The 56,248-nt window shown below is 31.1% G+C and overlaps 1 protein-coding gene across 1 annotated transcript; it reads left to right on the top strand.

The window, feature by feature from the left end:
* Positions 1–8,682: 8,682 nt before the first annotated feature.
* LOC132726016 (sushi, von Willebrand factor type A, EGF and pentraxin domain-containing protein 1-like) lies at positions 8,683–49,851 on the top strand (the record flags this gene model as incomplete). Its single annotated transcript, XM_060711260.1, has 39 exons — positions 8,683–8,907; positions 14,050–14,217; positions 15,949–16,122; positions 18,695–18,889; positions 19,740–19,919; positions 20,643–20,816; positions 21,579–21,767; positions 22,551–22,730; positions 23,287–23,460; positions 24,416–24,589; positions 26,044–26,217; positions 26,759–26,932; positions 27,358–27,531; positions 27,999–28,172; positions 28,473–28,646; positions 29,651–29,824; positions 30,222–30,395; positions 31,401–31,574; positions 31,924–32,097; positions 32,185–32,358; positions 36,100–36,273; positions 36,463–36,636; positions 37,313–37,486; positions 37,842–38,015; positions 38,113–38,286; positions 40,425–40,598; positions 40,787–40,960; positions 41,446–41,619; positions 41,983–42,156; positions 42,423–42,596; positions 42,986–43,159; positions 44,290–44,463; positions 44,812–44,985; positions 47,346–47,519; positions 47,793–47,966; positions 48,551–48,724; positions 48,928–49,101; positions 49,339–49,512; positions 49,739–49,851. Coding segments are annotated over 39 exons (6,818 nt in total), but the record flags the coding sequence as incomplete, so codon positions are not given.
* Positions 49,852–56,248: the final 6,397 nt, after the last annotated feature.

Raw genomic sequence — 56,248 nt, 5'->3', positions numbered from 1 at the left:
GTTCAAAAAAAGCCCCGGGTTTTAAATTTGGGGCCTTTAGCCCAAAGGGGCCCTTTGTACAGGTAGCGATTTTGGGGGCCATAAATGCCCCCATTTTTTTCATTTTTAATTTTTGCCCTTTGGGGTTAGAAATTCTGGGAAAAAGCTTTGGTTGTAAGTTTGGTTTTTCCATATACTAAAAGGGTTTTTTCTTTTTTGGAAAAACCTTTTATGCTTCATAATGATAAAGCAGTGTTTAAACTCTAAAAAAAAACCTTTAATAACAACCCTTTGATTTTTGGAACAATTTTATGTATTCATATAGGAAGGGCTTTATCATTAGTAAAATGAAACCCCCCTTGGGTTACAATTTTCGAATATCGAGCGTTCGTCCCCGAAAAGTTTCTTGTCTCTCATCCGGGTATAAAAACCCAAAAATTTTGCCCAGTGTGTTACTACATGCATTGAAAAGGTATTTATTTTGTATTTCCAACATCCTTTTAAAATGGCTAAAATCTGGGGACAATTTTCCCAAAAATTTGTGAGCTTTTGTGAGGGGGCCCCTTTTCGGCCCTTTTCTTTTCCTTTGGGTTACATGATTTTTTAAAAAGTTTTTGTTTAAACTATTTATCATAATTTTTATATTTTTCGATCCTAAAAAATACCAGTTTTTAAAAAAATTTTTTTTCCTTAAATAAGTTACATGATAAAAAATTAATTAAAAGATAAAAAATAAAAATTTAAAATTTGGGATAACATGGATACAAAATAAAAAGAAATTTAAATAATAAGAAATGAAATAAAATTTTTTTTCCTTAAAGGGGGTTTCCCGAATATATGCCTTATAAAAATTGATCATTTTTTTCGCTAATTGCCCATGTTTGTAAACGAGTTTTTTTCCTCCCAAAAACAGGCGCTTTAAATTTCTAAATAAAAGTAATAATCTGAAAATAGAATTCATTTTATAAATAACGGGTTTAAAAAAGAAATTTAAATTTTTAAAATTAAAAAATTTGTTCCAGGGCTTTCCTTTATAAATTTAAACTCAAAATAAAAAAAAATTTTTATTTCAACTTTATTTTTTTTTAAAACCTTTTCTATTTTTTAGAAATTATTGTTTAAATTTGGGGATTATTAATTGTTTTTTAAAATGAAAAGGGAAACATAGTTATCTACTTTTTTTTAACATCTTAAAAATTTTTTTAAAAATAATATAAATTTTAAATTTTTTCTTTTTGATAAGAAAATTTTCCCTGATATAGGTTTTTTGCTTTTTAACAATTTTAATTTTTTTTTTAACCTTTTTATATCAAATGTGGTGAGTTTCTATTTAAGGGGAGGTGAAAGAAAGGGGCAAAAACAAAAATAGGGGTCCCAGAGATTTATGTTTGTTTGGGTTTCGGGGGATACGACGTTGGGCCCCCCTTTTTTTCAGTAATATGAATCAAATTTTGGAAATTTGGAGTGATGTCCCAACTTCCCGACCCAGTGGTAAGATAAAAGGTTTTTTAATATATTTATAAATTTTAAATGTATTTAAATCGCTTTGTTACAAATATGATTTTTTAACCCGAAAAAACTTTTGCCCCGTCCTTTTAAATTTAAAATTTGTGTTATACTATTTTGCGGTCTTAAAAATTTTTCTTTACGCAGAAAAAAAAAAAAATATTTTTAAAAACCTTTTTTTAAAAAACAAAAAATATTCAGTCAAAAGGCGATTCAGGGTCATTTTTGGCCCTCCTTTTCCCCTTTATTATAAAATGTTCAAAAAAAAAAGCAGTAAAAAGGCAAATTCTTTTTTAAAAACCCCCAACAAAAACATGAAACAACATGGCAAGGTAAAAATGAATTTCAGATCGTGTAAAAATTTTTTCGAAAAATTTTCCCTCCTTTTTAAAATTTAAAACAAAAAAAACATTTTTGTTTTTTAAATAATAAAATTTATATTTTCTCCTTAGTTAAACGTTTTTTTGGGTACGAGATCAATTTCATTTTTTTTTTTAAAATTGCCCAAATTTAACATTCGTTTTAAAATTTGGGGAAAAATTTGCCCCGTGACAAAAGGGAAATTTTTAAATAACAGTGAAACAATTTGGGGTATTTTTGGGTAAAGGGTTAATTGTAAATACTGGTTTATATAAACCCCTTTTCTAATAAACCCTTTCTAGTAGGGAAGCAGAGGGAAATTTTGGAGTGGAAATTTTTTAAAATGTGAACCATTTGGTAATTTTCCATACTATTTTTAAAAACCATTTTGTAAATGGCATATTATATCATGTAAAATTTTTTTGGGAAATGTCATTTTAAAATCTTTAAAACCAGTTTATAATGAAATTTAATTATATCAATCCCAAAGTTTGAAATTTTTCATTTTAAAATCTGTAAAGAAGTTTCTAATGTCATATTAACCCTTTTGAACCCAAGTTATTATGTCATATTATTTTCATGTAAACCCAAATTGGTAATGTCAAAAATTAAGATCATTTTAAAACGGTTAGAAAGTCATATTATTTTAATGAAAACCCGGTTTGAAAATTAAAATTTTTATATCTTTGTGAAAAAGTTGGTAAGGTCATATTATTAAACCCCTTTTTGTAATTTTATATTAATCATTGTGCCCATTTGTTATGTCATATTAAAATTGTAAAACAATTTGGTAATGTCATTTGAAAATCATTTAACCATTTGGTAAAAATTTGTCATTTTATATCATGTGAACAATTTGGGAAAATTTTCATATTTTTTATTTTAAACCCGGGGTTGGGTTTGGGTGTCAAAAATTTTATGTAAAATCATTTGGGTTTAATGAAACATTTATATCTCTGAACAAGTTGGTAATGTCATTTTTATATACTTTGACCAGGGGTAATGCATATTATTTTCATGTCCCCAAGTTATAATTCCCAATTTAAAAATCATGTAACTATTAAATAATGTCATTTTATATAATTTTGCCCAAATTGGGTTTTGTCAATTTTATAAATGATAACCAGTTAGAAATTCATTTTAATTCATGTGAACCAGGTGTTAATGTCATATTTTTTAAAAGGGGAACAAGCTGGTAAGGGTTTTAATTAGATCATGTGAATATTTTGGTTTGACATATTATATATGTAAAGAGTTGTTATTCAATTTTTAATCCCTAAAACAAGTCAGTAAAAATCATTTTTTTTCATGTAAACCAGTTGGAAATTTTATTTTGGGGATCAGGGTAACCCATTTGGGTAATGCCCATTTTAAAATTTCCTAAGCTGATTAAGAAATGAAACAAAATTCAACCTTATAAAATTTTTTTATAATCTGAAAAACAAATATATTTGTAGTAAAAATACATATAATTCCCATTTTATATTGCTTTCTAATTGTTTTTTCAATTGGAGCCCTTGGAAATTGTTTTAATCTTTTTAAATTGTAGCAATTTTTAGATAAATTATTGATTTTAAATCAAATCAAATTGAAATTTCAAAAATCGATTTGTCAAAACCCAAAAAAATTTTTGATCACTTTTTTTGTTTGAAAAATCAGCCCCCTTTTTTAAAAATCATGTTTGTTCAAACCCCTAAAACGTTTGAAGAAGTTTCCCCAAGTCTTGTTTAGGATAAAGCATATAAAACATTTGTAGAAAATTTGTACCAAAAATTTTATAATTGTTTTATTGTGGTGGTTAAATGTTTAAATTTTTAACCGATTATATGAAAAAACGTTTAATATAGCATACGTTTGCATTAAATTCTTTTTATGGTCTTAAATAAAAAATCATTTTAAAAATTTCTTTTTTTTTTCTTCATAGTTAAAAAAATTTAAAACGATATTAGGTTTTTTTGAAAATAAAATGTTATTTTTTTATACCATTTTATATCAAAATTTGCGGTGAGTTTTTTCTTTCTTGAAGGGAAGGTGTAAGTGGGCCAACACAACAACGGTACAGAGATTTATTTTAAATTGTTTGGGGGATACGAGTTAGAAAAACCTTTTTCCCAGAAAATAGTTTCAACTAATGCAATTTGGGGAGGATGTCCCAAATTTGGGCCCCCAAATTTCGGTAAGAAAAAGGGTTCTTAATAATTTATTTAATATTTACGGGAGAAAATTGTTTGTTATAAAAATATGATTTGTGCCCCGGTTTAAAAACCCTTTTTTTAAAATAAAATAATATTAAATAAAAAGCCGTGAAAAATTTCCATTTTAAAAATCCCCCCCAACAAATGAAACGACAGGGAAATAAGTAAGATAAATTTCGGGATCGTGTTAAAAATTGTGTTTCGAAAACATTTTTCGCCCTTTTACTTTAAACAGAGAACAAAAAAACATTTTTGTTTTTTATATACATTTTTCCCTTTTTATTTTAAACCGTCCTTTTAGTATATCAATTTCATTTGTTGTTTTTTTAAAAAATTTTCCAATTTTACAAAATTGTTTAAATGCGGAGAAAATTTTCCGTGACAAATGGGGAAACTTAAATGACATGGTAACCCTTTTTGGTTTCAGTGGTGAAGGGTTTTTTTGTAATACTGGGTTAACAACTCCTCTAATAACCCCCTATAAAGTGAAGCAGACGGGAATTGGGGTGGGGAAATTTATCAAAGTAACCAGTTGGGAAAAGTCATATTATATTATATGAACCATTTGGGAAGGTTTAAAAATTATTTCATGTGAACCCGTAGGGAAAGTCAATTTTTTCATGTGAACCATTTGTAAAGTTTATATTTATTTATGTGGAAACCCGGGGGGTAATGTCATAATAAATTAATTTTGAAACCCCATTTGTAATGTTATTAAGGGCAGTGAAAACCCTTTTTTTAAAAGTATTTTTTTCATGTTATATCAAAGTAAAACAAATTGGGATTGTTTAATTTTTTTATATAGCCAGTTTTTTAATGTCATATTTGAAACAAAGTGAACAATTTTGTAATGTCTATTTTAAACAAAGTGAACCCAAACTGGTAAAAGGGGCATAAATTTTTGATATTTAAAAAGTTGGGGAAAGGGCATAATTTTATCATCCCTTTAACCAGTTGGTAATGGTTTATATAATATAATCATGCCCAAATTTGGGAAAAGTCATATGTTAAACAAAGGGAAAACCCGTTAATTATGGGCAAAAAATTCCCCCCTTTAAAACCCGTTTAGAAAGCCAAAAATTTTTTTTATGTAACAGTTGGTAAAAGTCATAAATTTTTTAAATTTAACCGTTTTTTAATGTCATATTATATTAAAGTGAACCATTGGTAAAATTTATAAATAAATTTATGAAAACCCGGGTTTTTTAGTTTTTAAAAAGGTCATGTGAACCCTTTTTTTGTCATTTTTTAAACATGTTTTATTTATGTGAAGCAAATTTTGGGGATTGGTTTTTTATTTTTATGAAACCCCCCCGTTTTTTAATGTATTTAGAAACATGTGAACAAATTTTTTAATGTTTTATTATATCAAAGTGAACAACTGGGAAAGTCTAATTTATATTTTGAAACAGTTGGTAATGTTAAATTAAAAATTTTTAACCAGTTTTGGGAATGTCCATAATAATAAAATATTTAATCAAGTTTGGGAAAAGTCCCTTTGTTTTTCATGTGAACCCGTTTGTTTATGGGCAAAAAAAACATGTGAACCAGTTTTGAAAAAGCCAAATTTTTTCATGTGAACTTTGTTTTTTAAAAGTCCCTATTTAATTCCCTTGAACCTTTGTAAAATCATGTTAAAATCATGTGAAAACAGTTGGTTAAAAAAACCCTTTTATATTATATGAAAAAGTTCGAAATGTCATATTAGGCCTGTGAACCATTTTGTAATGCAAAATTATATCAAAGTGAAAAAACTGGGAATTTAATTTATCATATGAAAGTTTTTTTAATGTCATATTATATAAAAGTGGGAAACCCGTTGGGAATGTCTTTTTTGATATAAGAACTAGTTAGGCCCAAAGTCATATAATATTATGTGAACCAGTTGGGAAAGTCATATTATATTTATGTGAACTGGTTTGGTTTAAAGTCAAATTATATCATGTTTAAAAGGTGGCAATGTTCCCTATTAAAAGTATTTTGGGAACCCGTTTGATTATTTCATATTATTTTCATGTAATAAATTTTTTAATGTCATAGAAAATTTATATAACCTGGGTTTTTGATTTTTTATATAAATTTAAAGTGAACCATTTTTTTGTCATACTTTTTCATGTGAAAAAAGTTAATAATGGGGCTATGAAACAAAAAGAACCAAATTGGGAAAAGTCTTATTAAAATCATGAAATGAGTTGCTAATTCATGTTTTATCATGTGAAGCAGTTGGTAATGTCATTTTATATTATATGAGCCCGTTTTTAATGTCATATTAGATTATGTGAACCATTTTGTAATGTTATATAATATCATGTGAACAAGTTGGTAATGTAACATTATATCATATTAAAAAGCAATCTCCTACGCAGTGATCTCCCCTTACAGCAGGATTAGATCTCTGCCATCACAACATTTTCGTCAAGATTTTTGACGATATTTAAAATTTTTTTCAAATTTTACATTTTTTTTAAAAAGTAAAAACTGTTTTGCTTTTAAAGTTTTAAAAAAAAAATTAACAGAAAGTAGGGACATAACGTTAAAAAAAAAAAGAAAAAAAGAAAAAATGGGCGTTAGATTTTTTATGTAAAAGGTCGATATTTCATTTGGGAATTTTCGACGTTACTCATGGACTTTCCCTCATCATGTGACGTCCCGTGAAGGCAGTGAATTTCAATTCCTTCCAAAAAAAGTAATCAGTGTGAGGAGTTTGAAATTTAAAAAAAAATGGTAATGTCATATTTATATCAAAGTGAACAAAGTTGATAATGTCATATTTATCAAATTTATAACAGTTGGGGATTTTCAAAATTTTTAAAAACATCTGAACCATTAGTAATTTTCATTTTTAAAAATTTTTTTAAGCCCGTTTGGAAAGTCCCTTATTAAAACAATGTGAACCCGTTAAATAAAGGGCAAAATATATCATTTAAAAAAAATTGGTAATTTTATAAATTTTCATTTTGAAACCCGTTAGTAATATCAAAATTATATCATTGAACAGTGGACCCAAAGTAAAAATATATCAATTTTGAACTAGTTGGTAAGTCATATTATATTTATTGAACAAGTTGGTAATGTCATATTTTTTCAAAGATAACCAGTTGGTTTTTCATATTTTAAACAAAAAGAACCAGTTTTTTAAATTTTTCATATTCTTTTAATGGGAACAAAATTGGTAATGGGCCCCCGTAAAATCATGTTTAACCATTGGAATATCCCTATTTATCATTCGAAAACGGTTTGTTATGTCCCTAAATTTTTCAATGAAAACAAGTCAAATTTTTATTTTTTCATGAAATCCCCGTTTGGGAATGTCATATTTTAAACTTTGAACCCAGTGGTTTAAAGTTATATTTTAAATTTCCCAAAACTGATTTAAATGATGAAAAAAAATTTAACATTATGAAAAAATTTTAAAAAATCTTTATATACAAATATAAATTTTGGGGGTCAAATACATTGGGAAATTTTCTTTTTTAAATTTCTTTCCTATAAAAACTTTAATTTTGGGTTTTTTGGGGTAAATTTTTAAAATTTTTTTAAATTTTAAAATTTTTTATATAAGAAATATTGATTATTATTAATCAAAACGACATTAGAAATGGGACTGTTTAAAACCAAAAAGAAAATTAACCCAAATTTTTGTTTTAAAAAAATTAGACCCCTTTAAAAACAAAGATGGCCAAATCCTAAAACGCTTGAGAAAATTCCCAAAATCCTTGTTTAGGAATAAACATATAAAAGCATTTGTTTGTAAATTTGTCCCTTTAAAATTTTTAATTGGGATCATTGATGGTGATTGTGATTGATATTTTAACCGATTTATAGATAAAACATTCTTCATTTTAGCAAGGGGTTTCCCATAAGAATCGTTTTAAAAGGGCTTAAAAAAAATCATTTTAAACTTTTTTTTTTCTTAATTTATAAGAAAAAATTTCTGATATTTATTTTGGATATAAAAATTTTTCTTTTTATAAACCCTTTTTTATCAAGACCTTTTGGGGGATTTTTCTTTTTGGGAAAAGGAGGTGTAAAATAGCAGCAAAACACAAACGGTACAGAGGGTTTTATTTGATTTTCGAGGGATACGACGTTTGAACCCTTTTTTCAGTAATATGTTTAATCTAAAGGGTTAATTGGGGTGATGCCCAACTTTGGGGAACCCCAGTCGGTAAGATAATTTGGGGGCTTAAATATACTTACTAAAAATTTACTGTAGTAAATCGCATTTTTATCCCAAAATGAATTTTGTTCCCGATATAACTTTTTCCCATCCTCTTTTTGAAATTTTGTTACAGTAACTTTTGGGGGTCTTTAATTTTTATTTTTGACGGGAGAAAAAACAGAAAAAAAATATTTTTACCTTATTTAAAAAATTTTAAAATTCAAACAATAAGGCGTTCAGGGTCATTATTGCCCTTTGTTACTTTTTTTATAAAAAAAAATTCAATAAAAGCCCCTGACCCTCACAGAACAGCAAATATTTTTAAAATCCCCACACAGGAAACGAAAGCCCTAAATAAAATAAATTCAGATCGTGTACAAATGTTTCGCACCTTTATTCCTCTTTATATTATAAAGAACAAATAAAAATCTTGATTTTTATGTATAAACATATATTATTCCTTAGTTTAACGTCTTTTAGAACGAAATCAATTTTATTTGTTTTTTTTTAAATTGTCCAATTTTACATATCGTTTAGACTGCGGGGAATTGTCCGTGACAAATGGAATCTTAAATGACAGTGTAACAACTTTCGGTACAGTGGTGAAGGTAAATTGTAATACTGGATATATCAACTCCTCTAATACACCTCTAGTATGTGAAGCAGACGGTAATTGGAGTGGAAATTTATCATGTGAACCAGTTGGTAATGTCATATTATATCATATGAACTAGTTGGATCATTTATATCTTGAACAGTTTTTTAAAGTCATATTATATCAAAGAAACCATTTTGAATGTCAATTATATAGGGAAACCCAAAATTGGTAATGTCATATCATATATGGAACCCATTTGGGTTTAATGTCTATTATTCATTGAACCAGTTGAAAATTTTCCCATTTAATATTAAAAACAAGTTTTTAAAGGGCATATCATAAAATTGTGAACCATAATGTAAATATTATCATGTTGGTAAGATTATTATCATTGACATTTGGGTTTAATGTCTTTATATCAGTGAACATTGGTATGTCATATTTATCATTAACCATTTGGGTATTGAAATATCATGAACCTTTTTGGTTTTATGTTTTTTTAATCATTTGAACCAGTTGAAAATGTCATATTATATCATGTGAACAAGTTTGTAATGTCATATTTTATCATGTGAACCAGTTGGTAATGTCATATTATATCATGTGAACCAATTGTTAATGTCATATTATAATCCTAAGCTGATTTAGTGATGAAACAAAATTCAACCTTATGATAATTTATAATCTGATATACAAATACATGTTTGTGGTCAAATACATAGTAATTGCATTTTATATTGCTTTCTTATAATAATCAATTGGATTCTTGGATAATTATTATACATTTAAATTTTAGCAATTCTTAAATAAGTATATTGATATATCTAAAAAATTACATAGAAATGACTGTCAAAATAAAAAAGATATTATCCACTTTTTTTTTGAAAAAATAAAACCCTTTTAAAAACAAAATGTCAAAACCGAAAAAGCCTTTAGAAGATTTCTAAGTCATTGTTTTGGGTAAAGCATAACGCATTTGTGTTAATTTTTTCCAAAATTTAATAATTGTAAATTTTGGGTGGTTCAGATTGAATTTACCCATTATATGATAAAACGTTCTCATTGAGCAACGTTTGGGATAGATATCGTTTTATTCTTAAAAAAAAATCATTTGAAATTTTTTTTTTTCTTCTGAGTAAAAAAAATACTGTATTGGTATTTTGTATACATGTTATCTTTTTTACCAAAATTTTTTATCAGACGCGGGGAGTTATCATCTTGAATGGAGGTGTAATAGCAGCAAAACAAATCGGGACAGAGTTTATGTTGATTGTTTCGAGGGAACGACGTTTTGAACCCTTTTGCGTAAAATGTCAATCTAATGGTAATTGGGGTAATGTCCCCAAATTGTGCCCGTCGGTAAGAATTGTTTTTAATATAACTTTTCTAAAATTTATGTAGTAAATCGCATTGTTATCATATGATTTTTGAAACCCCAAAAAAACCCTTTTTCATCCTTTTTAGATATGTACAGTACTTTCGTCTTTATTTTTACAGAAAGGGGGAAAAAATTTTTTTCCTTTTTAAAACAAATAATATTCAATCAAAGGGCGATCAGGGCCATATGCCCTTTGTTCACTTTATTTAAAAAAAATATTTCAATCAAACCGTGACACTTCTTGACAGAAGCAAATTCTTTTTAAGACCCCCAAAAAGGAAAAACAATTGAAAGGGTAAATTTTTAAATTCAGATGGTGACAAAGTTCGCCCCAAAATTTTTTTCCCCTCCTTAAATAAAAAAAACAAAAAAACATCTTAAATATCTCCCTAAGTTAAACGCAAAGTACGAATCTTTTTAATTTGTTTTTTAATTGTCCAATTTTACTCATCGTTTAGACTGCGGGGAATTGTCCGTGACAAATGGAATCTTAAATGACAGTGTAACAACCTTCGGTACAGTGGTGAAGGTTAATTGCAATACTGGATATATCAACATCTCTAATACACCTATCGTATGTGATGCAGACGGTATTTGGAGTGGAAATTTATCATGTGAACCAGTTGGTAATGTCATATTATATCATATAAACCAGTTGAAGTCATATTAAAATTTTGAACAGTTGTAATGTCAAAATTATATTCTTTTTGAACCAGTTGGTAATTCATATAATCATGGAACCAGTGTAATGTCAAAATTTTTACATTGAACCATTTTGGAATGTAAAAATTTTAAATTTTATTTGAACCAGTTGAAATGTCATATTAATCATGGAACGTTTGTTTTTTATAGTAATCATGCAAACCAGTTTGGAATGCCATATTATATCATTTTAACCAGTTTGGTTAGTATATTATATCACTGAACCTTTTGGGAAAATTAATTTATTTGAACATTTTGGTAATAAATTTTATATCATGTAAACAATTTTTGTCTATTAATATTAAACCCATTTTAAATGCATATTAAACATGTGAACCAGTTGAAATGTCATATTAATCATGTGAACATTTTTTGGGATGTTTATTATATAAATTAATTGGAAATGTTTTAAAATTATAAAATTGAACATTGGGTAATGCATTTAAAATATTGACAGGGTAATGTCATATTAATTATGGAACAGTTGGTAATGTCATATTTAATTGAACAGGGTAATGAAATTATAATTAAAACCAGATGTAATGTAAAAAAATCATTTTTACCATTTTGTAATGTCATATTATCATGAACAAGTTGGTATCATATTAATATGTGAACAAGTGGTTGAATTTATATCTTTTGAAAAAGTGTAATATCATTTTATAAATTGAACTTGTTGGTAAGCAATTATATATTGAACAGTTGGGTAATGTCATATTATATTCATGACAGTGGTAAGTCATATAACATGAAAAACATTTTGGTAAGTATATTTATCATGTGAACCTTTTTAATGTTTTATAATCCTAGCTGATTTAGTGATGAAAAAAATTCAACTTTGATAATTTATAATCTGATATAAAATAATTTTTTGGGTCAAATAATAGAAATTGGGCTTTTTTAAATATTGTTTTCTAATAATACTCAATTGGTTTCTTGGATAATTTTATACATTTAAATTGTAGAAATTTTTTTAAATAAGATATTTGATACATCTATAAATCTGACATCAGAAAGGGACTTCAAAAAAAAATGATTTAATCCCTTTTTGTTTAAAAGTCAGAACTTTTAAAAAAAGCCTAATTCAAATCCGTAAAAACGCTTTGAGAAAAATTAAGTCATTGTTTGGGATAAAAGCAAAAAATTTGTTAAATTTTGTACCAAAATTTAATAATTGCATCATTGATGGTGGTTCATGATTGACATTTAACCGATTATATGATAAAACGTTCTCATATGAGCATACGTTTGCATAAGATATCGTTTTATAGTCTTAAATAGATATCATTTGAAATCTTCTTTTTTTCTTCATGAGTAAGAAAATATACTGAATTTGGTAATTTTTGCTATAAAATTTTTTTTATACCATTTTATATAAACTGGTGGTTATCTATCTTGAAGGGGTGTAAGTAGCAGCAACAAAAACAAAACGGTTAAGGATTTAAAATTTGATTGTTTCGAGGGGAAATACGACGTTAGCAACCCCTTTTGCAAAATTTTGGGTCAATCTAATGGTAATTTTGGAGTGATGCCCCAATTTGCGACCCAGTCGGTAAGATATAGTTTTAATTTTAATTTTATAATTATTTACGTGTAGAAATCGCATTGTTATAAAATATGTTTTGGACCCGATAAATTTTGTCCAAATCCTTTTTATGAATTTGTTAAGTATTTCGGTCTTCAATTTTCTGACCAGAAAAGAAAAAATTAAACCTTTTTAAAAAAAATAATATTCAATAAAGAGGATTCAGGGCTTATGGCCCTCTTTTCACCTTATTATAAAATAAAATTTTTAAACAAAAGGGTTTTCAGAACAGCAAATTCATTTTAAGATCCCCACAAACATGAAACGACATGGCAAAGGTAAGATAAATTTCAGATCGTGTACAAATGTTTCGCACAATTTTCCTCCTTATATAATAAAAAACAAATAAACATCTTGATTTTTATATACATATATTTCTCCTTAGTTAAACGTCTTTTAGTACGAGATCAATTTCATTTGTTTTTTTTAAATTGTCCAATTTTACATATCGTTTAGACTGCGGGGAATTGTCCGTGACAAATGGAATCTTAAATGACAGTGTAACAACTTTCGGTACAGTGGTGAAGGTTAATTGTAATACTGGATATATGTGAACCATTTTGTTATGTCATATTATATCATGTGAACAAGTTGGTAATGTCATATTATATCATGTGAACCAGTTGGTAATGTCATATTATATCATGCGAACCAGTTGGTAATGTCATATTATATCATGTGAACCAGTTGGTAATGTCATATTATATTATATGAACCAGTTTGTAATGTCATATTAGATCATGTGAACCATTTTGTAATGTCATATTATATCATGTGAACAAGTTGGTAATGTCATATTATATCATGTGAACCAGTTGGTAATGTCATATTATATCATGTGAACCAGTTGGTAATGTCATATTATATCATGTGAACCAGTTGGTAATGTCATATTATATAATTCAGTTGGTAATGTCATATTATATCATGTGAACCAGTTAGTAATGTCAAATTATATCATGTGAACCTGTTGGTAATGTCATATTATAATCCTAAGCTGATTTAGTGATGAAACAAAAATTCAACCTTATGATAATTTATAATCTGATATACAAATATATGTTTGTGGTCAAATACATAGTAATTGCATTTTATATTGCTTTCTAATAATACTCAATTGGATTCTTGGATAATTATTATACATTTTAATTGTAGCAATTTCTTAGCTAAGAGATATTGATATTATCTAATCAAATCTGACATCAGAAATGGACTGTCAAAACTAAAATGATATTAATCACATTTTTGTTTGAAAAAGTCAGACCTTTTAAAATCATGATGGTCAAATCCGTAAAACGCTTGAGAAGATTGCTAAGTCATTGTTTAGGATAAAGCATAAAAGCATTTGTAGTAAATTTTGTACCAAAATTTAATAATTGCATCATTGATGGTGGTTCATGATTGATATTTAACCGATTATATGATAAAACGTTCTCATATGAGCATACGTTTGCATTAGATATCGTTTTATGGTCTTAAATAAATATCATTTGAAATCTTCTTTTTTCTTCATGAGTAAGAAAATATACTGATATTAGGTATTTTGATATACAATGTTATCTTTTTTATACCATTTTATATCAGACTGCGGTGAGTTATCTATCTTGAATGGAGGTGTAAGTAGCAGCAACACAACATACGGTACAGAGATTTATGTTGATTGTTTCGAGGGATACGACGTTAGCAACCCTTTTGCAGTAATATGTCAATCTAATGGTAATTGGAGTGATGTCCCAACTTGCGACCCAGTCGGTAAGATATAGTTCTTAATATACTTACTAATATTTACTGTAGTAAATCGCATTGTTATCAAATATGATTTGTGACCCGATAAAAACCTTGTCCGATCCTCTTTTATGAATTATGTTACAGTACTTTACGGTCTTCAATTTTCTGATGTATTACATAGAAGAAAATATATTTTTACCTTTATTTAAAAAAAAAATAAAATATTTAATCCATAGCCGTGTCACTTCTTGACAGCATTGCAAATTCATTTTAAGATCCCCAAAAAGATCAAACGACATGGCATAGGTAAGATAAAAGTCAATTACTACAAGTTCAAATCGTGTTCAAATGTATTGCATCTTTTAAAGTTGCTTTTATTCCTTCTTATATTATAAAGAACAAATAAACATCTTGATTTATAATAGTATTGATTTTAATTCAAAATGTAAAAGGTAAATGTCAGTATGACTTTTAACAATTAAAATTGTCGGACCAATAACTAAAGACAGATTTATCACACATTCATAAAATTTCATGTCGATGTTGGATATGATAGGTAGATTATCCTTTTTATTTTGAGATTTTTGGCCTACAGTTGAAAATTTGTCATGACAAGTAGACGACCTCTTTTGATTTTGAGATAGAAAAATAAAACATCAGAGCCGCCAAAGAACATGACCTTCTTTGCCCTGACCATAAAATGCTTGGCGGACCTTTAACTAGAGAACACGTTGGCTCAAAGTCCTAAAATTTGGTTTGGGGAAATATCATTTTTAGTTAATAATTTGTTATTTTTTGATGTCAAAGGATAAAAAATTTTGCGACATATAAATGAAGACGTTGTCACCTAGAATTGTAAGATGTCATGACTAATAAATCAATGAACTTTTTTGATTTTGCGACTGTGAAAGCAAATTCCCAACCGATGAATATAGACTATATGGCCTACAATCAAACCATTTGGTGTGCTGGTTGGACATGATATGACCACGCCCGATTTGAGGTCAATCCAAAGGGCACTGGGACATTGATCACTAGAATATTGTCCTACCAATAACTAAATAATGCGTTGGCCTGTTGTCGTAAGATTTGTTAAGGTAGTTCCACATAACAAGTAGTGACCTTTACTAATTTTCACACAGGTATTATTAGGCTAACAGTCAATACCATTGAGTTATTGACCATTTGCTCGACCAATAAGAATAGACCACTTCTGCCTTCATTTTTTTAGATGATGAATAGATTAGGTAATGAACAGAATGTGACCCTGTTGATTTTAAGGTAAAAAGCCAACGGTTAATTTCACTGAGCCATTGGCCACTTAACGTTTGTCCTACAGATAGCTAGATTAAGATGATGTTTATTGATTTCGAGGTCACAAATTTTGAAGTCATTAGATCATAGTGACGCATTAAATACTTTATCTTTTAAAGAAATAGAGTACATCAGTCATAGGTTTTCGAAACTTATTAGCTATAATATAATTATTACATATAGTAAGTTGAACTAAGAAATAACAAAATAAAAAACACCAACAACAAAACACCCTATGCATTACTATGTACATTTTACATTGTACCAGAAAATAAATTTGGTCCAAACGTGTCTTAAAAGATTTCTAGTTCCTACTACGATATGTGCACGTCATATATATCAATGAAAGTATAATATTTTTATGCAGCAAACACAGCTGTTTCCTTTTCAAATATATATATGTTTTCTTGTTGTAATGAGATTTTATTTACTAATTTCCAGATTGTGGCTCTGAATTTAACATCAGCAATAGCTGGGTAACTCTAAATAATGAAACTGATACGACATTTGGGACATCGGCTAACGTCGAATGTCATTACGGATATGAAACAAATGTGACAACTATATATTGTCAGTCGTCAGGTGAATGGGATACAACTGTATGTACAAGAATTGGTAAGCTAAAAAAATATCACTTTTATCAATCAATGTTTGTAATACCGATGATTGTTTAAATATTCATTAAGGAAGAGGAGGTTTTAATGACTAGACAAACGCTATGTGTTTCTAGTAATAAACTGTACCATAGGGAAAGAATGTTTTTTATACTTTATTATGCCCGCTTCCGAGGAACAGGGGGTGTATTGTTTTGCTAATGTCGGTCGGTTTGTCTGTCTGTCGGTAGACCACATGGTTTCTGCTGATTGTCTTAAAAAAATGATCACAGAGTCTTAATTTTTCACATACTGATTGGTCAAAACTAGTAGATGACCCTATTGATTTTGAGGTTACTAGGTCAAAGGTCAAGGTCACAGAAGCGTTAAATGTCACAATTGTTTCCGCTCATTATTTTGAAAACTATAATCACAAAGTCTTCATATTTCACATTCTGATTGGTCATAACAAGTAGATAACCCCGATTGTTTTTAGGTCACTAGGCCAAAGGTCAAGGTCACAGGGGTCTTAAATCTTAAAATGTTTTCCACTCATTATCTTGAAAATGTTTTTTATCACAAAGTCTTCATATTTCACATACTGATTGATCATAACTAGTAAATGACTCCTATTGATTTTAGGGTCACTAGTTCAAAGGTTAAGGTCACAGGGGCCTTTAATGTCAGAGTAGTTTTCACTTATTATCTTGAAAACTATTTAACACTTAGTCGTTATATTTTACATGTTGATTGGTAATAACTAGTAGATTACCCCTATCGATTATGAGGTCTTTAGAGCAAAGGTCAAGGTCACAGGAACCTAAATTGTTAGAATGGTTTCCATTTATTCTTTTTAAAACTACTTGTTATCAAGTCTTTGAGTTTCACATTTTAACTGATCGTCACTAGAAGATGATTTTGAGCTGACGAAGTCAAAGGTCAAAGTCACAATAACCTTGAATGTAAAAATGGTTTCCACGCATTCTCTTGACACCAATTAGTTACCAAGTCTTCATATTTCACATACTGATTGATCATAACTAGTAAATGACTCCTATTGATTTTAGGGTCACTAGTTCAAAGGTTAAGGTCACAGGGGCCTTTAATGTCAGAGTAGTTTTCACTCATTATCTTAAAAACTATTTAACACTTAGTCGTTATATTTTACATGTTGATTGGTAATAACTAGTAGATTACCCCTATTGATTATGAGGTCTTTAGAGCAAAGGTCAAGGTCACAGGAACCTAAATTGTTAGAATGGTTTCCATTTATTCTTTTTAAAACTACTTGTTATCAAGTCTTTGAGTTTCACATTTTAACTGATCGTCACTAGAAGATGATTTTGAGCTCACGAAGTCAAAGGTCAAAGTCACAATAACCTTGAATGTAAAAATGGTTTCCACGCATTCTCTTGACACCAATTAGTTACCAAGTCTTCATATTTCACATCTTGATTGATAATAATTATTAGATGACCGTTTTTGATCTTGGAGTCACTATGTCACAGGTCAAGGTAACAGGGACCTTATATGTCGGAATGGGTACTGTTCATTATCACAAATAGAGTAAAGCAGAATCCCTACAGAAAGCCCAACACAACAAAATTGAAAATGTTGCAGGTTCGGTTTGATTGAGCCTGTTCATGGACGGTACTGGAAAGTGCAAGTCCCCCTAGCACCGGCGTAAGCAGAATTCAACATTTAAAGTCTTCATATTTCATATATTGATAAGTCATAACTAGAATATGACCTTTATTGATTTAAGAGACACTAGATCAAAAGTCACAATTACAGTAACTTCAAATATAAAATTCGCTTCCGGTTAATAACTATTGATTTGGAAGTGTCACAAATGTCAAAGTTGGTTGAACACTTCCATGTTCCCATTTTTGGCATGTTTCTGTAACAGAATTAGCAAAAGTATGAGTCAAGGGCTAGAAAAGGGGGCATATGTGTTTTTAAAGATGTAAAATGTAACAACATCATTACACCCCCACAAACGAAGTTTAGGGGGATATATATACGAGTCTGCTTGTCCGTCGGTCGGACGGTCGTCGGACTGGTCGGTCTCCTTTTTGGTTTGATAACTATACTTTGAAATGAGGTATTTTAATAAAATTTAGTATAAAGTAACATGATGTGAAAACGCCGGATAGCATTGCTTTTGGACCTGCTAGGTAAAAGGTCAAGGTAACCGTTACTAAAAATAGTAAAAAATGTAAAATTGTAATCAAACTTAGTATAGCAAGCTTATGTTATGACCCCGATTGGTATTGCTTTCGGACCCGATTGGTATTGCTTTCGGACCCCCCTGAGTCAAAGCCAATATCACTGTTACTAAAATAGATAAATGGTTTCCGGACAATAACTAGAGTTTGGAATTAGATATTGTAATCAAACTTGGAATATAGCAAGCTTATGTGAAGACCCCAGTTGGTTTTGCTTTGTGAGCCGCTGGGGTTAAGGTCAAAGTCAATGTTACCAAAATAGAAAATTGGTTTACGGACAATAACTAGTGTTAGGAATGAGATATTGTAATCAAACTTTGTATATAGCAAGCTACTTATTGCAAGACAACATCTTTTTTTGTACAGATTGCGGACCAGTGCCAGAAATTTTACATAGCAACACAACTCTTGATGTTGAGGGAGAAACAAAGTTCAATGACCGGGCTACAGTTAAATGTGATACAGGATATGCAACGGAAATAGACAATAACCCGTACAAAGTGTTTTACGTCTTTTGTAGAGGATCGGGCACATGGGATAATCGGACCTGTAATATCTCAGGTATGGTTCGTTTCAGTGAACCGTATGACTTTAAAACATAACACAAACTCTATGAGCAAAGTACTTCTAATGTTTTAACAATTGTTGTTAGGCCTAAGCAATACGGTCAGTTTATTTTTCATATGTTAATAAGTAACTTTAATGCTATCTGATGCAAAAATCCTTCAAAAAGAAATTATATTGATTGCCTAGTTCAAGTTCAGTTTATTGATACTATCAATGTCCCTGATTCGTCTAAAATAGAAATATAGCTTTGGACAAGTCAGCATTAACGAGCTAGTACATATTTGATTTAGTTGCAGGAATATAAAATAACAATGTGTTTATAACAGAAATATTTTACCAAATTAGTAAGGAAAATTGCAATTAAGGATACAATCTGTTAACTTTTTAGGTTTTGGTAAGTTTCATATCACACCATCAGCATAAAATTCACATTACATGACCATATGAAAATTGTGCTTTTCTCCGTCAAAATGGTTTAATCTGAATGTGATCATTTTTCGTAGAATGTTATTTGATTGTCGAATATTTATGTATTTTTCTTTATAGAACCACTATTACTGTTTTTAGTCAGGTGATTAATTTGTTCATTAAGTAAAATGAAAAAAGTAAACAAACAAACAAAGAAGCAAAAAGAAAGAAAAAAAACAAAACAAACACGGAAGAAGATAAATAGATAATAAAAACCCGCTTTCTTGTTTTGATCTTAGCTGTACTGTAAAAATAGGTCCTGAAAGCGTCTGTTATATTTCCACCACAGACATATGTTTGTACGCATAATATCCATTTAAAATGCGTTTTATATTGGCATTTTTACATGACTTTTCTTTTCTTTATCTACATTAAGATTGCGGACTTCCACCAAACGATACGTTGAATGGAGAGTTTATACTTGACGAGGAGGGAGTAACGACATATGGAGCAAACGCTACATTAACTTGTATAGATGGTTATGAAAGCAGTAATCCTGTGATAACCTGTCAGGAACTTAATACCTGGTCAACATATGAACCGTGCTTAATAAAAGGTATTGCAATTGTTTAGCAAGTAGCTACAATTGTCATACATTTCATTTCTATGTTCATCATATTAAGGTTGTTCCTCATTGTTGTATTTAAATTTAATAATGACGTTAATAATACTGATGTTACCTCATACATATAAATTAACGCAATTGAGTATAAAGCTATATATTTGCTAAAGTTAGCTTACACAATTATTGCTTGAATTTCAATAAAGAATAATTACAAAGTACTTTAATAAATTATAAATTTTTATATTTCATTTTCAAGAGCGAATGTAGTATGACAAAATTATCGCTATACGAAAGAAAATCTACTTAAATAGCAGCATAATATTATTTTCCTTAACAATTTAATCGGTTTACGTACAAATAAATATTCATGTGTGTTAGATAACAGAAACATTATATGTATGTGACGACTGGGTTGAGAATTGACAAGAAGATTATGGAAATAACATAATTTTACCTTTTTTATAATATTCATTTAAAATTGTCTAGAGATACAGCCATTTTACCCTTCAAATTCATATCATAAACACACCTTTTTTCTATCCCAGTAACTAAGAAATATAAACACAATTTTTTTATCCCATTAACGAAGAAATATAAACACAAATTTTCTATTCCAGTAACTAAGAAACACACCCCTTGAAGAATATTTTACTGACTTTATATAAAGGCCCACTAAAACTTATTTTTATCATTGTAAAATTTGTTTGTTTTCAGATTGCAATACAGTACCGTTTATAACCTTTGGGACAATAATGCCGATTGACGATGGCAACACAACCTATGGTGCTGTTGCAAACGTGACATGTGAACATGGATACAATTCCAGTAAAGAATATATCCAGTGTCTTAGAAACGGAACTTGGGAAAGTGTAACTTGTGAAAAAATTGGTAAGACTATGGTTAATGGAGCTCTAGATACAAACAAGATTTATAATAATTATGGTTTCAATAATGAACATAAGGAGACTGGTCATTATTAATGCTACATTTGTCTGAAGCGAGATTCCAACAATCGACCCAATCCGTCTTACAAAGAATAATAACAAAATATTACGGTTCATACAAGCATACCTAATTTAATGATTTATAGTTTAAGGAATAATAGAGTACGAACATGAACATTAATAGTTCGAATGTTAAATATATATGAACTGATCTATCAGTTGTAAATCATATCATTAACAAAAATAATAGTAATAAACTAATCATAATGAGAAAAAAGAACGTCACAAAACCCACCAAAAAAAAAAAAAAAAAAAAAAAAAACAAAAAAAAAACTTTACAAATACACACAACTTCCAGGTGTGCATTTATAGTAATGATTACGTTATAAATGATTGTTTTACCATTTCAATGCATATATAACGCTTGATTAACAAATCGCTGATTCTATTTTATGGTCGTCTCGTTACTGAAATTTAAGTATATTTAAGCTATAAGGTTCATGCTAACCACTCTTCTACTTATGCATATCATGCAAATAAACTTAGCTACTTGACATAGTTTCTAGGAGCAGAAGCTTTAAATCACACAGACAAGATGAATTTCAAGGTATTTTGAAATGCAATAGCAAAGTCTTAAAATATTTCTAGTTTTTTTTTCTTTTTCTATACAAACTACTTTAATATATGTTACATTTATTGTTTAAAGATTGTGGACTGGTGCCAGAAGTACTAAATGGTAATACTACTCTTGCATTTGAGGGATATACACAGTTAGGTGAACGAGCTGTTGTTGAATGTGACATTGGATATCACATAAATGGTACCTTCTTGAAGTTTGATTTCATATTTTGTACACCTGCAGGTACATGGGAAAATCGTACCTGCGATTTCTCAGGTTGGTATTTTTTATAGACATTTATTTCTAGCAAGTAATACATACTTTACATTGTATTATTTTTGGAAATTCTTTATTAAAAGACAGAAAAGAACTGCTAGCTATCATTATAAAATATACTAAAGAACAATTAGCAATATCAATTGCTACTTAGTTATTTACTATTACAGACCATGTGGTAAAGTAGTACCAAAATAGCACCGTTACTATCGTAAGAAACATTTGACAGCAATGTGCCTGTTTAAATTTAGAGATAAAAGCTAGGTAAACAATGTCAAGTACAACGTGAAACAAATGAATACAAGAACTTATTTCATATAAAGAATTTCTGAAGTCACTTTTATATGACCCATTCGTCGGCGGCATCATCGTCGGCGTTGGTTAACCTTTTTAGCTCGATGATTCATTGAAAAATGTGACATTCCTAATCACCTGGACTTTTGCGTTGGCTTTAGTGAAAATTATCAAACATATTCACTGTAAACATTAAAAACATCTTCAATGTCAAACATTTAATGCATTTCTAAACGCCAGTTTAGCTTCAAAAGAAATTATATATCTGTCTTCTGTTTATCAAAAAAGCCTTTTTAAAGTTTTCACTTCCAACAAGAATTACTTTGTTATAAGTAGTCTACCAGTTTAACAAAATTATGCAACCTTGTCTAATTTGCTTTAACACTTATATCTACCACATAGAATACTGGAGTGTGCTGCTCCTCTGACTGGTTTTGCTTCATTTTGTAATAATACTAAGAATTTTGTTTTATTTCTGAAATCATTAAGACTGCAGCTCTCTACCAAACGATACGTTGAATGGAGAGTTTATACTTGACGAGGAAGGAGTAACGACATATGGAACAAACGCTACATTAACTTGTATAGAAGGTTATGAAAGCAGCAACCCTGTGATAACTTGTGAGGAATTTGATACCTGGTCAACATATGAACCGTGCTTAATAAAAGGTATTCACAATAATTTTAGCAAGTAACTGCAATGTTTATACAGCATATTTCTGTGTTCACCCTATCAGTGATGTCCGTCATTGTGGTATTTTATAACATCTGCAAAATTCATGTGCATGTGTGTTGTTTATAATGACGGAAAAAAATTACGATGTTATCGCATACATATAAATGAACGCAGAGGTGTATAAAGCTATGAATTAGCTGCATGAAGTTACAAAATGATTGTTTAAATTGTAAAGAAGGACATTTCCAAAAGACTTTATATGTATGAAATATGCTTGTATAATTTCTCATCAACTGCTGCAACATCGAATGCGGCATCACGTGTTAAAGAAAAAAAAAGAATTTCTACAGATATTTTTTCTACCTTTCTAAAATTTTTATATAAAGTTGTCTTTAAACATAGCTCTATATTCTATATGCTCACATCAATTAAACAAATCGAAAAGTGTGTATGACGGTAGCACCTTACGTAAATCATCGGTGAAGAATATTTTACTAAATTCATATTCAAAGGTACAATAAAACTTAACATATTTTTTTTTATTTCCAGATTGCAATACAGTACCAGCTATAGAAAGTGGGACAATTTTACCGATCGACGGTGGCAACACAACCTATGGTGCTGTTGCAATCGTGACATGTGACTATGGATACAATTCCAGTAAAGAATATATCCAGTGTCTTAGTAACGGAACTTGGGAAAGTGTAACTTGCGAAATAATAGGTAAGAAACAGTGTACTTAATACAAACTGTACGTATATAGGATATAAAATGGTTTATTGACATTGTCTTTTATATTTGTCAGTTCCTCGTCATGATCTTCAAAAAATCCTTAGTTAAAATACACTCATTATTTCAAATAGATGTCTATATGTTTAGAGAAGGAAAGCAAAAAACAAAACAGAAACGAATAGTACAGAAAGTGCAAACATTTACATCTAGATTTTCTGTAAAGTTGTTACCTTGCTTATTATTATTGGAGGATCAGGTCATAAAATATTGAGAATGGAGTTGACAAATCCTTGGCTACATTCATCTTAAAGATAAGGATTTTAAAAATGTGTGTACCGTATGTTTCAAATTTAAGTGTCTTTACAGTGATTCCATGATTTAAAAAAATCAGCTAATATATGCCTGTTGGGTGTTGCCCCTGTTTGCCGCGGTACATATTAATGTTGTAAATTTGATGCAAGATTATATCATTTAGGTCAATCTTACATGTTAATATGTCGCAATACATATAAGCACGTGTTCCGATTACTACGGCATTGCGTTTTAGTTGGGGCCGGAAAGGGAGGCCATCCACTAGGAATATTGTATAAGTCTAACAGTTAGCATTGCCAAACGCTTTCACATCACTTGAATCTTAAAATAGTGATTATTATTATAACATGTTTTAACAGAATGACCAAATAACATACCATAATTTGAGGGTAGGATATTAATTCTAAGCATAAGCTTGTTCTATTTCTGGTGACGCTTTTCGTACATACACTTGTGTTATTTTTTATATGATCCGCTCATGAATGACGAAAACATATAGCATTAAATATGTAATGTATTTAGCTGGAGTGGCATAAAATGGGCATTGCATATCAGAAAAAAGAAGAAAAAAAGAGAGAAAAATTCAGATATAAAACAACCCTTTCCTAATAAGTTTACGATAACGTATTTACAGATTGTGGAGATGTCCCGTTATTAGATTACGGAAGCATAGCTTTGCAAATTGACGGAAATAGCTCATATGGTGCTGTAGCCAATGTGACATGTGATACGGGTTATAACACAACATTACATACCATACAGTGTCAGATAACAGGACAGTGGCAGGACACAACATGTACTGTTGTTGGTGTGTAGTTAATCTATTAATTGTTTTTTCATACATGATAGTGTATTATTTACACAACATAATATAGCAAAATATATTTTGATTCCCTGGTCCAATAAATGTCTCATTGCCGTTTTGATCAAATCGAAATTGCTTTTTAAGTCATAGCTCATTTAATAAGTTAACTCATAAAGAAGCATACTTTTCTTTAAATGAAAGTTGTCCGTGAACAATAATATACATTTGGCATTTGGGTTGCCAGACATGTCGCGTGGTATACAATAGCATGCTTAGGATGACGTAATTGCGCCGTGTCGAATAAAGTTGTAATTCTATAAGCTGTGGTAAGAAAATAGTTACGATTGTTATGAAATGCATTTCCATATTAAGGTAAAGTATCCAAAATATGATGAAATATGGAAGGAAATGCAAGAAAATCACCTGACATATGTTTGCAGTTCGGATAGTCGGCAAGTCTCATGGGCAGGTCCCCTCTGGACGGGTATTCCTATCCGAACTACATCATATGAGAGCTATTATTATCTTTTAGGAAAAATGAACCAATCTGTTAACCGCTTATGTCAGGGCATGGCGGATAGGAAATGGAAGACCAATGCATATCTATTTAAAATCGATAAATAGATTTTTTACATTTCTAGTGGCGAATGCGTGTGCAGATGAATAAATTTATGATAAATTATGAATAACAACTTCAAAGGCAATATATTATACATTTTGTCGTAGTTTATATTTTGCTTTGACTTTATGAGCAATATCTTAGGACTTTGCGCTTGCACAATATAAACAACGACAATCGCATGCGTATTATGTTTTTGACTTAATGAATCTCCATATAGATAATGATATAATACACTCTATTACTCATACAACTGACAATGTTACAAATGTATGCTATTGCTACATAGTAATTTTCTGAGAGTAATTTAATCTGATGATGACAATATTTACTTTATTTAAAAGAAATATCTGGCCATTTTACTTTTTGTTGTTTATATATACCTTTGTACATCACCACAGATTGCGGAAATAACCGCAAAAGTCAAATTGAATTAATTAGTGAACTTGCAATCGTAGGATATACGTTAAAAATTTAAGCCGTTAACAATTCACTTGTGTGTTAATTTGCAAATTTACAGAATAATAAACATTGAAACGTACGCAAAATATCACCCAGACTGTGGGTGATGTATGTCATAAAAAAGATATTTATCACACGGATAAAACCAGTATCTCTCTTGGTAGAGATGTCACTATTCAGGAAAGTAGGATGCAACTTCATGTAAATTATTAAGTAAGTCTTAATTTAAGTATATGTATTAAATTGGAAACTTCACAAAGGACAAACCAAGTGTTCTTTCGTAACATAGTATAACATCTATATGTAAGGATAATCATCATGACATATTATCATAAAGCAAATGTCATTTTTAATGGTCTAGTTTTATGTTTTGCAGTATGTGGAGATGTTTCACTAATAAATGGTGGAATAATCGATTTGCAAGAAGCCGGTAATAGCTCATACGGCGCCTTTGCCGATGTGATATGTGATACAGGCTATAACACAACGTTAGATACTATACAGTGTCTTGATACGGGAGAATGGGAAAACGCGACTTGTACTGTTGTTGGTTTGTAATACTACCTAATTATTTGTTATGTGAAACACTTGATATCTTCTATTATAATATCACCATCGTTATATCTTGTTGTGGTACATGCAAACTATTTAGATGAAAATATTTACAAAGAAAGGAAAAAAAAGAGAAAAGAAAGGATGCACGTATTTTCTTAAATTATCATTTATATGCTCATGCACATTATTACAGATGGCAATATCAAATAGTATTGATATATTGAGCTATTTGAAGTGGTGGGCAATACCAGACGCGAGGCATTAGCAAATGTATTATGTGACATCAGATATATAGGGACGTTAAATGTGACAGAATGTCGTTCTACTCAAGAATGGGATACGGCGTTATGTGAATTGATTGGATAGCTAATAGATCTTTTACAAAAATGACAACAACATCAAATATTCCCGATTTGAAACTTAAAATAAATATTCTTTACTTATATGGCAAAGCAATTGAAAGGGATGCCATTCGTCTTTATGCAATTGATTGTCAAAAAAAGTCATTTGTAACAAAATTGGTGTTATTATTGCAGATTGTGGAGATGTGCCGTTTATAAATAATGGAAACATAGTTTTGCAAGAGGAGGGAAATAGCTCATACGGCGCCTTAGCCAAAGTAACATGTAACATAGGCTATAACACAACGTCAGATACCATACAGTGTCTTAATACAGGGGAATGGGATAACGCAACTTGCACTATTGTTGGTTTGTAATTATACCTAATTAGTTGTTTTGTCTTAAAGTTGATATCCATGCTATTTTTATCTCCTATGATATCACTATTGTTATTACGTATTATGTATGATACAAGAAGGATGTTCCGTTTTGTCAATGACAGCAAGTCGAATTAAAATCCCCTAAAAGTTAAATTAAATGATATAAAGAATTATATATTAACGAATGTTTTTAGCTGCATCAATTGTTTTTTCTTAATAATTAAATCATATAGATGAAAATATTAACTTTATGTAGAAAAACAACAACAACAAAAAACAACAACATTTAAATGCATTTTCTTTAGTTATCATTTTCATGCTCATGTACAATTTTGGCATTTGAAAGGGATGTTAATCGTTTTGATGTAAGTGATTGTCATAAGAAAATATAATTTCAATATTTGACGTTTGCAGATTGTGGAGATGTGCCGGTTATAAATGATGGAAGCATTATTTTACAAGAGAGTGGAAATAGCTCATACGGTGCCTTAGCCGAAGTAACATGTAACACAGGCTATAACACGACATTAAATACCATAGTTTGTCTGGACACAGGGGAATGGGAAAACATCACTTGCAATATTATTGGTGTGGTGTTTTCGTTGAACTTATTTATCATCATCAATTTAAATTTTACTATGTTAATTGTTTTAAAATAAAAATCTACAGTTTTGTCCAGTTTTTACACAAAGAAGGACAATTTAAACAAGTGAAAAGAATCTTTTTAAAATTTGCATTATTAAAGAGAATCATAACTGAAACAATGTTTCGAGATAAAGAATAATATATAGGTCACAGCTCTTCCTTTACAGTTACCTGCCTATGTTAGGCCATTTTCATGAGCAGGTAACTCACAACAAGGACAAGTAACACCTAATTTGATTTCAAATTTGTATTTATATCTTTATTCCCTGTCACTGTGTTGTAATTCTATGCAGCATATTTGGTGTTTAGTTGTTCATGCGAAATAATAGACTTTTTCTTCAAAAACAAAAATAACTGTTTTAATGTCTTTTTTTAGACAATGGCGATGTTTTTCTTTGTTTTTTATTTAGACTGTGGAAATGTCCCATCAGTTTTGAATGGGAGCATAGAACTTGTAGAAGATGGGAATACCACATACGGTGCTTTAGCTGAAGTGATATGTGACACAGGTTATAACAAATCGCGAGATATTTTAGAATGTCACAATACTGGCGAATGGGATAAACCTACATGTGATCTTATAGGCAAGTTTATACATTCATAATAATGCAAAAACTGATAAAAAGCAGCACCAATCACATGTTCATAAAAGCTTGTGCATTTCGTATTTGATTTGCAAACCTTTTAGAATTAGTTTGGTCAGAACAATATTGACTTTGATAAACAAGATTATTTCCACAATGCTGATTTGGTTCTTATATAATTTGGTAAGGTAATAACATAATGAGTTACTATTGATAAACTGTATTGAAAAATGAATGATAGTTCTTTTTGAGTAGAATAGATGTTTTGATGTTTGATAAACATGACAAACACCTTTTCAGATTGTGGAACTGTTCCGTTGATAAATGGTGGATCCATAATCTTAAACCAGGCTGGAAATATCTCTTATGGTGCTCTTGCAGAAGTTAGATGTAACACCGGCTATAATACAACCTTACCTACCATAGAGTGTGGCGATAATGGGAAATGGGATAACACGACTTGTGATATTGTTGGTGTGTACTTGCGTTGTTTTATATAGACATTTTGTCCAAAAGTTTAAAGTTTACAATGTCATGCTGACTGTAACGACATTGATAGTTTAGTTTTGTCTTATTTTATATTGCACCAACGCTATAAGGTCATATTGTAGCTTTCGAGCTTTACCGATGGAAAAAAAATCCCAGGTTAACCTCTTTGCATTGTTTCAGGCACGTAAGGGTACCTGAATAGGACCATCGACGTTCGTAAGCTAGGTAGCGTCATTGTATATAAATGATTATTTGAAGAAAGATGTTTTAACTTTTTTTCCAAAATAATGAACGTGCTTTGAGACATTATTTAGTATTTTTATACCCCAACTCTTCGGGGGAGTACACTTACATTTGTCTTTGACCTAGAGTCAACACACTTTACAGGAATATTGGTCAGCTTGTGAAGTTGTGCAGCTTACGTATCGCGCGGTGAGTTATTCCTTTTGACTTAGAAAATATTTGATTTTTTTTCCACTTGTGTCGCGCAAAGTTCAAAAGGTATTTGACTTGGAGTTATGAAACTTTAAAGGAATGTTGGTCAGCATGTATAGTTATTTACCAGAGGGTTTGTCTGTCGATTTATTTGTAATTAAAGTAATTGCCCTTGACATAGAAAAAATTACAATTTTCAACTTGTTTTGTGCGTAATTCACATTTTTGACTTAGACCGTCATGAAACTTTATGCATGTGAAGTTGTTCATCTAAGAATTTGTTTGTTATTATATTTTAGCATACTTTAGTATATACAATGAGATTTAGTATTCTTGCTGCTTAATTGAGAAAAATCAAGATGTCAGCATTGCAAAACACTGTAAAGCGATGTAAAGTAACATATATTTTACAGTATACATCAACCTATACGATTTCTAGACGAAAATGCTGCTATAATTACCAGTGGAACGGTCACTCTCGATAATATAACGACACGCACAATCTTATTTTGATCAATCTTGTTAACTAATTTTACTCGTTGTTATTTTAACAGACTGTGGAAACGTACCATTAATATCGAATGGAAGCATAACCCTAATAGAAGATGGAAACACGACTTACGGCGCTTTAGCGGAAGTGACATGCGAAACAGGTTATAATGAGACGCTAAATATCATAGAATGTCGGAACACCGGGGACTGGGATGCTACTGATTGTAATTTGATAGGTATGGTGATATAAAAATAATCTTAAAAGATTAACCACAGTCGCAATTGATAATATGCAGTACAATCATATTATTTCATATTATCTTATAATAACATATCGAAAAGACGACCTAGAGTGTTAAGTTATCTACAAATATATTGGAATCGAATAATATTTTACATGTTCATAAAAGCTTGTGCATTTCGCATTTGATTTGCAATCCCTTTGGAATTAGTTTGGTCAGAACAATATTGATTTTGATAAACAAGATTATTTCCATAATGCTGATTTGGTTCTTATATAACTTGGTAAGGTAATTACATTATGAGTTACCATGGATAAACTGTATTGAAAAATGAATGATAGTTCTTTTTAAGTAGAATAGATGTTTTGATGTTTGATAAACACGTTTGCAGATTGTGGAACTGTTCCGTTGATTAATGGTGGATCCATAACCTTAAACCAGGCTGGAAATAGCTCTTATGGTGCTCTTGCAGAAGTTAGATGTAACACCGGCTATAATACAACCTTACCTACCATAGAGTGTGGCGATAATGGGAAATGGGATAACACGACTTGTGATATTGTTGGTGTGTACTTGCGTTGTATTATATAGACATTTTATCCAAAAGTTTAAAGTTTACAATGTCATGCTGACTGTAACGACATTGATAGTTTAGTTTGATCTTATTTTATATTGCACCAACGCTATAAGGTCATATAGTAGCTTTCGAGCTTTACCGATGGAAAAAAATCCCAGGTTAACCTCTTTGCATTGTTTCAGGCACGTACGGGTACATGTACCTGAATAGGACCATCGACGTTCGTAAGCTGGGTAGCGTCATTGTATATAAATGCTTATTTGAAGAAAGATGTTTTAACTTTCTTCCAAAATAATGAACGTGCTTTGAGACATTATTTAGTATTTTTATGCCCCAACTCTTCGGGGGAGTACACTTACATTTGTCTTTGACCTAGAGTCAACACACTTTACAGGAATATTGATCAGCTTGTGAAGTTGTGCAGCTTACGTATCGCGCGGTGAGTTATTCCTTTTGACTTAGAAAATATTTGATTTTTTTTCCACTTGTGTCGCGCAAAGTTCAAAAGGTATTTGACTTGGAGTTATGAAACTTTAAAGGAATGTTGGTCAGCATGTATAGTTATGCACCAGAGGGTTTGTCTGTCGATTTATTTGTAAAGTAATTGCCCTTGACATAGAAAAAATTGCAATTTTCAACTTGATTGTGCGTAATTCACATATTTGACTTAGACCGTCATAAAACTTTATGCATGTGAAGTTGTACATCTAAGAATTTGTTTGTTATTATATTTTAGCATACTTTAGTATATAAACAATGATATTTAGTATTCTTGCTGCTTATTTGAGAAAAATCAAGATGTCAGCATTGTAAAACACTGTAAAGCGATGTATAGTAACATATAATTTACAGTATACATCAACCTATACGATTTCTAGACGAACATGCTGCTATAATTACCAGTGGAACGGTCACTCTCGATAATATAACGACACGCACAATCTTATTTTGATCAATCTTGTTAACTAATTTTACTCGTTGTTATTTTAACAGACTGTGGAAACGTACCATTAATATCGAATGGAAGCATAACCCTAATAGAAGATGGAAACACGACTTACGGCGCTTTAGCGGAAGTGACATGCGAAACAGGTTATAATGAGACGCTAAATATCATAGAATGTCGGAACACCGGAGACTGGGATGCTACTGATTGTACTTTGATAGGTATGGTGATATAAAAATCATCTTAAAAGATTAACCACAGTCGAAATTGATAATATGTAGTACAATCATATTATTTCATATTATCTTATAATAACATATCGAAAAGACGACATAGAGTGTTAAGTTATCTACAAATATATTGGAATCGAATAATATGTTATGTTTAATCGATAAACGCATTTCTCAATATAAGTTTACTAACATGTTATTAATGTCTAATTCTGCGACATTCAGTCTCAATTTAGAATTAGTTAATCTTGCTTATTTATATGATCATTCATAGTTTGAAGCCTTCCCTACTATTTCCTTACAAGTCATTTTATCAACTTTGTATTCTATTATTGTTTAGATTGCGGAACTGTTCCACAGCTAGATAATGGCAATGTAGTGTTAAAAGTGGATGGACTGAGCTCTTATGGCTCAGAAGCAGTTGTTACATGCGAACAAGGCTATAATACTACTTCAGAAACAATACAATGTCTTGACACTGGAAAATGGGATAACACTAGTTGCGAAATAGTTGGTAAGTATTCTTCATATATGATATCTGGTGTGAAATGACTAAGAATCATTAGCTAACTTATTATAATTTATAATTTTTCTTTTTTAGATTGCGGAGAAGTACCTGTTGTTACAAAAGGTACCATCACTCTTCTAGAAGAAAATAACACAACCTATACCGCACTTGCGAACGTAAGCTGTGAACCGGGCTACAATGCAAGCAAAGGCATAATACAATGTCTAGAAACGGGACTCTGGGAAATAACTGAATGTCAAATACTAGGTATGTGATTAACTTATAAAAGAAAAAATATGTTTTACATATTAAATATAATTCTTATTTTATAATAGAACGATATGGAATAACTTTTTCAACAGCACCTTAAAGCAGAAGTAAAGTCTAACTACATAAATTTTTTGGCGCTTTTATTTGAAACAAGCATGAAGAAGAGACAATACAAGGAATCAATAATTGTTCCGAATGAAAAAAAAATGTATTTAATGGTTTGCTGAATTATTATGTTTCCAACATATAATTATGTCATACTTCCACTTGCCTTTCACCGCTGTGGGTTCAAATCACGATAGGAACTGTGGATTCTTTCATGAGAGGAAGCTATTCAGTTTGCTTTCGGAACGTTGGTGGTTCTACTAAGGTGCCTTTTTTGTCTTAATAAGGGAAGGGCACCTAAAGTTTTTCTACAAAAGCAAAGCTGGAAGGTGCTGGTTGGACTTAAAATTCACTAAAGAAAAGTATAATTGCTCGGGTTTATTATTATTGTGCCCCCACTATAGGGGGAGAGGGGAATTTAGATTTACCTTTGTCCGTCCATCCGTCTTTCCGTCCATCCATCGGTTCTATTTTGTGTCGCACGTAGCTCAAAACATATTTGACCTAGAGCCATGAAACTTATAGGAATATTGGTCAGCATGTGTAGTTGAGCACCTGGGTGTTTGCGTGCGGATTTATTCAGTATTTGCAGGGTAATTGCCCTTGACTTAGTACAAATTTGCAATTTTAAAATTGTTACACACGTAGCTCAGAAATTATTTTACCTAGGGTCATGAAACTTTACAGGAATGTTGCTCAACATGTGAAGATGTGCACCTATTATTTCAATTGTGGCATTATTCTGTTTTGTCAAAATGATGGTCCTTGATTTTTTGAAAATTTATAATTTTTATCCCCCGCCGAAAATTTTCGGCGGAGGATATAGAAATAGTCTCCGTCCGTCCGTCCGTCCGACCTTCCGTCCTTCCGTCCGTCCGTCCTTCCGTCCGAAATGTTTGTCCGGAGCATATCTCTAAAAGTATTTGAGTTATCAACTTGAAACTTCATAGGTGGATAGACCTCATTGAGGAGGAGTGCAGTGCTAAAGAATGATAACTCTACCTTGCATGATTTTTGAGTTATTGCCCTTTGTTATTTTTCAAAATTGATTTTTGTCCAGAGCATAACTCCAAAAGCCTATGAGATATTAACATGAAACTTCATAGGTGCATAGATCTCACACAGGAGGTGTGCAGTGCTAAAGAATGATAACTCTTCCTTTCATAATTTTTGAGTTATTGCCCTTTGTTATTTTTCATACCTAATTTTTCACCTGAGTGGAGCATAACTCAAAAAGTGTTTGAGATATCAACATGAAATGTCATAGAAGGATAGATCTTATTGAGGAGGAATGTTGTGCGCAAGAATGAAAACTCTTCCCTATACAATTTTTCAGTTATTGCCCTTTGTTGTTTTTTTCATGCTATTTTGTCCAGAGCTTATCTCAAAAAGTATTTGAGGTATCAACTTGAAACTTCATAGGTGGATGGATCTCATTGAGGAGGAGTGCAGTGCTAAAGAATGATAACTCTGCCCTGCATTATTTTTGAGTTATTGCCCTTTGTTATTTTTCAAAATTGATTTTGTCCAGAGCATAACTCAAAAAGCCTTTGAGATATTCAAAATGAAACTTCATAGGTGCATAGATCTCACTCAGGAGGCGTGCACTGCACAATAATGATAACTGTACCTTTTATAATTTTTGAGTTATTGCCCTTTGTTATTTTTCATACTTAATTTTTCAATTCAATTATTTTCTCAAAAAGTATTTGAGGTATCAACTTGAAACTTCATAGGTGGATAGATTTTACTGAGGAGGGATGCAGCACACAAGAATGATAACCTACCCTGCATTATTTTTCAGTGATTGCCCTTTGTTATTTTCAGCCATCAGTATTCACATAGGTTTCAAATCTGTAATCACTATAGCCATCAGTTTCATTACCAAAAGACCTCTTAAAATGGAATTATTCTGCTCTACTACATATACATTCTTCCAATGAGCAAACACATTCGGCGGGGGATGGCCATGTTGACATGGCTCTTGTCAACTTGTGTAGCATGTAGCTCAAAAAGTCTTTGACCTAGGGTTATGACACTTTAAAGGAATGTTGCTCAGGTTGTAAAGTTGTGAACCTGATGTTTTGCTTGTGGATTTATTTTGTTTTTTCAAAATCATGGCCCTTGACGTAGTAAAAATTTCCAATTTTCATGTAATGTCGCACTTAGCTCAAAAAGTATTTGACAAAGTATCATTAAACTTGATAGGAATGGTGGTAAGCATATGTTGTTGTGCACCAGGTGTTTCGGTTGTGGATTTATTAAGTATTTTTACAGTTATTGCCCTTGAATTAGTAAAAAATTGCAATTTTGTACTTGAGCATGTATATATCAAAAAGTATTTGACATAGAGTAATGAAACTTTACAGAAATGCTGGTCGCATAATATAGACATGCAGTTTGGGTTTTATGGATTAATACAGTATTTGTAGAGTAATTGCCCTTAACTTAGTAAAAACCATTCCAAAAATGTTTTGTTATGTGTTCCTCGAGTGCTTGAGTTAGAATCAACCAACTTTACAGGAATGATGATCAACAACACTGAAGAGCTGTGCACCTTGTGGTTTTGCAAGTTGAATTTTTCTGTTTTATTAGAGTTATTGTCCATGACTTAGTATGAATTATAGACTTGTTCATGCAAAGCTAAAAAAGCTTAGATCTGTTGTCCTGAAAGTATACAAGAATGTTGGTCAGCATGTGAAGTTATGCACCTTGGGGTTTGCTTGTGGATTATTTCTTTTTTTACTTAGTAAATAAAATTCAGTTTTCAACTTATGTCAACCACAGCCCAAGAAAATTTGACCTAAGAGTCAGTAGATTAACAAAACAGTGGAGTATCAGGGCACCCGTGTCCCATGGACACATTTTGAGCTATTTTAGGAAGCTATTTTGCTAGCATACTGTAGTTCCGCTCGTACCTGAATGATATACGGAGGGGCACCTGAGGATTTTCCTCCAACACTTAAAGATATACCTTGCTCATCCTTCAGTAAATTATTTTTAACATAGAAATTTATTGAAATATTTGAAATTCTTATTGAATATATATAATTTGGATAAAAGAATGAATAAACTATGAATGGGAAGCTGTTTTCCCTATTACAGGTCAAGTAAAGTTGGTCTTTTCTTAAAATAATGCCAGTTTTTTAATATAATATATATTCTTATTATGACCACCTATAGTGTTAAGAGTTAAAAAAAATAGCATATCATTCTACTTTGTATTAATTCAAAACATGTTTATTTTTTTATATTAAATATGAGAATGTGTATTCATTGTCAATATTTTTCTGAAATCAAATTTGAGCATAGTACATTTTTAAACTTCAAAGTCGCCATGTGCTCTGTTAGTATCAAACTAAATAAAAAAATATATATAATTCTAAATTCATACAGATATTAAATTTTGCACTTAAAACGGAGAAACATGCAAAAATATAAAATGCTCAGTATCAAATTGAAAATCGACTTTATGTGTGATTTTTATCCTTATCCCAATTTTAATTTTGGGTCATTTTACGCAATGAAATTTATTATTCTTGAAAATCCGAGTTTGTGAATAATCTAGAATTTTGCACGTCGGTTGTCAACGCATAAATATGATTAAATATACAAATATTTATTACTGACCAGATTGCGATGCTGTGCCAGACGTTTTAAATGGGATTGTAGCCTTACAAGAATCTGAAAATACTACATATGGTAAACAAGCCGAGGTTATATGTAACAGTGGCTACAATGCAACCTCCGAAACAATACTTTGTCTAGAAACAGGAAAATGGGAAACTCCACAGTGTAAAATATTAGGTAACTTTTAATCATTTAAAAATAATGGATGAAGATATTATTAAATTTGAAATACATGTCTTAGTGATATAAATGTTTAAACTAAAATATCATATTTATTTTTATTAAATGTGTAAAAGTCATACATGAAATGAACGCAATTGTATAGACCATGTTTAAAATGAAACTTATCTTGAGTTATATTTGAAGATTGTGAGGCTGTGCCGATCATCGCGAATGGACAAATTACTCTTACACAAGATGGAAATACCACACATGGTGCAATAGCGAGTGTATCATGTTTAACAGGATATAACGCGACAGTAGACACTATTCTGTGTCTAGATACAGGAGAATGGGACAATGCAACATGTAATTCAATAGGTAAATTGATTCACCTACACGTAACAGAAACATTGGCATACGTAAAGACACAGTTGTTAAGGGAAATCTGTTTTAACAGTTTAATTCAGTTTTGTTTTAATGAAAGAGAAAGATAAAGAAAGGAAACTTAATTTGCTTCCTTGAATTATATTCCTAATCAGGTGAAACTTTATAAGCAAGGCAAAATATTTTCACAAATCTGATTTTTTATTGAATCAAGAAACCTTCTCCTCCAGACTCCCTCCCATTTAAATCTTTTCATTATTCGAGTCATAAAAGCTCTGAATGTGTAAATATTGTTATTATTAAAATGTTGCACAATACATAAACTATTTATTATGAATAAAGTAGTGAAAAAAAGAAGAAATCTTAAGTGCTGTTTTAATAGTCTGATAGTTTTTGTGTCATTTATCTAATGACTATTTAACATGTGAAAACATACACTAGTATCACATTTCTAAAGGTGTTGAACAGTAATAGTATTGTTGATAAATACATTTGTATTTAATTCGGAGTAACATATGTCTTACATATACATCAACCGTGACGATTTCTAGGCGAAAATGCTGCTATAATTACCAGTGGAATGTTACTGTAAAGGATAATATAAAGACACGCACAATATCTAATTTTGATCAGTCGGGTTAACTTATTTTACTGTTTGTTATTTTAACAGACTGTGGAAACGTACCATCAATATTGAATGGAAGCATAGCCCTAAAAGAAAATGGAAACACGACTTACGGCGCTTTGGCGGAAGTGACATGCGACACAGGTTATAATGAGACGCTAAATATCATAGAATGTCGGGACACCGGGGACTGGGATGTAACTGGATGTAATTTGATAGGTGTGGTGATATAAAATTCGGTTGTAAAAGATTAACCACAGTCACTCATTTATAATATAAAATATATGTAGTACACGTATATTATCAAATAATAACATAAATAAAAAAGACGACATAGGGTGTTAAGTTATCTACAAATACTTTAGAAACCAATCATATTTTATGTTTGATCATAAAAAAACCTTTCTCAATATTAGTTTACGAACATGTTATTTATGTTGAATTCTGCATATTTAGTATCATTTTAGAGTTTCTCAACTTTACCTATTAATATGATCAATCATGGTGTTTGAAGCCTTTCCTACTAGTTCCTTACAAGTCATTTTATTAACATTGTATTCTACTCATTGTTTAGATTGCGGAAATGTTCCACTGCTAGATAATGGAAATGTAGTGTTAAAAGTGGATAGACTGAGTTCTTATGGCACAGAAGCAGTTGTTACATGCGAACAAGGCTATAATGCTACTTCAGAAACAATACAATGTCTTGACACTGGAAAATGGGATAACATTAGTTGCGAACTAGTTGGTAAGTATACTTGCAATATGATATATTGTATCAAATGAGTAAGAATAATTAAATAAGTCATTAATTAACTTATGATGATTCTAATTTTCTTTTTAAGATTGCGGAGAAGTACCTGTTGTTACAAAAGGTACAGTCACACTTCTAGAAGAAAATAATACAACCTATAGCGCACTTGCAAACGTAAGCTGTGAAACGGGTTACAATGCAAGCATAGGCATAATTCAATGTCTAGAAACGGGACTCTGGGAAACAACTGAATGTCAAATACTAGGTATATGATTAACTTATTAAAGAAAAATTATGTTTTACATATTAAATATAATTTTTATTTTATATTAGAGCGATACGAAATAACTTGTTCAACAGCAACTGAAAGCAGAAGTAATGTCTAGCTACATAAAACTTTTGGCGCTTTTATTTCAAACAAGCATGAAGAAATGACAATTCAAGAAATCAATAATTACTCCGAATGTTAGATGTATTTAATGGTTAGCTGAGTTAATGTGGTCTCAACATATATGTCATACTTCCACTTGCCTATCACTGCTGTGGCAGGGACTGTGGATGATTCATTTATTAGAGAAACCAGCTAGCTTTCGTAACGTCGTAGGTTAAACTCAGGTGCCCTTTCATGTCTAAATGAGAGAAGAGCACTTGAAGTCTTGCGGCAAAATTAAGCTGAAAGGTGCTGGTGCAATGTAAAATTCAACAAAAAGTGTCATTGCTCGGCTTTTTGATTATTTTTGTGAGGGGGAGGGGGGGTGGCATTTAGATTTACCCTTGTCGGTCCATCCGTCCGTCCTCTCTCACGGGACACTAATTATGTGGTTAGAGGGACAAAAGGTAACTGTTCTTTCTCTTTGATGTCATTCATTCTGTAATGCTTTTTAAGTGGAGCACATTATTACTGTCCCGTTTGAACCTCCGTCTATCCGTCCATCCATCCGTAGGTCTGTTCACTTTTATGTCCCACGTAGCTAAATCCTATTTGACCTGGAACCATAGAATTTTATTGATTAGCCTATCCGTGCTCTACCTTGTGCCCTGTCCTGTTTCTGTTTGGGGTCCTCCTTGGCTCCCTGCCGATGGTTCTTGTTGCTGCGTCGTGTGAGGGTTGCGTTTATTTAACAGCACCTTTCCTTGTTGATCTTGTTTATCATATTAAATAGGAATATTGGTCAGCATGTGTAGTTGTGTATCTGGGTGTTTGCGTATGGATTTATTGAGCATTTGTAATCATTGACCTTGACTTAGTAAAAATATTGCAATATTCATCTTGTGTCACTCGTTCCTCAAAACGTATTTGACCTAGGGTCATGAAACTTTACAGAAAGGTTGCTAAGCATGTGGAGTTGTGCATCTGAGGTTTCAAATGAGAATTTATTCTGGTTTGTCAGAGTATGCACCATGTGGAACTTTTTAAAGTTATTGCCATTGTCTTAGTATGAATTTGCAATTTTCAACTTATTTATGCATAGCTCAAATATTATTTGTACTTATGCATGTGTACTTATGCACTTTGGAGTTCGCTTGTAGATTTATTTGTCAATTGCCATTGACGTAGTAAAAACATTAAAAAAACGTAGTGTTATGTGAACTTTAAGTGCTTGAGTTGGAATCAACCGACTTTAAAAATAAATGACGATCAACATCACTATGAAGCTGTGCACCTTGTGATTTTGCAAGAGGATTTTTTCTGTTTTATTAGAGTTATTGATCTTCACTTAGAATGAATTATATACTTGTTCATGCATAGCTCAAAAATTATTTGACCTGTGGTCCTGAAAGTATAAAAGAATGTTGGTCAGCATATGTAGTTATGCACCTTGCGGTTTGTTTGTGGATTTATTCAGTATTTGTGGAGTTTTTTTGTGATTGTCTTATTAAAAAATCAGTTTTCAGCTTGTGTCACGTGTAGCCCCTAAGAGTCAGTAGATTGACAAAATAATGGATAATAGGGGCAACCTTGGTCCATGGACACATTTTTAGTTACGTTAAACAGCTACCTTGCTTGAATGATGTAGGTCCGCTCGTGCCTGAATGAAATACGGAGGGGCACCTGAATTTTTCTCCACAACTTAAACTTTAAAGTCGGCATATGCTCAGACAGAATTTCCATTTACGTATCAAACAAAATAAAAATAAATAATAAAAATATATAATTTTAAATTCATACAGATTTTTACTTTTGCACTTAAAACGGAGAAACATGCAAACTATAATATACCCAGTATCGAATTGAAATCGATTGTATGGGCGATTCTTATCCCAAATTTTAGTTTTTGGGTCATCTTAAAAAATGAAATTGATTATTCTTGAAAATCAGAGTTTCCGAATAATCTTAAATTTTGCACATGGGTTGTCAACACATAAATTTGATTAAACATACAAATATTCATTACTGATTAGATTGCGAAGCTGTGCCAGACGTTTTAAATGGGATTGTGGCATTACAAGAATCTGAAAATACTACATATGGTAAACAAGCCGAGGTTATATGTAACAGTGGCTACAATGCAACCTCCGAAACAATACTTTGTCTAGAAACAGGAAAATGGGAAACTCCACAGTGTGAAATATTAGGTAACTTTTAATCATTTAAAAATAATGGCTGAAGAAATTATTATATTTGAAATACTTGTCTTAGTAATACAATTTTTTAAACTAAAATATCATGCATATTTTATTATATATGTAAAAAAATAAACATGAAATGAACACAATTGTCAGACCATGTTTAAAATGCAATTCATTTTGAGGTATATTTTAAGATTGTGAGGCTGTTCCAATCATCGCTAATGGACAAATTACTCGTACACAAGATGGAAATACCACGTATGGCGCGATAGCGAATGTATCATGTTCAATAGGATATAATGCCACAGTAGACACTATACTGTGTCTAGATACAGGAGAATGGGATAATGCAACATGTTATTTAATAGGTAAATCAATTCTTTGATAATATCAAACCATTTGAGATTCCTAAATACACAGTTTTTGAAAATTTCTTTTTATAGTTTTGATCTTAAGAGCAGGACAGAAATTGAAAGGAAAATGCATTTGCTTTCGTAAAATGCTATCAGGTTTAACTTTATAAGGTTTATAAACTTTGTACATATTTTTAACAAAACTCATGTAAAATACTGCAACAAGAAAACATACCATCTAGTCTACCTCTAGTTCAAATCTTGCTTGTTTCATTTATACGAGACATCAAAGCTAGAAATGTCTATTTGTTATGTTTGTTTTAATATAATTACAATTTTTGCATAATTCTCGTACATGAACTATGTTAAGTACGAGGTATGACTGAAATGTTTCATAATTTGTTTCAGATGTTCACAATCAGTAATTTTATACTTTTTAGGTGTGTTAATGTAGCAATATAATTTAATGATTGAGATTTTTCATGCAATATGTAAAATAGATTGCGGTACCGTTCCTGAGGTTGTCAACGGAAACGTGGCTTTATTAGATGTAGTAAACACAACATATGGTGCTTTAGCGGACATAACCTGTGAGACTGGCTATAACTCGTCTTTGGATTCCATACAGTGCCGTGAAACCGGGGTCTGGGATACTGCTTCATGCGATTTAATAAGTAAATAATTTTGTTGCTAATCTTCTGAACGCTCTTAAACAATTTTTATCATTGTTCCTATGTTAGGTGTAAAATAACACTATACTGCTTACATGTCTTTTTCTTATATGAAATAAGTTACTCGAGACTAGATATCTCACTTTTTCAGAATGTTTCTTATTATGAAAACACGATACGAAAAGTATGGACACGAATTACTGAAACGTTAAGCTTTGTTATAATACGAAAATATTATATACGAACAGAATGAAACAAACTGAAGTTTACATTAACATTTTAATTGTATCTAAATGTAAAACATGTTTTTGAAAGAAATCCAAGCCTAAATAAAATCAATGTATTACATCAAAAATGATTTTGTAGGCTGTGGAAACGTGTCAGTAATATCGAATGGAGACATAACACTTATAGATGAAGGCAATACTACATACGGCGCCTTAGCTGAAGTTACATGTAACACAGGCTATAATAAAACCATAAACATTATAGAATGTCACGACACCGGAGAATGGGATGTTCCTGCTTGTTACTTAATAGGTTTATACATACATAATAAACATCTTGTCTAAATTTATTGGGTCTTAATTTACCTTTAATTTATTTTATTTTCGAATGTTTAAAGCAGAACGAAATTCACATTTAATTGTTTTAGTGCAAAATATGCTGTAAATGATTTCTAGACAATTAAAATGTTAAGATTTTAACAAAATGTAGAAAAAATGTCTTATTCGGGAAATATAAAGCTTGAAGATAAGCATGCTATTGTTTACAGAAGTTATTATGGTGATTTCATATATATGCAGACTGTCGAGATGTCCCAACGATATCTAATGGAACCATTTACCTAAAAGAAGAAGAAAATACCACATACGGAGCTTTGGCGGAAGTAGTATGTGAAAATGGCTATAACGAAACTCTAGATATAATCGAATGTCGCAATACAGGGGAATGGGATGCCGTTGAATGTTATTTAATTGGTATATAATGATTTCAATGTTAATCACTAGTTATACGTTATACTAAACTTGTGAAATTTTTATGAAAGCTTGAGTTGTCTCCCTTTATGTCGTTGTCGTAATAATTATATATTTGCATGTTCCACATGTATTCACACGACATGATGTCTTCTATCATTGTTTTGAATTAACAAATAAAAATATATTGAAAATATCTTATTCAGAGTTTTGCCACATATTTTTTATCCATTGTACGAACATACTGGTACCTTAATAGATATGCCCTGTGCACACAAATTTAAGAACTTCCCTTTTCTTGTTTTTCTGAGAATAAAAACGCATTTTTTAAATATTAAAGACGAATATGAAATGAAGTAATCAAAGTTTTATATTCATCTACTTTCCTGCAGATTGTGGAATACTTCCATCAATTGATAATGGAAGCATTGCTTTGAAAGAGGACGGAAATAGCTCATTCGGTGCCATAGCTGAAGTGACGTGCTACATTGGCCATAACGCGACTTTAGAAACCATAATGTGTCGTGATACTGGGAAATGGGATAATACTTCATGTGAAATTATAAGTATGAAGCTTACGTGTTCTTTCCTTATTTCTTTCTTTTTAATTTAAATATTTATTATTTCAAACGAAAAATATAATTTAAAGAGAAATATCCGACCGATGTTGAATTGTAATTTTAGTAGGCAACTTCGAATAGACGACTGATGCGGAGTTATTATTTTAATTTATGTTCTTATAGAACGATTTGAAACATTGTTTTATAAAATATTTCTTAAAACTTGGCATTTGAAATAATGTACTGGTGTAAAAATGATAACATAACTCTACGGAACATTTAGTAATAGTGTGATGTAAATATGTAATTTAAGTCAACAATTAATATATATTTATTTATGTAAAAACGTTAAGATATTAAAACAAATCTAATTCATGTTCCGTAATGTATACCGGTACGTCCGTGATTGACACTATAATGTCCCCGTATGTTAAATTCTGATTATGACACTGCCTTCGATGAAAATAGAAACCTATTTATTAAAGATCCTGTATGTTTTGTGATTGATATTGTTATTATGTGTATACCACACTTGCAAAATAATATATATGTATATAGTTATGCAAATAAAACGATTTTTAAACATCTAAAAATATGTAAAATGTGTACTGCAAATATTGTGCACATTATATTTAATAAATAAATTACATACATTCATTTCTTATTTGAAAATTAACTTAAAATTTATAGAAAATAAATTTCTGATTACCTTCCTTTATTTACATGAAATGTTAAATTTGGTAATATCTTTATAAACAATGCTTAATAGAACTAACAATGTTGACAAATGTTAATTTGAGCATCATATTTATGAAATAAAACCATAAAAAATTGTGTTACAGGTCTAAATTGAGTTTTTTAATTTTTTACGACAATGTATTTTACATTTCTGTTGTGCTCTAACATGTCCCCATGAAATTCTAATATTCGCTCGTGTAAATCATTATCAACAGAGTCTAGACAAGATATGTAAACAATAATTTCTTTTTTACAGTTTTTTTGACGAAATCTTGTAGACATAATCCTGCAATTTTATATTTGCGTTTTATTGCCGTCATCAAATAAAGCGAATAGTATATTGTCGCTAATATTAGTTGGATAACAGTAATTATCATGGTTATTTCATAAATTTGCAGACTGCGGAGATGTCCCAACGATATCTAATGGAACCATTGACCTAAAAGAAGTAGGAAATACCACATACGGAGCTATTGCGGAGGTAGTATGTGAACATGGCTTCAACGAGACTCTTGATATAATCGAATGTCGCGATACAGGGGAATGGGATGTCGTAAGATGTTATTTAATTGGTATGTAATGTTTTGAATGTTGATCACTTGAAATATTTTGAAAGCTTGAATTGATTCCCTTGATGCCATTGTCATAAAAATTCATGTTTTAGTTTATTAACATGTATTTACGCAACATGTAGTCCTCCATTGTTTTGAATTAATATCTTGACAATATCTCTGATTGAAGGCTTTGCGACATATCTTTTATTTATAGGAACATATACTTGTACCTTAATAGATATGCACGTTCAACTTTTAGAACTATCCAATTTTTATTTTCCGATAATAAAGCGTATTTTATTTCAATACTCAAGAGGAATATAAAATAACGTAATCAAAGTTTTATATTCATCTACTTTCCTGCAGATTGTGGAATACTTCCACCAATTGATAATGGAAGCATTGCTTTGAAAGAGGACGGCAATAGCTCATTCGGTGCTTTAGCTGAAGTGACGTGCAACATTGGCCATAACGCGACTTTAGAAACCATAATGTGTCGTGACACTGGGAAATGGGATAATACTTCATGTGAAATTATAAGTATGAAGCTTACGTGTTCTTTTCTTCTCTCTTTTTATATAAAACATTTTTAGTTTCATGCGAAATAGATTTTTAAATGAAACACTCGACTGACAGAGAATCATAATATCATTTATTACTTAAAATATACTTTTTGACATATTGTTATATAGGAACTAATTCTATAAAACCCCTAACAGTAGAATGTTAAAGGGAATGTGACAAGCACTTACGGCGCTGAAGCAAATCGAATAGACGACTGATGCGGAGTTATTATTTTAATTTATGTTCTTATAGAACGATTTGAAACATTGTTTTATAAAATATTTCTTAAAACTTGGCATTTGAAATAATGTACTGGTGTAAAAATGATAACATAACTCTACGGAACATTTAGTAATAGTGTGATGTAAATATGTAATTTAAGTCAACAATTAATATATATTTATTTATGTAAAAACGTTAAGATATTTAAAAATATCAAATTCATGTTCCGTAATGTATACCGGTACGTCCGTGATTGACACTTAGACTATAATGTGCACTTATGTTAAATTCTGAATATGACACTGCCTTGGATGAAAATAAAAACCTATTTATTAAAGATCCTGTATGTTTTGTGATTGATATTGTTATTATGTGTATACCACACTTGAAAAATAATATATATGTATATAGTTATGCAATTAAAACGATTTTCAAACATCGAATAATATGTAAAATGTGCACTGCAAATATTGTGCACATTATATTTAATCAATGAATTACGTACATTCATTTCTTATTGGAAAATTTAACTTGAGATTTATAGAAAATGAATTTCTAATTACCTCCCTTTATTTACATGAAATGTTAAATTGGGTAATACCTTTATAAATAATGCTTATTAGAACTAACAATATTGACAAATCTTAATTTGAACATCATATTTATGAAATAAAACCATAAAAAATTGTGTGACAGGATCTTTAATAAATTGAGTTTTTAATTTTTTACGACAATGTATTTTACATTTCTGTTGTGCTCTAACATGTCCCCATGAAATTCTAATATTCGCTTGTGTAAGTCATTATCAACAGAGTCTAGACAAGATATGTAAACAATAATTTCTTTTTACAGTTTTTTTGACGAAATCTTGTAGACATAATCCTGCAATTTTATATTTGCGTTTTATTGCCGTCATCAAATAAAGCGAATAGTATATTGTTGCTAATATTAGTTGGGTTACAGTAATTATCATGCTTATTTCATAAATTTGCAGACTGTGGAGATGTCCCAACGATATCTAATGGAACCATTGACCTAAAAGAAGTAGGAAATACCACATACGGAGCTATTGCGGATGTAGTTTGTGAACATGGCTTCAACGAGACTCTTGATATAATCGAATGTCGCGATACAGGGGAATGGGATGCCGTTGGATGTTATTTAATTGGTATGTAATGTTTTTAATGTTGATAACTTGAAATAATTTTGGAAGCTTGAGTTGATTCCCTTGATGCCGTTGTCATTAAAATTCATGTTTTAGTTTATTAACATGTATTAATGCAGCATGTAGTCCTCCATTGTTTTGAATCATTTGAATCAATATCTTGACAATATCTCTGATTGAAAGTTTTTGCGACATATCTTCTAATTTATAGGACTCACATACTACTCCATTATAGATATGCACGTTCAACTTTTAGAACTATCCATTTCTCATTTTCCGATAATAAAGAGTGTTTTATTTCAATTTTCAAGAAGCATATAAAATAAAGTAATCAAAGTTTTATATTCATCAACTTTTCTGCAGATTGTGGAATACTTCCACCAATTGATAATGGAAGCATTGTTTTGAAAGAGGACGGCAATAGCTCATTCGGTGCTTTAGCTGAAGTGACGTGCAACATTGGCCATAACGCGACTTACGAAACCATAAATGTGTGCGTGACACTGGGACAATCGGGGATAAACTATAATGCTGAATTATAAGATATGCAAAGCTACGGTTCTTTCTTACTCTCTTTTTATATAAAACATTTTAGTTTCATGCGAAATAGACTTTTAAATGAAACACTCGACTGACAGAGAATCATAATATCATTTATTACTTAAAATATACTTTTTTGACGTATTGAAATATAGGAACTAATTCTATAAAACCCCTAACAGTAGAATGTTAAAGGGAATGTGACAAGCATATACGGCGCTGAAGCAAATCTTATTTGTGAACATTTGGCTCAAATGCGACGTTGGTAATCATGCAATGTCGTAAAACTGGCAAATTTGCTAACACAACTTGTAATATAATGTACAAGTTATAATTTATGTAAAACTGTGTGTCGAAATTTTATCCAAAATATGTTTTCTTCTTGTTCTTATAAATGTTATAATTTAAGATTGTGGAGATGTGCCTACTGTTATAAAGGGATCTGTTACATTATTAGAAGAAAATAACACAACGCATAGCGCACTTGCAAATGTAAGCTGTGATACAGGTTACAATGCAAGCATAGGTATAATACAATGTCTAGAAACGGGACAATGGCAAACAACTGAATGTCAGCTACTTGGTAAATTTTCACTCATTATATTATCATTTTGTATCACTATCGTGATACGTTATTGATTATAGTGACCTTGGAGTTTTAGAATAAGATATAGGAATACTTACGGAGCATAAAATGACGACGATTATATACTCCCAAAATTAATGAAGTGCATACTGACAAATAGGGTGTCCTTTCTTATATTTTATTGCATAGTAATGAAGTATGATGTATAAAGCTTTTTCTTTTTACTATTTGTATGAAAAATAAAATGATTTAATCATTGTTTTAATACAGATTGTGAATCTGTTCCAATGGTTTTAAATGGGGTCGTCGCATTAATTGAAGCTGAAAATACGACGTATGGACAATTGGCAGAGGTCACGTGCAATAAAGGCTACAATTCAACCTCCGGAACAATAAAGTGTCTAGAGACTGGAAAATGGGAAACCCCACAATGTGAACTATTGGGTAAATACCTATTAATTTTGATGAAACGGATAGATGCTCTCATGCCTCTGATATTTCGAATTTTTATTTGTTTGTGAAAGCAATTATTCAGATATATTTATGTACATTGTGTGTATGTATGTATGTATGTATGTATGTATGTATGTATGTATGTATGTATGTATGGACAGCCTTGGATTTCAAGTGTCAAAAATTGGATCTTATTTCGCGTCCCATTTGGAAACTTTATCTATATACACGTTTTTTCACCGATCGACTTTATAAAAGGATTTACCATCATTCGACCACGACATGTGTTGGGTAAAACTGAGTTACATAAATAATAAGATTTACTCTGAGTTGCCAAAGACTAACACTTTGGTTTGAGGGTTAAATTGAATTTTGAGTTAACATTCTAAATAATTCGCGCAAGTGCTGATGAATTGTTTATAACATGTCGCATGGTAAGCGCTGGGTTGGTATTCAAATATTTTAGATTTCAGCATATTCACGAAATATTTTGTCTATCACTTTGAACTCATTCCTGTTGTCACACATCAGTTTACAATAAGGAAAGGTAGAGCATGCATGATATTTATTTTAAGATTGTGAGGCTGTTCCGGTCATCGCTAATGGACAAGTTACTCTTACACAAGCTGGAAATACCACGTATGGCGCGATAGCGAATGTATCATGTTCAACAGGATATAACGCGACAGTAGACACTATACTGTGTCTAGATACAGGAGAATGGAATGATGCAACATGTACTTTAATAGGTTTGTTTTGGATCATATCTTATTTTGTAATTTAGAAAAGTTCAAGACAAACATTTTTCTTTGGAAAAGAAAATATTTTGAATTTTGAAAGAAGCTGTGTTGTTTTTGTTTGTTGTAATAATAAAAAAGAATAACTACGAGGTAGGTTTTAAAAGAAAATGTTTTGGTACATATAATTGTCTTAAAATTTAATAATAATTTAGATTGTAGTGTAGCCCCTAAAGTGTCTAATGGAAACGTAGCTTTGCTCGAAGAAGAAAATACTACATATGGAGCATTAGCGGAAATAACCTGTGAGACTGGTTATAATTTTTCTGTGCCAACCATACAGTGTCGTGATACCGGGATCTGGGATACTGCTACATGCGATTTAATTGGTAATAACATTTACAATTTACTGTTTATTTTTTACCTGTTTAAATGTAGTGAAGGTTTCGTACTATTTTAATATTGAACCGAGCTTTTTTGAAAAATATTGTAATTTAACCTTCCTCTAGATTAATCTATTATATATTCCAACGTTATTTAAAAAAAGAAGAAAAAATTCTATCTATTTGATTTGAACAGTGAACAAGAATTTATTTGAATTTATTTTTGTTACATTATGATATTAGTTTGTGAACCATCACCGACGATAGAAAACGGGGACATAACTTTACAAGAAGAAGGAAATCATTCTTTTGGTGCAATAGCTCGTATTGACTGTAACACAGGTTATACTGCAAGTATAACTACCATACAATGTCGTGAAAATGGGACTTGGGATACGACCATCTGTTCAATAATAGGTTTGTGTTTGTATCAATACATAGTGAATAAATCTACCATACATTTTGAAGTACGAAACAAAGAAAACACTCATAATCCCCTTTTCTTGAAAACATAATTTGCAACACCTAATTTATAATATGTATTAAGCTAAGTGTCGACTTTTTTAAAATTTCTACCATAATGTAAAGGTTTTAAATGAATGTTTCTATGAAATTGGTCAAGACACTTATTTATTTAAATCAGATTGTGGCGGACCAGATGATCTAATGAATGGTACTATCAATACTTCTAATGGTACAACATATGGTTCAACTGCCACATATTCATGCCAAATAAGGCTTGTTTATTTTTGGTGATTAACTGGGAATATGTAAATGCAAACGGAAAAGGGGATTTAAAAAAGGCCTGATTGTTTGCAAAAAAAGGAAACAAATTTTATTTAAAGTAAACAAAATAGAATTTAATTTGATATGTAAACTAAAATTAAAATTTAAGTTTTTTAAACACGAGTTCAAGATTTATATACAATTTTGGGGGGCCCTGAACTTATTATGGGACCCTAAAAAAATTATAGTTAAAAACCCTTTATAAAAAACAAAAAAAATTCTTAAAAAATTGCATGTGTTTTTCTTTTTCAATTTTAAATTGATTCATATTTTCAAAAATTTAAATTTTTTTTTTAACCCGGGGTGCAAAAGGGGCCCGGAAAAATTTACCAAAAAAAAGGGAGGAACCTTTTGGGAATGCAATCGAAGGGGGAAAGGGGAAAAGAAGCAACCCGTGTCCAACTAATTTTACTGGTAGGATAAGTTATGTATTTTTGTGTGTTTTAGATTTGTCTTATGTCGCCTTGATCGTGATAGGCAGACTTCATAACCTCTTTCAGATTTCTGTTACATCAATTTTATTCTATTAATTTTCTCGTTTCGGACATTCTACTAAAGTGCTCTATCATACGGTGTTCCGTTTGGACAATAGTGATTTTTTATTTCGTCCTTATCCGCGTAGCACGATGGTACGATGGTGAAAACGCGATGGTACGACGAACGATGATATAAATACAAACACAATGGTATGATGGTGAACACACGATGGTACAATGGTGAAATCATGATGTCGCGATGGTAAAAATGTGTATTCACCATCGTCGCATTGCATTTTCACCATCGTGCCATCGCGCTATCATCATCGTGCCATCGCGTTTCACCCACCATCGTACCATTGCGTTATCACCGTCGTGCCATCGTGTTTTCACCATCGTACCATTGCGTTTGCACCATCGTTCCATTGCGTTTTGATCATCGTGCCATCGTGTTCTCACCAACCTGCCATCGCGCCATCGTACCATGGCCTTTCGGTCAGTATGACCAGTGCAAATACAGAAAGATGTCAGATTCTTATACGGGAGATACTAAAAACAAGTTTAGAATACTTACTTATTAATTAGAGTTATAAATGATAAAACCTTAACATAAAATTTTCCATTTAAGTCATTATCCTGTATAAAGCTCAAAGACTATTTTAAAGTGTTCATATAGGCTAAATATATGTTTCCATGTTTTGCTGTATATCAACTTGAAACTTTAAATGTACAGTGCACAAGGATGACAACTTTCTTTTTAGTATGCTCCCCGAAGGGTGAGCATATAGTTGCCACTTTGTCCGTCCGTCCGCCTTTTGTCCGGGGCATAACTTTGAAACAACAAGAGGTATCAACATGAAACTTTGTAGGTAGATAGATCTCATTAAGTAGGTTGCAGTGCACAAGAACCGTAACTCTGCCTTGCCTAATTTTTGAATTATTGCCCCTTATTTATTTTTACACTTTGAACTTTGTCCGGGACATAACTATAATACTATAAGAGATATCAACATGACACCTTGTAGGTAGATATATCTTAATGGATAGGTGATCAGTGCACAAGAACCGTAACTCTGCTTTGACTAATACTTGAATTATTGCCCTTTGTTTATTTTTACACTTTGAAATTTGTCCGGGACATAACTCTAAAACTATAAGAGGTATCAACATGAAACTTTGTAGGTAGATATATCTTATGGAGTAGGTATGCAGTGCACAAGAACCGTTACTCTGCCTTGCCTTATACTTGAATTATTGCCCTTTGTTTATTTTTACACTTTGAACTTTGTCCGGGACTTAACTCTAAAACTAGAGTTATCAATATGAAACTTTGCAAATAGATATATCTCATTTAGTAAGTTTTGCAATGCACAGGAACCGTAACTCTGCCATGCCTAATTTTTGGATTATTGCATTTTATTTATTGTTAAACTTTGAACTTTGTCCGGGACATAACACTAAACGTATGAGAGATATCAATATGAAACTTTGTAGGTATATCGGTCCTATTGAGAAAAAGGTCATGGTTAAAGAACCATAACTCTGTCTTGCCTAATTTTCGAGTTATTGCCCTTTTTTCATTTTGACACTTTGAAATTTGACATTACTCTCAATATATAAAAAATATCAACATGAAACTTGGTGCTTAAGAACCATAACTCTGCCTTGCCTTATTTTGAAGTTATTGCCCTTTGTTTATTTTTACTTTTTGGCTTTTGTCCGGGACATAAATCTAAATCTATTAGAGGTATTAATATGAAACTTTATATGTTGATAGATCTCATTGGATAGAACTGCAATGCTAAAGAACCTAAACACAGTCATGTCTAATTTTGGAGTTATTGCCCATTGCTAATTTTTACACATTTTACCCGGGACATAACTCTGAAACTATAAGATCATCACGAAACTTTATAGATAGATAGGCAGGCAGGCAGGCAGGCAGGTAGGTAGATCCCATTGAATAGAAGTGTGGTGCAAAAAAAAACAGCAACAAAAAAACTCTACCTTGCCTAGTTTCCCTTTGTTCTTTTTTTATACTTTCCTGTGTCCAAAACCTTCTCGGGGAGCATCACCCGGTTCAACCGGTTCTTGTTTAATTTTGGAGCGATTGCCTTTTGTTATCTTTCATGTTTTAAATACTTAGATCTCAAATATACGCAAATAAAAAGGGTGCGTGTTAAATAATGAGAAGGCATACATTTGATAAAAATGTACTTTTGTGCATGTCAACCAGAAGGCTATGGTACGATGGTGAAAACGCGATGGAACGATGGTGAAATCACGATGGTACGATGGTGAAAGCGTGATGGCGCGATGGTGAAAACGCGATAGCACGATGGTGAAAACGCGATGTCACGATGGTGAAAATGCGATGGCACGATGGTGAAAACGCGATGATACGATGGTGAAAACGCGATGGCACGATGGTGAAAACGGGATGGCGGGATGGGGAAACGCGATGGTGCAATTGTGAATCGCGATGGCACGTTGGTGAAAATGCGATATAATTGATATTTTCACCATCTTATTATTGTGCCATCGCGATTTCACCATCGTACGATCGTGTTTTCACAATAGTAGCATCGTACCATCGCATTTTCACTATCGTACCATCGTGCATCGCGGGTACATACAAAACAAAAAAAATCACGATTGTTAACTAGGAACACCGAACTATTCCGCTTTCCATGACATGGCACGAACGAAAGAAATTTCCACAAAAGAACAACAACAAAAAGCAACAAAACAAATGCACACATCTGCGGATGTGTTGAAAATTCAAATCAAATGTCACCAACGTCATGTTCAAAATTTAATGTTAATTCTGCTTAAGCCCCGGTGTTTAGGGACGTGAACACTAGCTTACAATAGCCATTACCGCATAGGAACTTGATCAGTGTAAACAAACCTAAATGTCTTGAATTTGGTCGTTTAAAGTGTTCTTTAAGGTTTCATAAAGCTTACAAAATGCTCACTGAAAATTAAAAAATACATGAATCTTTCCTTCTAGTAAAGCTGGACAAAATATCGTAAAACAATGTCATTGGACACGTCAAAATAATGTAAATACAATGTCGTTTTAATATGATGATTGTTTTATTTATATATGTATTAGTATATAAGTGCCACATATATTTATCACATATCAAATGTTTTAGGTACTGTTAATCGACAGTGTGGAGTTGATGGAAACTGGAAGTTTCCCCAGTACATATGCATACGTGAATCAGTTAACAAAGTGTTGGATAAGGTAAATACAAAACCAGTAATTTTAAATGTCATTGTAAATCAACAATTACAGTGCTGTTTGTTAACTTACATATATATATTTTGTTAGAACTAAACGTAGATTATTAAAAAATATAAATTTAAATTTAATGAATATCCCTTTCCCAAATTAAAAAATGTCAACAAACCTGAAATTATTCGCGCGTAGACACCAAGGGGAAAAATTTTTGTTTCATTCAAACTGAGCCCCAAAAATTTTATTTTTATTTCATATATAGATGGTTTTTAAAAGTCATGACCCAAAGGGTTAAATATTCTTTTAAAGTTTTTAAAAGATAGATTTTCCAAATTAAAAATACACCACAACCCAAAAATTTTTTTGAAAAGCTTTTCAAGGGTCTTTAAAGAAATGTAACCATGCAAGCTGAAAAATATTGCTGAGCAAGATAAACTAACTGATTTTGAAGTGAGCAGCTTAAATTACATCAACGGGGGGACTGTTGGCAGATATTTTATCATCGTCACCAACCTTAATCAATAAAGAGCTTACAGATGTAAGTATCTGAATTAAAAATTTGGAACAAAAATTCATTAAATATTGTCACACCTATGGCAGTTCATGCATACCCATACCTGTTATCTGTATCCTTATTGATAGTAAAAATGAAGGTAATGGTATGAAAAGTGTAACTAAACTGTAACCTCTAGACCATCGTGTGTCTAGATGTAGTATATTAATCAAATCATTATAGCATACAGCAAGCAATTATTGAGTGCTTTACTGCTTCATTTATGCCAGGATGAAACAAATACACATGTAAATGAAAACGGATTTATGCCCCGTATCTTTCTATCAAGCACTGAGAATAATCGAGCGCACTGTCTTCAGGACGACTCTCGTTATTTGTCAAGTTAAGGGTCCTTGCTATAACTGTTATCAATTTGAGACTTCATATGTTGATAGACCTGAATAAGAAGTGCGGTGCGAAATAATGATGTATTGATGTTATTGCCCTTTGATATTTTTACGAATTTTTTTTTCGGGCTTAATATTTGTTCGGGGTATAATTATAAAAGTATAATTCAAAACTTCATACTATATGAATATATCTCAGTGAGGACGAATGCAATGCCCATGAATTATATCTCTGTAAATCACATTTTTTTTATTTATTACCCATAACTATGAAAAAGTATAAGGGAGATGATCTCATTTTGAAACTTCTTAGGTATATATATCTTATGAATGTGAAGTACAGCACATAAAAAAATTATAATAAAAGAATACAGTGCCGGTAATGATAATAAACCCAGTTCCTATGTTAAGTCTGATTCTTTACTGAAAAAGAAATTTTGAAGGAGGTTCTGAATTATTGAAGTTTAAACAAAAAATCTGTAAAGATTATTCTTGCATATCAGACTGGCGTTTGCGTTAGTCTTTACCCATGCCGGAATTTTAATCTGGCATGGGGGTGCCAGATGAGTCGTGTCCAGTCCAATTGCATGCTTAGGATGACGTAATTTTACCGTTATAATAATTTCATACGCTGTTGGGAGAAAGTAGTTACGGTTGTAATGACCTAAATTTTCACTGAAAATTTAGATAAGGAATTTAAAATATAATATAATATGGTAGAACATGCAAGAAAAAAATATCTGACATATGTTTGCGGCTTGGATCGGATTAATCCGTCCCTCGGCATCTCGCCCATGGGCGATAACTCGGCAAGCCTCGTTACCGCCAAATGGGCGGATCACTTCGGGACGGATATTCGGGTCCGAACCGCAACATATGACAGATATTATTAAACTAATTTCAATATCATTATCATCTAAATATTTTTGTCGGGTTTTTTGTCCAAAGAAAAAAATAAGCAAAACGAAAGCACTGAATAAAAATAAATTAAAATAAGCTTAATGTTTAACCTTGTTGGAAAGTTCCTTAAAACGGGAAAACTTTTAATCCGAAACCCCTTTTGGGCAATTTTTGCAATTATTTGGGGTTTTTTTTTTATTCATTAATTAAATTTTTAAACCCAATAAAGGGACTAAATTTATATATATTTAAAAAAAAAAATTTGGCGAGCCCGGGTTTTTCCAAACGGAAATTTAAAAAAGGCCCTTTTTGAGTTTTTATGCGTGTAATTGGGCAACGAAGGCCCCTAGGCCTTTAAGGGTTAATTTTTTCGCCCTCAAAAAGAAAAAACAGAGAAAAAGTTATTTTATCAAGTTTTCAAGAATAAAAACTTACGTCTTTGAATGGATTGTATTATGTTAACATCATTGCCCAATTCATCATTCTTGTATGTCTTGTATGACGTCGGCGTTTACGAATTAGTTGTATACTAAGGTTGACGTCATTACGCTGCTTACGTATTGGCGCCGTTTGTCAAAATAATTATTAACTGATACGGATCAAATATGTGGCGTTAGTGTGTGAGGTACTAGTATTAGTTCGGTATTGTATGAAAAGAAAGCATTATAAGGACTGAAAATATAATTAAAAATGCTTTTTGATTGTTTCTTTAAAAGGCTTTAAAAACTATATAATCGATATAAACAGTCGAAAATACAAGTAGTCCATAACCAATGTTATTTGGCAGTTAAACACCGGTTTTTCTTCTTTTGTCTAAAGTGACAAAATCACGAGGAATGTTAAA

The sequence above is a fragment of the Ruditapes philippinarum genome, unplaced genomic scaffold (assembly GCF_026571515.1).
Source record: "Ruditapes philippinarum isolate M1 unplaced genomic scaffold, ASM2657151v2 ctg7900_1_1_1_1, whole genome shotgun sequence".
NCBI classification, from domain to species: Eukaryota; Metazoa; Mollusca; class Bivalvia; order Venerida; family Veneridae; genus Ruditapes; species Ruditapes philippinarum.
The sequence above is the reverse complement of the archived record's forward strand: the minus strand, read 5'-3'. Positions and strand labels throughout refer to the sequence as shown.